This window comes from Dermacentor variabilis, chromosome 7 (assembly GCF_050947875.1).
Source record: "Dermacentor variabilis isolate Ectoservices chromosome 7, ASM5094787v1, whole genome shotgun sequence".
Taxonomy (NCBI): Eukaryota; Metazoa; Arthropoda; class Arachnida; order Ixodida; family Ixodidae; genus Dermacentor; species Dermacentor variabilis.
Genome location: NC_134574.1, coordinates 85,121,773 through 85,193,861, shown reverse-complemented (window position 1 = coordinate 85,193,861; position 72,089 = coordinate 85,121,773). Strand labels below are relative to the sequence as shown.

The window sequence follows — 72,089 nt, the reverse complement described above, 5'->3', positions numbered from 1 at the left end:
ATTTATAACAGGTGAATTATGCAGCATAAGAATGATGTCAGCAAGAAGCAAGCATCAAGAAGCACTGTCACTCAATGTGCATAGACTATAAAATGCAAGAATTATTTGGGATGATTTAAAATTCTGGCATTGGAACGAAATGTCTTTTAATCTATATATAAACTCTGATTATTCACTCTACTACCACTACCTTCATTAGAAACATTCATAATCATTATCCTATCTATGCTACATCATCCTAGCTACTATTCAAGCCTTCATAAGCTGCTTTTTTTACTGCTAATTCTCTGTGGGAAAGAGGTGTCCGTATGAAGACCATATCATATGCTTATTACCCGTTTTTTTATAAATGATAAGGGAAAAACTTCACACCAAAAATGCATTGAGCTTGAGCAAGTTCTGCGTTTGATGCTGTTGATTCTTTTTTCCCTTTGCCATCATTGACCCACCTGGTTAGCTAAGTAGACAGAAAAGCTGCAGGAGAAAGGTGGGGGTGCCAAACCAGACTTGTGCCCCAGGGGACCTTTTCACGGTCACTGGAGGAACTGCCTGTGGCCTCGGCATCTTCCTTGAGGGCCATGGCCATGTCTAAGAAACCTTGTCTCCACAGGGTGCACAAAGAAAGATAATTTGCTGAGCTAAGTCTTTTTCTTAAAAGAATCCATTTAAGTTGTATTCGTGGCTTTGCACCACAAAACTGACACATGACTGGCCACTCAAGATACTTTATGTGTATTCGCAGGCTTATTCCTTGGAAAAACACTTTTATGTAGCACACAATGAGTAACAGTAACAAAAAAGTGTATCAGGAGGCTTTCATATTGCTCTACAACTTTTCATTGACACATTTCATTTAATTATTTGAGATATTTAATAACTAATTAAGAATTATGTAATTAGGCAGAATGCACAAAATAATCAGAGTATCTCCAAGCGATGGCAAACATTACCTTCATTTTGTCTAGTTACATCGCATTTACATATTTCTAAATCTTGGCGCATGATAGTTAAGACACCCTGTAGATCAAAAAACAATATTAAAATTTTCATAATCATCTCTTGCGTGTTATTGGTGGCTATGGCTGCTTCAAGTTATTCTTTCAGTATGGTAGAAGCAGTTTTGAAGTGAAATTGTTTTGCATCGAGGGCATGTAATCTAGACAATCAAGCAAAAGGTCAAGTTGTGTTTACTATTCAGATGTTTAACTAAGAAGCTGCAGAAAAGGAAACAGGGCACACCTAATAAACAATGCAAAATTTGAAAATTTAAACTGAACAAGAAACCAGTTTTTGAAAACACAGAAAAAAAGCCAGCAGCTTACATCGAATACACCCTTGCTATGTACTCCAAGTTGTTACCGCAATGCTTGGGCACCATATGAACGTAACAATCAACAACTTCAAACAGAATATTAACACCACTAAATGAACTGGCCTTTGAAGATTCTTGATCTGAAATCCTCAACGGCTTGTTCTGGCGTTTAATCTATCAAGCTCAATCTGTATTCTCAAAAGCTGGCTCTCGGCCATAATTTCTCTAAACGCAACATCAGCTTAAATCTCAAGATATGGTTGACCAGTAAATAAAGTCGATAATGCATGGCAAACATCATGAACTCTCTTACATGTTAACCAGAGGGTTCACTCATGCAGCCATGAAATTGTGATGCAGACACGACATATTGAAGCTGGTTTTGTGAAGTGTTTCATGCTTCCAAGGCTTCTTCAGTTGTGAAAGCTGTCTCCACTAGCTAAATAGGCGATGATAATAAAAAAAGAACTTCAAAATGCTCACAATACGTTGGCCATTTGCAAGTAAACAGCAGCCTTTTTGAGCGCCCAGGTTGCCTGGTGCAAATCTGCTATGCCACAGTACTTGCGTTACCCAGTACCAGCCACTTTAAAATGCAATGTGTTCAGAGCCCTTTCCCTCTGTTTTTCTGCTTTGGAAACAGTTTAACATGTGTTCAGTAGGCGTCGAGAAAGGGGACAGAAAACACTGTGCACCACTGATTTCTAACATGTTTTGCTGGATGCAGCACACCGCACCAGATGCAGGTGAAGCCAGTGGAAATGTGATGTCATGCAGTCGCTGGTCCTGGAAGCAGGGCATATGGTGGACTAACTAGTGCGTGCGATCAGATAATATTGCTGCCGAAAAACTTTTCTTTGTGGTTTTTCACATTTTAGGAGGTCTCTACATGTCTGGTAAGCACTTTTATGACAATCTGAACCTGTATACGATAGCGTTCTCTTACATCAAGTTTTTTTCTGATTTACCAGTGTTTCCATTGCACGCCACTTATGTTAACGACACTGTAGACACTACAATGGAAAAATTCTGGACACCTCGAAACACTGCTTGGGTAGTTTATGGCACATCAGGCAGGCATGTTAGGGGAAGAAATGCCACACACCCGTGCAACAAAGTGCTGCCGCAAAGTTGTGAAGCACCAATTTCCGGGACAAGGCCGGCTTCAGTTGAGGGCGCTCGATGTGCTGTTCATCCCCTGTAGTAGAGATCAGTGGTGTGGACCCTTTTATACTGGCTGTCTTTTCTGGTCGGAACCTTGGCAACAGCTTCCACCATACTTTTTTTGAACCTGCAACATGTGCAGAGAAAGTCACATCACTGTGCGTTGATTGTATGGCTTTATTGTTCTACACATTCTATCAAATCATTAAAAAATACAGTTCACACATTTTTACTACTGTATATAGACAGTCTAGTTGCTATACACGCGAAACATTACCATTCCTCTGACAGAATGCAACAATAGAAGCGTACACTGTAAAGCTACACTAAAATTTAAATTGATTTGACACCGTATGAGCATACAGTATGCTTACTGTATGCTCTAGCCCTGTGTCAAGTAAAAGTTAGTTGTCAATCATTTATGGTGTATTTCTACTTATTCTGGGTCATCAAACTGTACAATCAATGTTCCAAGTTTACACATTGTTGGCTTTTGATTGCCTATGTGATCCGTTTCCTACTTATGCATGCAGTAATTCCACGGTAATAAGGAAAAAGAGAATAGGAAATGCCGTGATAATCTTCCACATTTGATGAGGGCAGGAGCAATGGCCAATAGCATGTGGTTGAAGCTACATAAATACTCAGTTTTCACACAGCTTAATTATTCAGCAAGTAATAAAGAGCTATCCTGTGCACCTCTGCATGACCAATAAGATCCGACTACTTGACACTGCACTAAGGCTGCCGCTTGGTACTGTTCGGCAGTTCAGCTTTGGTTTTCTGATATACAGAACTGTTTAGGTACCAGTAGTTTACTTTGCGATAAAATGGAGCTTGGAGCACTGGTCATTTGCACATAAATAATGCGACAGCAAATATAACACAAGGATAGGAATATGGGTCTCTCGGAAAAAGTACATACACATTATGATTATAATGTGATGTGATGCCACAATGAAACAGAAAGCAACGCATAGAAGTGGACGGCGCTTCCATGCCACCAAGGTTATTGGACAGACAGTACTTAAGAAGTGCCCGCAACACAATGTGTTGGCGGGCTAGTTGTTGTGAATCCATAAATACTTTGTTAAGCGCAAAGCAATGGACACAAGAAAGACGACCAGCACAAGGCGCTACACTCAACTGACATCACCTTATTGTGTCGCTCCTTTATAAATAGTAGAATCTAGAAGAACATGCGCAGTGAGCACCATGTGCAGAGACCACCAACAACCAATCACAAGAGCGTACTCATGCGACGGGATCCAAAAAACCATACTAAGCACTGCACAAGGTTAAAGAAGGCACACTAATGCACTGTGACCCCAATGACTGTATGAAGAAAGCTTCCAATAACTCTCGGGCGGTGGTATCACAGCACTTTTTCAAAATCGTAGTATCACGAAACATGGCTTTGCACTTCCATATTTTACAATGTTGAGCCAAATGGGAACCTGTGCCTGTTGGTATGGATCGATTAGGTTCGCAATGTTTCGTGATACTACGATTTTGAAAAAAAGCCGTGATACCACCGCCAGAGAGTTATCGGAAGTTTTCTTCATACAGTCATTGGGGTCACAGTGCATTAGTGTGCCTTCTTTAACCTCGTACAGTGCTCAATATGTTTTTTTTTGGATTCTGTCGCATGAGTGTGTTTTTTTGATTAGATGTTCGTGGTTCCTGCACATGGTGCTCACAGCGCATGTTCTTCTAGATTCTGCTGTCTACAAAGGAGGGACGCAATAAAGTGATGTCAGTTGAGAGTAGCGCCTTGTTCTGTCGTCTTTCTTGTGTCCGTTGTTTTGTGCTAAAAAAGCAATGATGTATTCCTTGTGTGCGTTTGAAGACGGCTCCACACGCAGTAGCGATTCAAGTATTGCTGCCCAGTGGTTTAGCTCGCCGCAGTTTGAAGTGCCACAAAACATAAGGAGAGAAACCTGCATTATAGTCTTGTTGCAAACAAGAATATAACGTGAAGTGCATTCTGAGGCCAGAAACTATAAAAAAAAAATTTCATGATGCACCGCTGTGCAGGGTTTTATAGCAAAGTCAAATACATTTAGTGTAAATATCACACTATGATGGTGCACAATGGTGGTAATCTGTAATAACATAAAAGGTGCCTTAAGGTTACAACAAAAGCTGACATTACTTAATAATAGCCCTGTAAAATTTAGCATGCAGGGGCACCGCTTGGTTAAACAATAGTGATGTATTGTCTATGTACACAAGTATTACCCACGCATTTTTGCCATTGTCTAAATGGCATAAATGAATGGGTAATACTTATATACATAGATATTACATCTCTATTGTTTAACCAAGTGGGTAAACTATGTCTGCCTGACACAAGATTAGAATTAAACCATAAATTATATATAGTCACCCCAACAGTAACACCTCATTTGAACTTCACAGTAAGTAGACGCCTGTGGATGCCAGCCTCCCCCAATGCTAAACTGTGCTGCATGCTCTACAGAGAAATTATAGTGGTATCACTCAACTCTGAAGCAATTCAGGACTGCAGCACTGTAGAAGACATCTACAAATGTCCCATTTCATGTATAACAGCCTGAATTGCTTGCACATCTTACCAAGTGCAAATTAAAATTTCTTCTTGTTTAGCATTTTTGCCTGCTAGACCACAATCCAATGTCATCAATATATTAACATATTACCTCAAAGAACCTAATTTGGCTTATAGATTAACACCTTTGCATACTGCCACAGCTGCACTCTGTCATATGCGTTGCAATCATAAAGGAGTGCTGGTCCACCAGCACTCCAATGTCACTAACAGTGATCACCTACACAGCTAGGTAAATTGTCATGATTCAGGTGGCAAATAGCTAAGAGAAAAAAAAATCCACTCACCTTGTGAGCTACAATACTGCAATAACTTGAGAGAGATGGACCCACTGCAGGCAGCAGACCTCTTCTCAGCTCCAGCACAACAGCAACTTGCCTTTCAGTAAAAGAAAAGGATTGATTAGTAATGATAAGTTACCTTGTTTTTGCTGAGTATCAATACAATCTGACTTTCATGCATATCCACTCTCCGCTTTAGTAATACAACTGAATTATTCGTCAAATAAAAGAGTCTATGATGATACCATTCGCTTCTCTTGTATGTCCAAATTTTTTCGCACTGATACCCCGTTTACTGCTTGCTTACTGACGCGAATGCCTTGACTGCCCAGACATCATTCGAAGCAACACGTCTTGCTGTACAGCAAAAAGTTGCACCGAGGAAACACAGCAGAGGAGCCAGAGCAAAGGACCTTTTTTCTGGTCACAATTAAAACGTGCACCCAAGCAAGAAAGTAACGATCACAGGTAGTGAGCGACTGCTATTGCCTCGAACGTTTATTTCCGTATTTTAACAGAAGTTCTTGTATCGGATACAGTATGCTCTCAAGCCAATACAAGCGTCAATACAAGAGCTCAACTGAACGCAGTTTTATTCTACGCTTTTAACGCGAGTGAACAAAAGGTTAGAAGTACCTCACGGAAATTGCGATCGAGCCAATCGCGCTACGACTGGAATCGATCTGAAAAGATAGGGTGATCCCTTTCCCCATTCATGCGTCATTTTTGCCCTAAGACGTTGCATAGTGGTCTTTTGAAACACTATTTCTGTTCGCGACACCGGCTTACCACACATCATTTTAACACCTACGTTATGCAAACCAAAGAAAATTAAAATGGGCTTACCTCATGAGCAAGTTACGAGCGCGCGTAGACTGTTGAACACCCGTTGAGAGCAAGCAGGCTATCCGTGTCCAAGCGCATACGTGCACCCAAACACAGGACAACTTCTTCGATGCCGCAGCGTGCAGAGTTTTGTACACGAAGTGAAAGACATCCAGCGAAAATATCTCCGCGCGATGACGGCAAATGACGAGCGCACAAGCGTACACAACACAGCGACAAATTCGGAACTTTGCCAATTCGAACGTGCCGAGACCCAAGCAGCGTAACCATCCATCGTTTCTGTTCTTCGCTCCCGATGCGTCAATCTCTCTTTCTTGGGGTCTTGCTCCACTCTTGAGTACAAATCAAGAGATATTTACGGCGAATTAACAACATTTACAACACGACTCGAAAAATGCCGGCTGACTACAGATGTGCACCTCCGCCTGCCACTCCTAACGGACGCGCAGCGCGTGCTGCTCCCTGGTGCCGCACTCTGAGCGCGGAGAACCGAACAGAATCGGTTTCGTTTTCGCATTTGTGCTCTAGTTACTGGAACTGCAATATAATTGCTTGACAATTAATTGAATTCTAAAAGAGGAGAACGCTTTCTCTCCGACAAGTTAGTGCGGTTTATACAAAGGGAGAGAGAATTCAAAAAGCAGAAAGGCAGGGAGGTCAACCAAAGCATTCGCTACTGGCGATAGCAAACCCCTGTGCTACAATGAAGTGCGAAGCAGTGCACTGCGATGCGTCCATAAGCTCTAGTACAGTGATAACTTGGGCTGGTTGGTGCATGTAATGAACGGGTAAATAATGAGTTGCGTCATAACATTACCCATGCATAAAGCACATGGAACTAATGGTGTTGCATTCTAGGTCAAAAAGAAATAAAGCTTGAATCGTTACATCTCGACACTGGGCATTCTTTCTTTCCGTATTATTTTTTTTCCTTTTGACAGTATACACAGTACTAGCACGGTAATAGGTCCTTTATCTTCAGTCAGCTTCCAGTAGTTTACACACATGTCGGTGCATGTTCGCGTTCTTTATTCTACCGTACAAGAACGAGCGCGCTTACCGGTCTTGTTTCATGATGAAGCGCCAAATGTTTGCGATTACATCTTATCGCAAGAATTAACACATGAACAGTGAAGATTATGCGTAATCGATTTGTCTCAATGAATGGGCAGTTATTGTCAGAGACGAGATATTTTGTAAATATCATGGGAATGAGTTCAACCAACTACATTGCAGTTCAACAGTGCCCTTTGACACTTGGGTTAATTGCTTGCCGCATTCGAAAATTTCCTCCGACCATTGTACTTGGATCTATAGGCCGCCAGTCCCCTTCGAGATCATTTATTGCCAAATGTAAACGCAGTTACGGTCATTATACCACTCCCTGCGTTTCGGTACTGATTTAGAGTGCGCACAATTTTTGGCGTATAGAGCACCAATGTCATTCCCAGTGCACCAGCACCTGAGTGCCGCAAGCTTGTTTACGTATGCACGTATGTCCCCGGCTCTTCATTCACTTAAACATATATGCTGTGTTATTAACTACAAAGCGCTTAATTTGAGAACATTGCGAGAACACGCATATATTTGCGCATATGATCAGCGTTACAAAGCCCATATGCGCGGCAAACTGCGACCGGAATAGAAGATGCGTATATATATTTATACGATCTGTTATTGCAGCTTTTGGTAGAAGGCTAGCTCTCACATTTTGTACGCATCTTCATAATGCGTACAGTTTGCGTTTTCAATAAAGTATTGTTACCTGAAACTTTATGAGTACGAGCGCTCATTCAGACAGCTTAAATTTTCTCACAATATACGGATGTTCACATAACAAAAATACGGGATTCTCTCTGTTTCGTCCAAAACAGTGTATAGCCGTTATATGATTACAGTGAAAATGTCCGTAAAGCTGAATACGGAGAGCACTTTCCGTATATTAACGGCAGATTTTGCCGTATTTTTGAAATATGACATACTTTCCGTATTTTTATCTGCAGTTCTCCGTATAATGACAGAAATCCTCCGTAAAATTACGGAAATTTTTTACAGTGTGGTTAGACTGACTGGGAAAGCGAGCCCCAATATGCGGCCAAATATTAAAAAATAACGCAAGAGTAGCCAATATTCGGCAAGTGATTTGCGTTTTATGCCCTGAAACTGACGCGATTAATGGCGGTTGCGGGGCCGATATATTAGTGCCTGAATGAGTAAGGGCAAGGCGCAAAAGACCAGGACTTAAGAAGGACACATACGACAGGTCCTATCGTTTGTGTCCGTCTTCAGTCCTGGTCTTTTGCGCCTTGCCTTTACTCTTCAACCAACTAGCCCAAGCAAGAGTTTTACTTGAGGATACTAGTGCCACTGTCACCGCCACGGCCGTGGTTCTGACAGTGTCACTTGTACTTACATTACATCAGCTTACATTAGTGCTATGTGTAATCGTGTGGATCGAGGAGGACACTAATGTCTATATTAAACGATGCAGACGAAAGCAGCTGATGTGCATGTAAACTTCTTTAAATGGGGATGTACCGTTAGTACTCCAGTGTTATTACAGCCATCTATAGGGCATTATGCAGCAATTGAACGTATGATGATTTCCTTTCACGATGTCAAGAAGCTTCTTGGTAATATTGATCAATCCAAAGCGATAGGTCCAGAGTGTATGTCTTCCAAAGTATTGATGAATTCCGTTCAACTGGTGTCCGTAGGTCTGGGTATTTTACAATAAATCTCTGACTGATGAGGATGCTACATAAAGACTGGAAGCTCGCTAACATTGGACCAGTTTAAAAAAAAATGTTTCTAGAGCTGATGCGTCCCATTACAGGCTTATATGACCCTCCCGCCAGTGTTGCAAAACGTTTATCAAATTACCTCCTCGGCGTTAATGAAACACGTTACCCTAATTGCAACATTCGGGAAGAATCAACATATTTTCTTAATGACTTACTAAAGAAATATATTTTACTTTGTAACCTGAACACTTACTAACAGATAAGAAATGTTTGTATTTCCATAAGAGCTTTCAATAAAATCTCACATGCAATATTCATGCGTGTGAACCTAAACGTTCACAACTCTGTTCAAAACTGGCTAATGCCTTAATAACTATCGCGAAACAGAAAGTTGTGCTGACTGAATTACCCTCTCTTTTTTAACACACTGCAGGGCCATCACGGCCCAATCAAGAGTGGTCAAGCGGAAAGCTTTTGTTTACGTTTCTAGTGTTGATGTCTCCTCTAAATTGCGGCAAGAACCTTCGTTTGGCCAGCCCTTGTTCCTCATCTTTATTATTGGTAATATGCCAAAATAAAACATGTAAACTGTACGGCTATTCACCCATGATTGTACTTTGTAAGGAATAGTGACTAATCAGGTCGATTAGGCACCTTTGTAGGAAAATGTCCATCGTATTCAAAAGCAGTGTGTTTTATATAACCCATTTATTTAACTGGATTCTATGCATGTACTCTGGGGTGTTATTTTGTAAGGATGGATCGTGGTCTCAGAACATTGGTAGCCTTGTTAGTAGAGCCGGTGCCTTCCTTTCCACATGCACTCAAACACTTGGAGCGGCATGTTAGATAGACCGCCTATAAAGCCTACGTAAGGCATGCCTACTATTAGAGTATGCCTACCCTGTTTGGGGCCCATCCCAATGTGTGAGTAATAATAATAATATTTGGGGTTTTACGTGCCAAAACCACTTTCTGATTATGAGGCACGCCGTAGTGGAGGACTCCGGAAATTTTGACCACCTGGGGTTCTTTAACGTGCACCTAAATCTAAGCACACGGGTGTTTTCGCATTTCGCCCCCATCGAAATGCGGCCGCCGTGGCCGGGATTCGATCCCGCGACCTCGTGCTCAGCAGCCCAACACCATAGCCACTGAGCAACCACGGCGGGTAATGTGTGAGTAGTCATCTATTTGAGCGCATAGAATCTAATGCCACAAGGTATGTTCTGGGGAAGTACAGGTTGTACGATAACGCGCCAATTATGAAGAAAGAGCTAGGGTGGGCTCCTCTTTGCGAACGCCGCGAAAACCTCCCCTTAAAACACCTCCAGAAACTCTATAGTGAGCAAAGCAAATTTCGCCCGCGTAGTACATAGAACCGCCAGGTTACATACCTGCCCGAGGAGACAACGCTTTCAAAATTAAGCAGTGCCTTCCCAACACAGATGTTTTATCGCGATTAGCAATCTTTTCCTACTTGAATCATTGGCTATCTATCTATCTATTAAGCACTTTATTAAATCGCGCCTTTTGCCTGAAAATTCTGCGACAATAATGTTTGTAGAAAGTATAAGAGAATTATGCTCATTTCACAATTCGTTACGTTGATTAGTTTTCTATTGCATTAAGGAGGAAGAACTTCTCAATGACATTCTTCGTTATTTCATTTCACAAGCAATAGACCAATCGCGCAAAGTAGAATACAATTTGCGCATTATAATATTGCTGACAATTTCAGTTCTGATTAACTCTTATTTTGTTTAGTTCGGCAGGTTGAGATGTGCCAGGAAACTGGTTACCACAAAACATAAAGCATTACTTTTTCCTTTCTAAAAGTTTTGTTTGCGTAATAGAAAGTAACAACAATAAACCATTGTGCTGCGCAACAATTTAACTACTAGATATTCATGTCGTAAGTAGTGAAGAGGAAACTTTCGTTACCTTTTTGATTTCGAGAAAACTGGATGTATTTGGCATTGCACGAAGATGTTTGAGATTTGCGTCTTCGAATCCACGTGAAAGTGAAATGGCTACAAATAAGAGATGTACCGTCAGCACAGCTTTCATTGCGATGCGGTTTCCCGCTGGCTAAACAAGTGATGCTTCTTAAAAGTCTTGAGAATATTATGTAGACCACGTGCACAGCAGTCCAGATCATGACTAGAGAATGGCATATGGCCCCTTCTTTACAAAGAATAAGATATTGTTTCCTATTACGAATGCACTGATTTCCGAAGCCCTGCGCAACAATAGCAGCCAGGGTTGATGTCTGATGCAAGAGTAAGATTGTGTGCCCAATGCGCACAAAGGGATGAACACGGAGATTTTGTAACTGCGAGGCATAAGATCAATATTTAATTAAAAATTGACAGAGACCTCTTTAAGATATGTAAATTTATTAGTACAAAAATAATAAAAACTTCCCGCCCGTGATTCGAATTTCGGACCTAAGGATCCCGAGCGCAGCATCTTACCGCTGCACCCGCCGAACGTGCTTAGCGGAGTACATCTTGGCTTTGTCAACAGTAAAGATCGCTGTCTGCGTTGCTGTTTACATTTGTATTTTAAAAGCCAAGATGTGCTTTCCCTCCACCGCGTCAACTTCCGCATCTCTAGAAGAGCGAAAGTGTTGTTACCTTCGACACGTATATCGTGGAGTGCTAGAACATCGATATTGCTTTACGGTATCCATATTAAATGAGAAATTCTGAAATAGACATCGGTGACAGGGGATACCGTTAAAGTTGTTACTGCTAATTTCGGCACTGGTCTCTCGCTCGTTACACTTTTGAGCGCGCATATAAATGATGTGTTCGATGCAAAATAGCTACATAAGTACTCGTGGATGAGTATTCATTCTGACAGCGTACTGGTTTCTCACGGCAGTGCTGCACCAGAATAATGAGACCCGAGCGAGACAGCTTTTCACGCAACTTTGTGGAACAACCCAAAACTTCTTTTCAACTTCGCATAAGCGTGTGCAATATTTCTGAGAAATTAACTAATGTGTCAGTGTAACCGCACATGCAAGTCCACAGGCCTGTGTGCCACATCTCACCAAAAAAATACAAAAGGGATAGGCATCCATTCCCGCAGATGGTATAATTTTGATCAGCGGCCGATTATGAGGATGCCGGTAGGGCGTTGATGGTGCCGCGTCGTCACGGCACAATTATAACAATTGGCCACGCCGACTTTAATACCGGTGACGGTGCTATCAACATTGCTAGCTTAAGAGAAGCATGGTTGAATACCGCACAAGAGAAAAGTACAGTGTAACCCACCGATGCGAAACTGACATACAATATTAAAGGGCCGCGATGGAAAGCGCTTCTGTTGCGGCTTCTGAACTATTAGCCATCGCGACCGAGTGTTTCTGTGGCGACGTCAGAATTGCTGTCGTAACGTCAGAGTCGCTGTCACGATAGAAAGCTGTTGTTCCGACTTCAGAATTCTTGTTGTCGCGACAGAATGCTTCTGTTGCGACTTCAGAACTCTTGGTCTTCGCGACAGAGTCCTTCTGTTGCGAGATCAGAATTTGTGTAGTAACGTCAGAAATGCCTGTCGCAACTACGGAAACGTCAGGAACTTTTGTCGTACAACAGACATTTCTGTAGTTGCGACATGAATGCCTGTTGTCTTTTTCATCTGGGCACTATAAAAGTTTGTCGCATCGCATAATTTCAGTGCACTTCTTTTGTCATCATTGGGTACATATTGCGACGATAGGTTTCTGTCGTACAACAACATCTTTCTGTAGTACAACAGAAGTTGGTCGCATTACTTAAGGAACACTTCTGTTGTGACAATTAGGGGCCTGTTGCCACAGTAGGTTTGTGTAGTATTTCAATAGCTCTCTTTAGCACTACAGAAGTTTGTCGGGTTACTGCAGGAACATTTCTGTTGGGACAACAGAGTGCCTGTTGTGATGACAAATTTTTCAGTAGTACAACAAAATCTGTTGTAGAGCTTCAGCTTTGGACATACGACAGAGTGTACTTCTGTAGTCACAGCAAGAAATGTATGCTGTACATCAGAATCAGGAATCTGTAGTTACTACCGAAAAATCCTGTTGTACAACAGAAATTTCTGTAGTACTGAAGGCAACCTCTGTTATCATATTCAACTGGGTTGGTCCTTCGCTGAGGGTGCCATGCTGTCTCTCGTCATGGTGACGTGCTCTGCAATGGTTCCGCAGCTAAGGAAGGAATTATTCCGAATACCTATACTTCACCTAGCTGCCATATCCTATCCTGGCGACTACTGCTTGCCACCAACCGAGCTTGTTCCTGTCCAGGAGTGCTTCGCCGATAATGCGATGGCCGGCCCCTGTGACGAAGATGCGATGGTGGGCGCTTTCACAGCTTCCATGTTCTTGCGCGCTGCTACAATCCTCTGGCAGGGCGGTTGCGTCACGAGTCACTTGTCACCTGATATCCACTTCGCATCTTCAACTTCATCAACAGCGCGAATAGGCACTCGACTTAAACCAGCGCTCCCAACTCAGTTCTAAGTGGGCATGGGCGCACGATGAGATTGATCGCCTAACACATCAATTTGTTCATTCCGCAAGTCAGTTGTCATTGCATATTAAGACTAAAATCTGACGATTTATTTATATTCGCGCTTCTATTCAGAGAAAAAAAATTAAATTATGGGATTTTACGTGCCAAAACTACTTTCTGATTATGAGGCTTATTATGAGGATTATGAGTGGAGGACTCCGGAAATTTTGACCACCTGGGGTTCTTTAACGTGCACCTAAATCTAAGTACACGGGTGTTTTCGCCCCCATCGAAATGCGGCCGCCGTTGCCGGGATTCGATCCCGCGACCTCGTGCTCAGCAGCCCAACACCATAGCCACTGAGCAACCACAGCGGGTAAGTATTCAGAGAAGCAATGGTTGGCTATTTTGGTTCTTTAATACTGAAAGTAATTCCGGGCCTCCAAAGGAACAACCATCGTATCCTCAGGACAACATTCATTTGGGCTAGATGGTGCATACTTGAATTACGAAGGAACAGCGCCAACGAAGACGATCACAAGTGGGGAGAACGACACAGGACAACACAGGATCGTCTTCGTTGGCGCTATTCCTTCGTAATTCAACCATCGTATCCATTAGGTATACATAATCCACCGTGTACAATAAGTGCATAATGTTCTGAAAACTTTATGGACTTGAATGAAAGGTCCTAAAGAATGAAGGATAACCAAGAAGCTATGCTAGACGCTATTTCTGAGCTAAAAATACATAAAGAAAGTTTGGCTGATGCTATATGTGAAATTAAAGTAAGGCTCGTGAACGTATAAACTCAGACGGGCAATTTCGCAACATGGTAGCATGAACGCGATGATGCGAGCGAGCCGGTTGTCAGCATAGTAATCGTCGCTGTAGCCCTGCGCTAGCCACTGTATGATGCGGAAGACCACTCGCGCAGTAATAATCTATTTGGGCGGTTTAACGAGTATTTCCAGCGAGCCCGCAGTTCAAACAAGGCAAACAATATAGCACATTCTAACAGCGATAACATATTACATTTGCATGGTAGTGGTAGCTTCACTCAAAGGAAAGTGCATATATTGATAGAAAAATTTTGCTTATTATGAAACTCAAGAAGCTATGCTGTCGAACCATGCGATGCTTAAGGAAACAGGATCACTACGAGAGAAGATTTCAGTTCCCCTGCACGTCACGTCAGTTATATACTTATCGAATCCGGAAAACGTCTGTATCTACCTTTCAAATTATGTAATAACAAGCTACAAATTGATGGAAAATTAATATGACGCCAATATAGAATGACCAATGAAATGGAACCGCCAAAAATCCCAGATGATGACGCTGCGTCAGTTCGATCTTTAAGGCGATAGCGCAATGTTTCAACAACGCATCCATAGGATAGCAGGGACCCAGATCCTATAAGATCGAGACAAACGGTTGTTTCATAATATTCGTAGCCTATTAACTGGATAAGATGATCGGTGCAGCTTAATAAATTATTGCGACGCAGACATAACTGCATTGGCCTGAACATGGTTGACGATTACGGTAACAAACCCCGACTTATTCCACTGTAACAAAAAGTACAATGTTTACAATACCGATCGCGCTAACGGTCTAGGAGGTGGTGCTTTGATTACTGGTAATGGCTGTTTTGGCTGTTTCCATGTAACCATAACATCGGATATTGAACGCATATGGTGCTGCATTTAGGCTAACTTCGAAAAGGTTGTTATTTGTGCTAGTTACCGAACACCATCATCTGCCTCTCTTTTTGAGACAGTAGGTGCAATTGTTTATGACAAATAAGTGCTTGTTTCCACGGAGAACCGATTATATTTATGGGCGCTTTTAATTTCGCGTAATTTCGTCGTCCGATACCTGACCTTCATTAAATGTAACTTCCGCAGAATCAAAGCGTTTTATCGACATTAGCGCTAATTTCAACTTGAGGTAGGTAGTTACTTCCCTGCGCGCATAGCAAACACCCCGTTATGTCTTTTAGGTCTTCAAACGTCATCGACCGATATCATATCTCATTTACACATTCACCGGGCTTGAGAGATCACCACCTCATCCATTTTTTGATTACCCTGACAATTCTACCATCCCATATCGCAGTTTAGAACCATTCGGCGCTACAAAAACGACAACCTTACCGCTGTAAACAATGCCCTTGCTATATTTCTTGGTAAGTTCTTGCCTGTTGCCCCCGATAGCTCACTGGATAATACATGGAATATATCTAAAGGAACAATTAGCGATCTTGTCTACCAGCCAATCATGACGAGGAGCGTTTTCTCGAATAACAATACTTAGTCGTATACTAGAGTTTTCATCTCAGTCGTATAAAAATCTGTGAAAGGCATAGGGGAAAAAAACCTTTTTCGCACTGCTAAGCCGCCGCGAAACTTGATTCAATGGCCTGCCTGCGAAGAAACTGCCTCGGCCTACTCATTTGCGATACAGACAATCAATCTTTTATTCTTCAATACTACTCTGTCGAACATGTTTTTTAACAAATCGAAAAAGCTGCTGTGATGTAGTAAGGCCGAGTGGATCGAAATTGTATCACTTAGCACCAGTGGCGTAGCCAGAAATTTCGTTCGCGCGGGGGGGGGGGGGCGGAGTTTCACTTTGCAGCTCGGCCTCCTCCTTATAGAAATTGTCAAGGGATCTGATACATTAAACATTAATAATAACTACGTTGCCATTACCGAAGATGCTGAAAACGAATCGAATTCTTGAATGCTACGCACTGTCAAGACAAATCAAATATCTAATTTTCATAACACAATATACTCGTATGTCTCAAAAATTGTGCGTGAAGTAACTGCTTTCAACGCTTCCATGTTTTCTGTGTATTTAATGAGTGAAACAAATATCACACGAACTTTAGAACTATATCAGTTTGAAACCAGCAAAGCAGTGCATGCCGCTGGCTTGAAAAATGTAAAGGACGCGAAATGAACAATTTGAGGCGAAATATTTTAATAAACATTGTTAGCCTCCCTGCATTTATCTCAATTTCATCTACCTGTCATTCAAGAGCATTGTTTACGTTTTTGTACATTAGCAACGACCAGGAAAAAACTCAATGACGCTGTCCTTTGTTAGAATGTATTTCCTAGGAGTAGCCGTCACTGGTCAAGTATTTTGAGTAATTGCTCCGAAATTCCAAACAGTCGCTACAGAGAGCAACACATAAAAAGAAGGAGTCCTGCAAAATATACGAGGGCAAGTCAAATGAAAGTGAGCGAATGCGAAAATATGACAAACGGGGTACTTTATAAAATGTAGTCTTCATGAGCATTTAGACATTTTCCCCACTGACTAACGAGTCGCGTGATTCCCGTCTCATAAAACTCCTTCGGTTGCTGCTTCAAAATGTCTGTAACTGAATCTTTCATGTAATTGTCCAACAAGAATGTGGTTCGCTTGAGCTGTTTCTTCAAATGCCCCAAAAAGTAGAAGTCGCAAGGCGACAGGTCTGGGCTGTATGGCGGATGTTGCAGTGTTTCCCATTTGAACTTTGCCAGTTTTTTATTAACCATATCAGCGACGTGGGGATGGGCATTATCGTGGAGCAAGATGACCCCATTCCTCAATTTTCACGTCGTTTGTTCTTTATTGCGACACGCAGCCGATGTGACATTTCACAATATCGGAAATGACTGATTGTTTCTCCAGGCTCAGCAATTTGCTCAATAATGGCCCCTGACGATCAAAAAAGAAAGTCAACAACGCCTTTCTGGCAGAAATGACGGCATTTGCTTTGCTTGGGCGTGTTGAATTGAAATGTATACACTGTAAGCTTTCCCATCGTGTTTCAGGCTCGTAGTAGTGGCACCATGATTCGTCCCCGGCCACAATTGCAAAAACGTCACCCTCATTATGATACCTGACGAGATGAATCAAGGCAGCGCCGAACCTCTCCGTCTTCTGGCGGTGGGTCAAAATCTTGGACATCCATTGCGCACACAAGAGCCGATAACCGAGATGTTCATGAATTAGGGTGTGAGCCGAACTGTGACTGATGTCCACACGTCCTGCCAATTCATCGATGCTTATCCTCCCTTCTTTTCTAATCAGTTTTTGCAATTGTGTTAGGGGTGATTGCACGGTTGCTTTGGCCCGGTCTTGGATCGTCTTTGCAACTTTCACGTCCTTCCTTGAACCGTTTGCTCCAACGCTTCTCAGGGACCAATGAAATGCAAAGTTCAACGTACACGGCAGCCAAACGGCGACTAGTTTCGTTTTCGGAAACAACTTCATCTGTCAAAAACCTCAGGACACCACGCTGTTCAAATTTTGGAGTGTCCATTATGTCAAGCAACCACGTTCAACCCAGTGTATGAGAGCATTAAAAAACCTTGATCCTCACACCTGCGTGTCCCTTTGTAAATGTGAGACGCCTCTGTGCCACACACATGCCTCGCACATAGTGAACTGAGCCATTATTGTGCAGGGTGGGTTGGCTCACTTTCATTTGATTCGCCTTCGTACATTATAAATGCGAAGATACAATGGAATATACAAATGCGAAGATACCGCTTGATAAAGGGCAGAAAAGTGTCACTGGAAACAAAGTTCTCTGCACATATACACAAAACTTCGCAACAAGATATACGTATAAGTATGCGATAAGTCTACGTTTCGAAGAAAAAGTCACTGTATATGATGCGTCAAACAAGGCAAATAAACATGTTTCGCAACAACAGATTAACAGATCACCAGCCCCCCTCCCTCCACTCCACCCGATGTATCGCTTGCGACGGAAGGCGGCGCGCCTGCTCCCCGCTTTTCTTTCTTGCACACACAATACTGAGCCACCATCGCCGGCTCACTAATCAACTCATGCATGCCACCCCCACCCACCCCCTTTCACTCGCACATACAGCATGCGGCGCGCGGTAACGATGTTACCGACCTTGGACTTTATACGGAACATGAAGGCGACGGCAATGGCAGGAATGCGCCCGGAGTGCCCGTATAATTGCTATCACAATTATGTAATGAGAATATCCGGCAACTGAAGCGTCCCGTGGCGCATTACTTTCCACAAAAGAAGTGACAAAATCGAACTTTCACCATGCGACAATTCGCTGCGCCGCAACAATGTTTTTTTTGTTTTGGGCTGCGGGGGGGCGCCGGAATGAAATAACGGAAAGGAAAGCATATTTCCTACAATCGAATGCCGACTTTGGGCACCTAGTGGGGCTACCGAAGGCATACAGAAGAAAACGTCAGACACTTGGACCACAGAGAACCATACTCATACTGCTAGGTATCCTTCACCGGCGAGACAAGGCTTTCTGGAGAGGTTGCGCTCAAGCGAACGCGTTGCAATACGTCGTGTCCCCCACAGCAATGGCGGCGAGCGACCATTGTTTCTTGTTCTCGTCTGCTAGCCAGAAGGAGTCCAAAACTGTGGCAAGCCAAAATCCACTCGGCCAGAGAAAAACGAACGCACGCCGAAGTGCACCGCGCGTTGGTCGGGGCAACACAAGAAAAAAGCACGCGCTCTGGCTGGCTCTGGCAGCCCGCGGGAAGGAGAACAAGAAAACTGAAGAAGCTCAATATGTGCTTGCCATTAAAAGCCAAAGTAAAAAAAAAATAACGAAGAACGTAGGTGCCTTTGCTTGAATCAGTGCCTTGACCTGGTTTCTTTGGCGCAGGTGAAAAAAAATGATGTCACAAATGAACCACCGCAACGCTTCGTCTCATCGGACCTCGCTGTGTGCTTTGTCAACTTGTCTGATAGTGTTTTGATTTGGCTTGTTTCGTTGTACGGTACGGTGTACGACTTTAGAAAAGTGAATGCACCTCTGGCGTCAAATGTTTATAGCAGCATTAAACACGCAATATTCCGGAATTAAAATCTGAAGCACGACTTTGGAAATGTCAATGCACCTTTCGCATCAAAACTTTGCGAGAACTATATGCTCATAAGGTTTCAGAATTGAAATTCAAGCGCTCCCTAGATACCACTGCATCCGCGAGATGCCGTGACCAGCCCGCTCGCCATCAAAACGCCTTTGAGACTTTGTGCTCGGATGGGGCTCATTGCGTTACGAGATGCGACTCCCGGTGCATGCGCGTTGCCGCGAAATCCAGCGCAAGTTCGCAGTGTTCGTGCTAAAATGTCTTTTCGAGCGTGAAAAGGACGTTCTAGACAAAATCGAGCATGACTTCCGGCGCCTGACGTTGTTTTGATCGGCAGCGCATGACAGCTCGAAAAAATGTCGGGGGAGAGGGGCTGAAGCTTCAAAGATTGCATATTTTTTTATTTGTCGAAAGCTTTTGACAGCGTGAAGCATGTATTGTTCCAACACTCACTAAGAGCATTGAAACATTGACCCGGGACTATTTAGCTGCATGCAATCGTTCCTTTTGTATCGTTTCCAATTTATTGTAACTAGTTACGCTACATCTACCACAGCTCCAGTTGAATTTGACGTACCAGAGCAGTCTATCCTTCGTCCTCCTTTATATTTATTATATTCAAACTATTTACCTGATAACTCCTCACATTTGTTTATTTGGTGACCGACTCTGTTATATATTCTAAGTAAAGCTGCTGATATGCGAACCCTTAAATCTGCTTGCAATGACATACATGATATATACCAGGTATGCGTTATGGATTTAATTTTTCATTACTTTTCTTTGGGCGAAACAACTATAACAAAATATGAGCGATTATTTAGCAAACAATATAAAACCTGGTTTGAGCTGCTGTGGTGGTGGAAAAGTATAGCATCTGCTTTGCGTGTACCTATGGCACTGGTACACATATAGCGTTCATATGCACAGCAATGTATGGAACAACACGGCGATGGCGGAAATTCCGATGGAGTGCCCATATAATTGCTATCGGGATAAAAGAATGTGGTAACTGCATGCCACGGCACTAAATCGCTGGGCGCTTAATAAATTTATTTGAATGAATGAATGAATGAACTGCATTAGCCCCGCTGTGGCCCCATGTCTGTCAGCATAAAAAAAAACAGGTCTGAATTTGAACGTCCGGCGTTGACGCGAAAATTCATCTACGCGAAAAATTATGCTGGAAACCACGATGTGGTGGATGTCAAACCCTCGACCGTTTGTGTTGTTGAAGGTAACGCCTGTGTAGGAACAGATAATTAAGATAGACTTAATTAGAGCACTGGAACTTATGACCTTCATTGAGAGAAAACAGTAGCAATTAACAACGTCATCGAATGTCGACTAATTTAATTATTCTCTTGTGAGTGCCCAGGTGTTCCCGTTATCCTGTTTAGCCTATGTTAAAGTAGCAGTTAACATTTTTGTGAGGACCAGTAGGACATAGAACTTGTTACCGGCGAAAATTGCGAACAACAACTATGTTGATATTGACACGTGTTCTTCTTTATCTTTATCGGGTGACCACGTTTCACCGCCTAACAAATGTTATCGCACAGCACAGGATGTGCCTGCCTGTAAAGCAAGTTTCTGGTATCTTATCGATGGTTCTGTCCGCTGTCTGTGTAACAACCTTGTGTAATCTTGTGTAATCTGATTGTGTAACCTTGTGTAATCTGATTGCATGTATGCGCGACGCGAATAATGTAGAACTTTGTGGGAGACACGCGGGTCCCAGCGATTATTCTAGAACATTCGACGACTGATGTATCAAAGCTGACGCGCTTGACCCGCTGATCAGATTTTCGAAGATCGCCGACTGTCTTCGCCACTGTCGCCGTTCTTCGAGTATAGCCTGTATTTCGAGAGCACAAGTTCGCCCAATAGAACGCTAGTTTTGTCATTCCCAGTATTGCTGCTTGGCTCACCGTCACTACTACGTGAAAATATGTGTTATTCTGGACTCTGCCCCTCACAATAATGTTTCGTCACAATAATGAATACTATTGCTGCTTGATTTCATAGTTGCAGATTCATAACAAATCCTTAGTTGAGAATCCAGATGATGAGTGTACCTCATGTTTTCAAACCAGTTTACTGCTGTTCTATGTCCGCGCAAAAGTTGCTACTATTTACATATAGACATTCTGACATCACAGAGGCAATCGTAATGTGACAGATGCCTTATCACAGGAAGCGCTAGCATCTAAGAAGCGATAGAGAAAAAGAAATTTGACATTACAAAAAATTACACTTCGTCTCTTCCATCGACCCACAAAGAAACGCATAAAATGTGTTGCCTTCAATAGAACTGCAGCCGACGTGGCCAACCGTTCATCCTACAGAATTAATGAGCCATAGTTTATGAGACATGGTATAGAGCGTGATTTCACTAAACTTCTACTAGTGCCAAGCATTTGGACAGTATTAATCAATTTCTGACTTACAAACGCTGGCTAACGAAGAACAGTTAACAATGATCTTTTTTTTTATTTTATTATGAATTAGAATTCCCAAGCAACACTAATATGCATTATTGAAGTTAAGAGCGATATAGCACGTAATTCTCTAAACATGAAATTGCTTCGAAGCTTTGCTATTCTGCTGCTTTCTGTCGGCGTTTCTTTAAGCGAATGACCTACACTGGCGGAAAATGCATCGTATATTATTAGTTCATACGTTCAGAAAAATGCACAAATTACCTTCCCTTTGCATTGGCCTCGTGGTTATCTAAGCAATTCGTTTCGCGGTCACTGTAGACCTGATAACCGCCGTGTTTTAATGTTCGTAAAAAAATTGCAGTATAAAACTTTTGACAAAGCATGAAAACAAATGCAGAAACCATCGCTTATTTATGTGAAGGTGAAGTATTTCGCGAAGTCATCGACGCAACTATATGTGTGTTTTTGTGTAGCTTTTTGTTGTGTGTTTGTTGTTGTTTGAAACTCTGCAGCCCTGCCACTGAGTCACCTTAATTTCCTTGCGCGTCTTCTTCTTCTTCACTCTCGGCCATTGCTGATGTTGTTTGCAACACAGCAAATGGTGCCGTGCTGTGGACCAGCGAGCACACCGCCTTAAACGTTCACAAATTGGTTTGCTTTTCCAAACTGGCCACCGTACATGTCAATAGTAGTTACTTAATTGACTTTCCGTAATTGGATGCAATGAACGATTCGCAAAATACAAAACCATGTGTCGTCTTGAATACTTTGTCTTGAATGTTACAGCTGCGTTCAAGTAAATGTACGATTGGTAATGCCGGTCTTAGGCAGTACGTAGGGAATACTGATAGCACTTCCTTGCGATGATGTGGTGATCTTAAGAACTGGAGGCAGCCATATTGTGGAAGTAGGCGTGATGTGATTGATGAAAAGAAACTCACGCAGTGACTTGCGCAGACCCTTACCTTCCGACTGACATTCATCAGCTTCGTTGCAGTAACACGGGGTATATATTCCAAAGTGACATAGGCAACTGTGGTCATACAGCTTTCACTCTCCTCATAACTCTCGCTGAATTTGGTGATTGAGTGCAGCCCGTGCAGTTTTGAGTTCCGAATCCACTTTTATAAAGCGTCAGTAATTTGAGGCAGCAGTACTAACGGTTCTTCGAAAGAATGGCGCGCTCTTTTCGCCTACTTTCTGTTTTCCTATAGAATGCGCAGATGTTCACACTGAAGCATAGATCAAATACTTGCTCCACGTTAGAGTTTTGGCGGCATCTAAAGCATCGAGGCACCTCAGTTTTGATGTTTGTCTTTTCGCAAACTTTTTTGACCAATGCTTGCACCACCTCGCACAGGGCTCTTCATTACTATAGGCTTTCACTTGGCACTCAGTGTTCCCTGCACTCACACCAGTCAGTGCGGCATGTACATCCGAAAAAGGCACGCAAATTGCAGTCGAGGACTGTTTAAACAGCTTCTCTACATATTTCGATTTGATACGATTGTACGTCTTAAGTTTCTCGAAGTCGCTCTCTCCCCCAGTTCTCGCTTGGAGAGATTCATTGCTGCAGACACTTCCATGCGTTCGGTCATATTACCGCTTGCGCGAAACTAATAGACACCTCACAAAAGGACACAAAACACGTATTTATTGCAGCGTACGTCGCTTCACCTCAAGCTGCTCTTGCTTTATGTTTACCGTCTCTCATTCTCTCGTGTGTGAAGTGATCTTTTCACACGTAACAGCATGCATGGGTACAGAAGCTTCAGCGGCAAGTATGCAGTGGCAATTTGTATGAACGTATCTAAAACTGCGCATACGGCTACAACAGAATGTGCACAATGTGCCTCTCAAACGAAGTGAAATTTATTTTGTCATGGGGAAGCGTAAAAACAGAAACAAGAACTGGAAGTCGCCTTTATTTCAACAACGCGTCCCGGGAATAACATAAGCTCAGCTGGCCCGCGCTCGAGCCTACCCTCACACAGTTATGAGTGCGACCTGCAGTCTAAGGGGCGCGTAGCCGTCATTTGACGGAAACTCGCTTCTCGAACGGTGCCGCCGTGTTATGGGTAATTATGCTGGTTTGGTAGTTCTGCAGGCACCGAATCCCTTTAATTGAATTCGCGCAGTAGTCATGTAGGATAACCATCGAAACCGAATCGATGTTTTTTTATGGGCTGATTTAATCATAGTGCTATTTTTCGGTATAGCGTCACGAAACTGGCATATACGCTCCAAAACCGGGTTTGAATCGGATACGAATGCTGCGGAGCGAACTAATCTTTCGTAAAAAATGCTATACAAATATGTACAGAACAATAACGAAGAGAAACGCACTATCGAACACTATATATGTTGTTGACGGAAAGATGGGGCACGGCATGCAGGAAAAGGAAAGGCACAGAGAAGGGGGAACTAATAAATATTCAGTCTAAGATTTTTATATCAAACAGAAAGCGCCAGCTAGTGTTAGGGATACAGCTATCGCTTTACTTTACTATGACATGCGGTCTTTAGAAGGGCAGCTTTCGTGACAGTCTTTCTAGGGCAACATTTTTTGGTATTTGCGCTTGCGTGGAAGTCCATTCTGTTGTGCATGATCAGCCTGATAATAAAGAGTAGGTAGTGTGCGCGTCATGGTGTCGTTCGTGCTCAGTTGCTTCATGGTGCCCACTATGCCCCTTCTCCCTCTTAACGGAGATGTAATATAAACCTGAACACTATCTTTCTTATGAACTAATTATTTTGTTACAGGATAAACAGGACACTGCCTTAGTGACAGTTCTCGATATAAACACAACGGCATTGCGCACTTTCCTGAGCATTGTTCCTTCTGTACATGAGCTTCCTGATTTTGTAGATTAAGATTCTTGGAGGAAGCACTTATGCCACTACGAGAAAGCTGATGAGACTGTTTTATATCGCCGTTTAAGATAACGCCATGCATGCGCAATGCTGTGAAGTTCTTTCTTTCCTAGCGGGGAGAGGTTCTTGCTCGTCACGTTGCAGTGACCAATTGATTTGCAATATAGTTTTACAATATCGCACATAAAACACCGGCACATAGTCAGTTACCCTATCCGTGGGCCTAGGCTACTTCCTTTGTGTTGGCTGCTGTTTTGCTGAGATAACATTGTGCACGACTACTAACATTGTGCTCGCTACTCCCTGACTCTATGGACGACTTCGGTCGCAGAAGGCTAAGCATGTTTGCGTCATACACGTGCTCTTTCTATTTCTTTTTTATGTAGCAACTTCGGCCATTTTCGATGGCTGTATATTTCTAAACAAAAACAGTTCCACATAAACTGGCCCAATTTTCTACAACATTGTGCCAGTAAGCATATGGTGGCTGTTACCTGGTCTAGTAGATAATTTGGATGACAAGGTATGGCCCACTGATTACGTGCCTATTCTTAATAAATCCGCCAGAATAGATGTACCCAGGTGACACAAATGGCATGTCTACTTAAATGTTTACAGTACCGTATATTGTGCCGTGATATCGTTCGCCAATGTGGTTGGCCGCGAGATTGCCACATCATGCATCAGCCGAACTGTGCAATAGCTTTTATGATTCGCAAGTGGATGGTTGATGTGCAGCTGCTTATACCGTAAAGCTATCGCTGACTTGCGCAGTGATGTTTTCTATGCTTTCCGTGACAATTTGTTTTGTGAACTGCATGTGCAGGATACTCCAGAATCGGTTATTGACTTTAGCGTGTCCTGACAACAGTTTTATTACACAATACGTCGTCATGGGGACGTTGGAATAATTTTGACGTCATGGGGCTTTCTGAACGTGCACACAAATTACAATACACTTGCGTTTTTTTTCCCCATGGAAACGCGGCCACTGTGGCCACGCCATTGTTACTATGCCACGATAGTGGGTATCACATACCCACCGCAGGACAATTGTTTTTTGAAAGTTAAGAGCATAGCATACATTTTTTCACTAGAGTACGATTTTTAGTTATCCACGCTATCACTGATCTCGTGGCTTCTCGCCGTCGTCAGGCGCTGGTGTGTCCTAGTGTAGACGTTCTGGCGACGCTACTTGAATGCTTGCAGGTTATACACTGAATATAGCATTGACTATTTAAAAAACAGATGAGTGACTGGGGTACCGCTTTGTAACCTTCCCGATATCTTATGCCCCGCAGTTACAAAATCTCCGTGTTCATACCTTTGTGCGCATTGGGCACACAATCTTACTCTTGCATCAGACATCAACCCTGGCTGCTATTGTTGCGCAGGGCTTCGGAAATCAGTGCATTCGTAATAGGAAACAATATGGTATTCTTTGTAAAGAAGGGGCCATATCCCATTCTCTAGTCATAATCTGGACTGCTGTGCACGTGGTCTACATAATATTCTCAAGACTTTTAAGAAGCATCACTTGTTTAGCCAGCGGGAAACTGCATCGCAATGAAAGCTGTGCTGACGGTACATCTCTTATTTGTAGCCATTTCACTTTCACGTGGATTAGAAGACGCAAATCTCAAACATCTTCATGCAATGCCAAATACATCCAGTTTTCTCGAAATCAAAAAGGTAACGAAATTTTGCTCTTCACTAGTTACGACATAAATATCTAGTAGTTAAATTGTTGAGCAGCACAATGGTTTATTGTTGTTACTTTATATTACGTAAACAAAACTTTTAGAAAGGAAAAAGTAATGTTTTATGTTTTGTGGTAACCAGTTTCCTGCACATCTCAACCTGCCCAACTAAACAAAATAAGAGTTAATCAGAACTGAAATTGTCAGCAATATTATAATGCGCTTAAATTGTATTCTACTTTGCACGATTGGTCTATTGCTTGTGAAATGAAATAACGAAGAATGTCATTGAGAAGTTCTTCCTCCTTAATGCAACTGAAAACTAATCAACGTAACGAATTGTGAAATGAGCGTAATTCTCTTATACTTTCTACAAACATTATTGTCGCAGAATTTTCAGGCAAAAGGCGCGATTTAATAAAGTGTTTCAGATTGAGATTGTGAGTAGTGTAACCAATGTTGAATAGCCACCGAACATTATGCCCCTTAATGTTTTGATGGAAACATTGGGGCGAAACACATTTCATTGTGATTGCCGACATCATAAGGGAATTCGAGCAATTTACGTATACCCTACTACTGAACATACCATTATCATTCAGAATCCGCAGTGGTCATTCTCAAGCCTCCTTTGCTTCCACTTTGAGCAAGACAGGCTATCTTCTGGAGACACCTGACGCTGGCACAATGACAATGTACGTGCGATTGTGGCCTGATGTTTAGTGCATCGGGCTTTTGGCACACACGCCCAAAATATGGTGCCGCAATCCAGCCGTAGTTCAAACGTAATTTTTCTTTCAGTTAAGGTTTCCTCAACAAAGTAGTATCACCCAGCATCTACGTCAGGAAGGTCTGGAAGGCCCTATTGTCCCTCCACGTGTAGGCGGACACCAGAGCTGCGAAGTACGCTACGCCATGCTGCCTTTCTTCTGATCCTCGAGTAGTCAAGAAACACACGCTGCTAGCGAAACGCACAATTGCAGAACACTGAAAAGTGTAAATGCATACAATTGGGCAGGAGAAGCTGGGGCAGAACAGAATGGCTGCATAAGCGATAACAGTTATTGTGCTGCCATTTTGTGCATCAAATAAATATATGAAATAATATTAAACGTCCCAAAAAAGGTGCAGATACCAAGCACTGTGGGAAATGACGTCATTGGATCCATATTGCGGGCAGTTGGCAAGGCAGCATTGTTTGGGGTGCGCAAAAGTTTACCAGGCTGACTATAGCGCTTGCGTAAATTGAGTATTTGTTTGTACGACAGGAGTACGGTGCACTAGAATTTACGCGAGTGCAGCTTCGTGGCGACAGCAGCAAGAAGAAGACGACGTTAACCACAGCTGCATAAACTTCACGAACAATTGAATTGATGTAAACTTGCAGTGGGGAAAAACGAGGTGGGTAAGAAGGGCAGAAACTAAGTACTCGCTGGCGTTAGCACGTGGTATTGCTTTGAGGGCACACACGAGTCATGTCACGACGATAATATATTACAACCTGTAGTTAGTGCCCTTTTTTGCTATCGAAAAGAGGGACATGATGCCGCTGCTTGCCTTTTCTGAGCATGGATGATGCTGCGATAGTGCAATTTGATACAACGCTGTGGTATTTCGACGCTATTTGTTCCGGGAATGTCACAGATGTGTGTTGTGACACACACATCAAGCGTATATATAGTGAAAGAAACAGATGTAATGTCATGAAATGCATTTTAGTCATCTCATATACGACATACACGATGTGCCATTCACGTAATGACATGATTATCAAGGCTATCCCTTCCCATTTCTAAGAAGCTATACATGAGGCTATCCAGGACATGGAGAAAATGCCGCGACATGCATGCCATGAAACGATTGTGATGGATGACATAATTTACTTCAGGTAATGGCGTCGTGGTCATGTTGTTAACTGTATGTGTATTTAGGAGATATGCGGCGATGCATGCATGCATGACATGGCAGCAGATGACCTCAGATGACATCATCATGCATGTCATGTCAATAATGTCATGTCATGCAATTCATGGCATTCATGCCACGAGATGCGTTTCGTGTCATTTACGTGCCTATGTATATCGACCTAACGAAATTACCATGACATTATCATGCCATGTCTTGACAGCCATGTGATGCATTTAATGTTAAGACATGACATGCGCTTCAATGTGTTGTCATTGAAGTCATGACGTACGTGACATGTCATGAAATGAATGTCATGATTTTCAACGCGCTGCTCCCCAGACCTTTATTATTTAGAATTTATTGTGGTCACTCTGGTTTTCATTGCTTTTGTTTATGCGACAGAGGCTGTCTTCGGGAGGGACGCACTTTGGTATGGTTTTCTCTAGCCATGACCACCCCGGCAAGACAACGGTATGACGACGGAGCAGTGGGGACGATAGAATGACGAAGTACGGCGCACACCGATGGAACAACGAAGGAGATATGACGAGGATAGCACAACGACAATGAGATGATGATTCAAAAATTACAATGAAGTGTCGAAGATAGAGTGACGACGTAGAAGTGCAGGTCTCTGTATGAAGAAGCACCGCGGCGACAATTGAGTCTCAAAGGACGAGCGTCAATGGGCTGGCAAAGGTGATATGAGAACGAAAAGATCAGGAAATTGCGAGGACGACGAGTTTATAATCGCTATGACATGAAAATTAGGTGACGACGATCGCTTGAAGACGACAGTATGGCGAGACTTGGACAATGAAGCTCAAATGATGATTTGGAACGACCTTGAATGCATCACAATCACCGCATGAGAACGAAAGCTTGATGACGACTGTAGGGTGACAACGCAAAGCTGATGATGGCATGACAACAGCGGGATATTTCCGATTGGATGTTGAAAGCATGTATACGATGGCTCGACGAAAAAAAATCCGAGTGATGTGAATGAAAGGATGAAGCCGCTATAACGAGGAATACATGACGACCGTGTGAAGACGACTGTACAGAGAAGGTGGCATGAACACGACGGTATGACGCGATTCGGAGGACGATGCTCAAATGACAACAATAGAACGACCACCTCGGCAACGTAAGCACGTGGACATGCCTAGTGGCCCGAGCTAGATAAACTTCTGGTCGCTTGGTCGGCTTAAGAAGCTAGATAGTTCGATATATCATGAGATGCCAACAAGCAAATGCAGAAAGGAAAACATAGAGGAAATTACTTGTACTTACGAATTACGAACAAGGAAAAATTTATTAGACATAACGCCTATGGCAAGTTCCATTTCTTATAAACTTCGTCCATGGTCTAAGGCAAACGGCCTCATCCTCAATGAAACCAAAACAAAATGCGTTATTTTAATGCTCCGGGAAGTGCTACTACATTGCCAGATAATATTATTCTAGGTCCGTGTAAAATTAACATTACGTCATCCATAAAACCGTAGGCGTAATATTCACAGCGAAAATGTCCTGGAATGAACAAGTTAGTCATATTTGCTCAATGGTACGAAAAGTTGTGGGTGTGTTAAATCAGAATCGAAGTACATTCCCTTTTAAAGTCAACCGTCTCATTTATTATGCTATTTTTCATTCACACCTCAGTTACTGTGCACATATGGGGTAACAATACAGCGCAGAATATTCAAATGCTGGAGCTACTTCAAAAGAAAGCAATGCGGGCGATAGCGAACGTTTCTTTTTTCGAACGCACGCAAGAGCTTTTCCAACAAAGCAGAATAATCAGAGTTTGTGTCCATATATAACCTCGAAACATTAGTAAGCTATGCAAATACTATGCTGGGAAAACTACATTAATTCCTAACCCTCGCAACTTGACAAGGAAATAGTACATATTCATACCGTTGCCAGGCACCATGGCAGATCCCTTCCTCACGTAATAATTATGGCTGCCTTAAACATAGACTACCTTCCCTGCTCAACTATTTCAACCAACAAAATGTTGATGTGCTATCACTAAACAAATCTAAAATTTTGGATTTGTTCTTATAGATGTGTATTGTTAACTGCTCTAACAGTTCCGCAGAACGTATGATGTCATTTTGTTGTGTTTATATGCTCATACTTGTAACTATGATTTCTAGAATCCAGGCTTCCGTTGCAGTGATTGTGGCCGGGCCACGCGGCAGAGTGCGTTGTGAACTCGATGCTGCAAAGGGCGTATTCTCGTCTTTAAGCTTCGAGGATGCGATGATCCCCTGGGCATGAAAGTCTATCATCTACATGAAAGTAGATGAAAAAGCAGCCGCAGATGTGGAACGATCCCACGTTATTGTGTTGTAGTAGTCGATGGGTTCTATAACCCGACGAGCATCCGTGAGTTCCTCTTTCGTTCCACCTACGGCCTGTTTTCGTCAACCAGGCTTTAAAGAAAGGGTTACCAAATGTAACTTTACGAAAGGATGTTGATCCCTGAAGGAGTGAACATTCCACCAACACGCTTAAGTAGATCGTGGCAATAGCGTTGGAATTAAGGCCACGTGATCACCTTTCAATGGGTGCCTAGCCATTGTGGTGTTTTTGGTAATGAACTCGCTGACAGTGAGGCAAGATCGGCCTCCTCTTCCTCTGATGAAGTACGGATTGCCTACTCGCGACCTGACACCAACTCCATGATCAAGGCACTCATGCAGGACCTTACAAAGGCTTACAGAGCCCACTCTGATAACATTCACAGACGTCTACATATGATTGACCCAGACGGTAAATTCTGTTTGCCCCCGAAGCTTACACGGAGCAAAACATCATTGCTACACAGGATTCGGCTCGGCGTTGCTTTTACCCGTCGCTACGCACACCTCATCGGCCAATCGAACAGCCCTGATTGTGTACATTGCCAGATGTCCGAAACACTGCAACACGTACTGTGCGACTGCCCAGCATATATGCTGGAGCGAAGGACGTTAGACAGTTTCTTAGCCAGCGTTGGCAGGCAACTACTGTCGGAGGAAGCTATCCTCGGCCCATGGCCTGACACTGCAATTTCAATGCGTGCAACAAAAGTATTGTTGGAGTTTCTGCAGGACACCAAGCTCGACGAGCGGCTCTAGCGAGGCAACTGTCTCATGTACATAAGCACTCACCACTTCTCTTATCATCATCATCCATTCCAATACTTTCACTCCCCTTCCCTCTTCCCCAGTGCAGAGTAGCAGACTAGAGCGCACTAGCTCAGGTCGACCTCTCTGTCTTTACTATCAATAAATTCAATTCATTCATTCATTCAAGGCATACAATATAAACGAGCAGCAAGCGATATGTCTATAAATATCGCAGAAATTTCGTTTTGGGAGGCAGCGAAAGATATAGCACATACTAAACATAACCCTTAGAAGGTAAATTCCTCAAAAACCTCTTTCGAGAAGCCCCAAGGTCTGTTGGTCAGTCTGACAGATAACGACGCAACAATTTCAGCAAGGTATTTCATTAAACGAAGTTCTAACATATCTCTTACAAATGAACAGAGTTCATCACGAAAGAAGAATAAACGGAAGACAAGTTGCCGAATAAAAAGGTGAACACGGCCAAGACGACCACTCGCAAGAAGAAGACAAAGTTTACCATGCCACATGACCTCAATACATGGGTTCCATATATTGGTAGCAGCACACAATGGAAAGCTTGCAACCTAAGCCGCGAGCAGCCTAATACCTGCAAGACATACATAAGTCGAGTTGCTGTCGACAGATTTCAATTTTCAGCTCGGCTAAGTAGGGATAACTGCCAGCCCTACCTGCTGTTTACCTTCCGTTGTACTTCTGCAACTTCTGCTGAACAGATACAATTACAATTGTGGTATTTATAATAAAAGGTACACCTAAGTATTTAAAGTCCTGCCTCCACTGAATACATGCAAATTGAGTTGGCATCGTACACCATAGCGGGAACCAAAACCCTAACTCTTCTCAATGCCAGTTGCTCTAACGGAAGGTGAGGTAAACTTCTGCGTTATGGAAAGGGCAGCATCTGTGCTTTTCTTGCCAGCATAGAAAAGGCTATATCACCTGCATAGACAAATTATATACATGAACCTCATTGGATGACAATGTGAACGCGTGAAGTAAATGACCATTCAGAATTTGTGCTGAAAATGTTCTATCTTCACAGCCACTAATGAAGGGGATAAGGAACCTCGTTGCCTTACTAATCGCCTGAAGTAGATAGATCCCCATAGACAACCACTAAATCTTAGCCTAGTTGGGTCATGAGCATAAGAAACGGCAGTGCCTTTAAATAGATATGACCGAAAGTTTATGTGACATAGTGTTTGAAATAAAACGAAGAGAACTTTATCAAATGTTTATGCCTAACCAATATGAACCATTAGCTGCTTGGCCTACACGTTCTGCTACATACTGTTGCACCGACCGCGGTATGTTGATATTTCTCCCGTTTGATCTTCTTCTAATGTAAAATTTCCATGGTCTCTCACCAATGATCAAATTGCGTCTTGAAGGTCACTAGCTAATACCTGGGCATAAATTTCATGATCCGCATCGCAAAGTGAAATGGGGCAATATCCCTGAAGCTTCTGCAATTTAGTTGCATCATTGCCTTATAGGATAAGAACTGCGTGGCCTTAATAGAGCGTGAGGTGCAGACATCCAGTTCTGTAAGCTCCTTCATACACTGAAAGTAAAAAGGGAGCCAATATAGAGCAATAACAATTTAAAAATTGTGCAGTCAAGCCGTCAGATGCAGAAATTTTGACTTTAGCTAGCGAGACAATGGTTGTTTCAACTTCGGCGACAGATATGTTTCTATGAACATGATTACATTCTTCTTGACGAAGCTGTGGGAGCAATGAAACAAACTTTTAACTTCCAGCTTCACTATAACTTACTTTATGGGAATGAAAAATATTCTCATAAGAGTCAGCAAACGCTTTCGTTATTCTAGCCTGTTCATTAAAAATCGGCCCGCCATACTCTACCGCGAACACTTGCGTGGACAGAGCATTCCGACGCTGATCACAAAGCGAACGATTGACTAAAAGGCTGCTGCTCCAAATTCTGGCCTGTTCACGCACAAACTTGTGCATGTCTGTATCTTTCAGTCTACAGTGCGCGCATTTGTGCCTTAACTTTGCAAATGTCTCCAATATACTTCTCAGGATGCAAGAATTCAAGTTCATGTAACTGGTTTATCAAGTTACACAGCTCTTGATAGATTGAATTTTTGTCAAAGGCAATATAAAAGCTTCTTCAATTGCAATCATTTGAACTACTTCCTTGTTTATCTGACAGTGCGCAAGGAATAATAATAATAATATTTGGGGTTTTACGTGCCAAAACCAAGTGCGCAAGGAGAGGTAAGGAACTGCGACTTAATTGATGCTATCGTCCCAGACATGCTTGTGAAAAGGTTCATGTGATAGTAGCCGATTAATAATATTACAAAAAGTCTAGGTCATCCACGAACTCTGAAATAGTATGTACCAAATAGACTAACACGAATCAATGATCTCTAAACAACACAGGTCGCACATTGTAGCTGCCTAGTCTAATAACAACAGTTCAGGATACATAAATCTTTTAAATCCTTGCATAAAATTTACTCTTATAGCCTATGTAGAAATGTGGGCCTCTTCGATGTTCGTGTACATCGAGAACTTGATAAGCCCATGTGATGGTATTCAAAACGGCCACACTTTTATGAAATTGCCTTGTAGACAACCGATCTTGTGCACTACACTTAAGTGATCTAAGAGAACCAATACACGATCAATGCGTAAGCATTGGGTCAATGAGACAGTGCAGTCGTCCCGTTCACGTACCCTACTTGGCGCACACACGCAAAGAAACATTCAAATATATCTTTCTATATTCACGTAAGGCTATATATAGTGCCCTTCCCAATTGTGCGCAATAACAACAGGCTACATTGCGAACTTTTCCTCACTAATAACGTAAGGCTTGGAGATAAAGCAATCATGCGGCTGACACATACTTCACACAGGAGGTAACGCAGCTGCTCTGTCGTCGTTGCATTTAATGTTGTTGCACTAATTACAATCATATACTACATTCGGCTGCACAAAAATTCTGACGGCTGACCTTGCCGTCACATAATACGCAAGCCATGAATATTCAGTGTTCGACACGCTAAAGAAAGTTAGTACGGGATGTTGCCATCCCGTAACACCACTAAATCTCTCACCGCCTCAGAAAGGTAGCTAGAAACTGTGAAGTCCCGGTGGTTTTTGCGGCGCCCAAGAAACTAGCAAGCATGTGCAACATGGTGCAGAGAAGGAAGAAAAGGAATGAATGCAATATCAAGCACGTTGACAGGTTTGTCCCATGCAGAATAGGGGTAGCCTACCAGATAGCCCTCTCATGTAGCAACAGCTACGTAATGTAGACGGCATGTTGTTTAAACATCAGACTACAGAAGCACCGCGTAGGGGTAGAAGGATTTGCGGGGGGGGGGGGGTCACAACTGAGCCGAGAAATCTGTGAAGCATACTGAGCAAGAATGCAATCTGTCAGCTGCGTAAGCAGCTCTTGAGCGTCACTGAGTGAAAAAGAGGTAAATTACTTACATAGAAATTTATGCACTCGTGCCCGCATGTCAATGTCGAGTGATGGTTGTCCGATGACCATCAAGCGTGATTATGATACATGCATAAATTTGTGACTTTCCTGGAGTAAATGTGAGTTTAAGTTCCGCGCTTGTCCAGTGTGTTTCCTTCTTCGTCCGTTGTCGTTTGCGCGGTTACATTACGCATTCAAGTATCGACCACCAACTAGCCCGCCTTTCTCAGTTACATAAGAGAAGCGCGCCCACTATGACTCCCCTACTTAGGCACAGCATCTACACGTAGTGCTTGCTGCTGGTTACCTTTGTTTTGCGTGTCCCGCCCCGTTGAGTAGTTGCAACAGCTGACGCTACTTGAATTGCAGCAGTATCTGCCCTCACGGGGCTCCAGGAAGGCGTTTCTTCTTCTTCGCCGCGAAAATTCTGGGCCCTTTCCCTGAGCGCTTCAAATCATCTGCCGGTGCTGGACGCTTCTTAGATACCCAAGTTATTGCAGAATCCTCAAACGCATGAAAGTGGCCTCAAAATGACGGCGATTCAGTCCACGTTTCCGAAGGGTCCTTTCGACGGTTGTCCACTGTATGTTGTCCAATGCAGTATGCTATAGCCGTATCCGCAGCTGGCGATATTTACACTTCTTCAGCCCAGTGGTCTTCAACAGCTGCTTCACCAGAATCACGTAGCAGCTTATAGCATCCATGAGGTGGTTAGCGATGGGGTCATCGTTCACTTGTCGACTACCATGTTGGTTTGCAGAATAGGTGTGTATGTATGCCTCTGCTTTATGACCGCAACGGTAACAGATGGCACAGCATGCTGTTCTAAAGCCTTGTTACCTGCCATAATCTGTTGCAACGAAGTAACAAGGGAGGCCCTCCGGGAATGAAAATCACATTGATATCCGAAGAAAGGCAGTAGAAGGTGTAGAGACGGCTTCCTTCAACGTAAACTCTAAAGCGCGATTGTCCATCTGCCAACTCTCCATTACCTAAAAACGCCAAATTTCTCTGAACACGGACTGCACCATGCCAGACGCTTCCAGTGACTCCACAATACTCATCTGTTCTAGGTGAGGAGAACGACAAACCGGGTTCATTTTAATGTTCCGGCTTTAGGATCGATGACAATGCATTGCATTTTTTTAAATTAAAAGCAAACCTTGGTGTACGAACTTCTGCTTGGCATGGCTGCTGTCACGGTTCACAATCCACAACTGGCTCATCTTGGCTGGCTCCGAGAACGTCTGTGGCGACACACTCCGCGCATGTTTGAGTGCACCCACACCCTTGTTATCATCCGTCCCAGCGTAACACAGCTGCACGCTGGACTGCGTGGCCGATAAAACATAGCGCTACCGCCGTGTCACCCGAGGTATGCGTCACCAACGGTGGCTGCAAAAACAGGGTGCCCGGCTGAGAAGGAGAGCTTTCTACCTTCCGCTATCGAGACGAGCGTAGCGTTGATTTGCCCGTCTGCTGCCATCGTTAGTCCAATAAAGAGTCGTTACGCTTTTATGTTGGGATTCGTCCTTCGGCAGACACGACAGGCCACACGTCGTTATATTGGCACTGCGAACAGGGCACCACGAAAATCCTTGGCGCAGTACGGCCGCCAAGGCAGACTAGTGTGCAGAAACCTGGAGTCGAGAACAGTGGTTCCCGATGGCCAACAATAAAGAAAGCTCTTGCAATTACCGTTGATGTTAGAAGATGCAATACATCTTCGACCTAAGGCCGACGCACAGTTTCGAGCGGGGCACATTCTTAACACGGCCGTTCGAAGCAGCCGCTGGCATTGTTCCCGAATCCCTTATACAGTTATGTTAACCATTGCCTTATAACTGTTAAAACCTACTACTTTCTAGCCTACTTTATTCTCCTCTCCTTTAATGCATTTACCACTCAGAAACACTTCTGAACGCATCATTCGGTGTAATAGCGTGCGCGCATTTATTGTCCTCGAAATGCTGTACGACACGCACTCCTACGCCATGTTTGTGCAGGTTCTTAGCTGCGCAAACAGGAAGGCAGGAAGGTATGCGTGTCTGGTAAACAGCGTTGTACGTTTTTTAACCACTGCACTCGGTAGGAAGTGCGAAAATTTTCGTAATGCGGTTGCCGGGCAGCATTTTACTAGTGTCTCCGCCATTCCAGCGTACGTTTACGTGAAGAATTGTATTGTTCGCCATACTTCCGAGTAGCTTTAGACACGTCATACTTTATTTGGTGTGGTCATATACCTTCTTGTTACTGACATGCTTCCGTACGAGCAGATGCAATATTTCACGTCAATCTTATCTCTTACGCATAAGAATTGAACGCGGCGGTGTCACTGGATGGCGCAAAAGTTGGTGCGGATGATGGAAGGTACTAGCCTATTGCTTCCAGTGTACGTCCCGACTGTTGCCTAGGCTATAGGCAACGTGCGACTTTCAAGTCTGACGATACATGTTGCGGTCGGAATGCTCGAGAAGATGTAGATAACCTACTTTTACAACAGAATACGTAGGAAGCACAGGTGATTCCCAGTTTACAACGACTCATTGCGATGTCAGTGAAGTGTAGAATTTGATTGTCATTATACGTTTCTCGTATATTTCGTTAGTACTCTGAAAGTAAAAAAAAAGTTCAAGCCACATTTCTTCCGTAAACAATGACATTATTCTCGCTTCAGGCTGAAGCCTGTAGGATGATAGACATATTAACATTGACGTACATTCGAGTTGTCGAGTGAAGGCATAAATCTGCAAAAGGTTTGTACCTTCAATACGTATATGCTTGGGATGTATTTGATGGCTTTCCTATATATGCAGACACTTTTCCCTTTAAGGCAGCGTTAGAATTATTTGTTCTCAAAGTAAGCGGTTGGCTTCTTTTTCAGTTCGTGGAAACATCGGAACCCATCTGGACCTACAATTCGACGCTTGCAGTTTCCTTCCGCTGTAAGGTAGACGTTATGTCAGTATGCACGGATAACGTCATTCGATTTAACAGGACGTACTATATCTACCAGCAAAAGTAAGAATATCGTATTTATTTCTATTTACATTAAAGAATCTTGAGATCGCGCTTTTCAAATAGGCAAACACGTGCACTGGAAGGATTGTTCAGACAGGATCGCAAAGACCAGATGTTTGTTAGAATGCTGGGTGAGTACTCGGACACATTTTTCTTTTTCGCGCCAAGTTCTCATTTGTGATGGTTTCATTCTGTCCTTCAGATTGTCGCGTAAGTTAAATATTTACTGTTTTGCAGATCTTGGAGAACAGCCAAATATTAAGTTGACGCAATATAGTTGAAGCTTCTTGTGGTTTTTTAGTTTGTTTGGGGTACGCGGTTCATGGGCAATTTCTTATGTCGCTGCAAGGAAAGATTTGTCCCCATGAGTAGCCTGCTGAGCTGATTGAATGCGTCTAGTGCATCTGAACGTATGTCCTGCACGTGTGTTAAATGGGGCGCAGTAAAATGTTTTTTTTATTATATAAGACAACATACTTTTTCCCCATTGTCGAAAGATATCTCGGGCTTTTCGTTGACTTGAACCTTATGGGGCCAAAGGAAGAAACTATGGTAATATGGTGCAACAATAACCGAGTTAGTACGAGTTTATTTTAATGGCAGTGCACAGGATAGCTACAAGGATAAAGAACTACAGCGGAAAAGCGCTGATCAAGGGGGTAGGTTAGGGCAGAATATAAAGGATTAAACACACAAAGCTCCTCTGGTAACTGGGCAAGTGGTAACTGGGTAAGTGGTAAAACTGCCGCATGCGTGCGCTCGTGCGCCAATCAGAAAAATATCCTTGCCTTACAGAGAGCGAGAGAGAGAGAGTTGAGAAGGATAAATCAAAGGCGGAGAAGTAAACCAAGGCATAGCACCTACTTCGCACTGGGGCAAGCGAAAACAGGAGTAACAGATTAAAAGAAGATAAAGTGCATTGTTGAAGTCATCAACGTATTGACATTTTTCGGTTTTCTAGCACAGACGGTCAGTCAGCCCAGTTGCTCACGGAAATCTCAGCATCGCTTTATAGGCTTTTGCGGATTGCATGTGCGAGGTCAGGGTCCCAAAATCTTGTCCAATGTAAAAGATCTTCAGTCTAGCTGGTTTATGCTGCGATGAGGTCAAGTCTTTCCTTTCATTCCAAAGAGTGTAGAGTAGCTCAAGAGGTGTTTTATAGTCTTGCCAGAACTTTTGATATTGCGCATGGTGCTAACGGTCATTCCAATGAAAAATGAACATGCATTATTTAGCGTTAGTGAGAAAGCACTGCTTTCTTTCGAAGAGCACCCGGAGCAGGAGCAGTTGCGAACTCGAGAAACTGCACTCAATGATGAGGAAAGGTCTGTGCCACTTATTCAATCACTTGTGATGCTATGGCTTGCTTCGGCTACGCCAGTCATCAATACAGATAAATTAATCAAGATTTGATTCGTCGTGTGCTCTTCTGGAAGCTCCTGCGTCGACGTCCTTTCGAGAAGTGCGGCATTGACCCGGCAGCCATTGAAACACAAGGTTTTGTCCTTTCGCGACCACATGATAGTGAATTTTATGTAACTCTGACACTTATTGTTCACAGGACTGGCAACCAACATCTGATAAAGATATTTTATGACTGCCTTCGAGTCGCAGATACCCCACTGATTAGCCGTTTAGCGTAATATAATTACAGACGCTTCGTAGAGCAATGAGCGGCCAAGCCGTCGACGTTGGGAGCAGCAAATTTTGTATCTTATGCTGATTGATCGCCATGAGATAAAGAATGATATACAGCACTAAGGACAAAGACTGCGAGAGATGACACACACAGCGCTGACTTCTAACAATATTTTATTTCGTTGCCACATTGTGCGTATATATACAAGAGGCGGCTTGCGCAGAAAATGAAGGGCAGTCACAAGGAGTGTTCTAACAGCAAGTCACTGTACTAAGAACATGGTCACTTGAAAAAAAACGAACATTACGATTTATATATGTTGAGATACGTCACTTCACTAGGGGTCAGCGCGATAGAGGGGCACTAATGCACGGACTAGCCAGTTTTTTGATGAAACCAACTTCTATAATTTCCCGGGTGAGCTGTCAGCTATGTCTCGCTAAAACTTCCGTACCTTCAAAGAGGCTCACGCCGCCGCAGTCCCGGCAATGGATGCCCAAGTGGCCTTCAACAGTGGTATGGATGTTGTTACAGTGCTCTCTTAAACGATCGTTTAAGCAGGTGCCTGTCTGCCCAAGATGTTTACTGCCGGAAGACAGGGAAATTTGGTAAACCACATTCGTTGCGCATGTCGGAAAACGTTTTCTGTGCCTGACAGAGCAACAACTTTGACGTGATTCAGGCGCATTTACACGCTTACAGAGCCTTGCCAGCTTTTCCGGGGCTGAGAAAACGACTGAGATTCCTGAACGCTGCCCAATCTTCTTTAGACTATGAGAGACATCATGCATCATACGGTAGAACTGCAAGCCTGCGTCTTTCAACCGGCTGGTTTTTTACATGAGCGGGCTCATCCCTTTTTGTGCCCCTCAGAAGCTGTTCTGCTATGGCTGAAATTAAGGCCAGAAGGTAGCCAGCCAAAGAAAGGCGATCAACCTGTGCAGCAAGACTATGTTGCATCTGGTGTGAGCAAGACTTATTGAGGTGGCTAACGAGGCATAACTTTATAATACCTTGTTTAACAAGCTTTGAGTGTGCGGAGTTAAAGGGCAAGAGTGGCTTCTTACTTCTTGGTTCGAAGCACCAGCAGACATGTTTGTTAGCAAGGCACAGCCTGAGATCTAGAAAGCGCAATGAATCATCAATGGGGATCTCATGCATTAGTTCTAGAGGTGGAAGCTCTTTTTAAAAGTCTCGAATACTTCCGAAACAGCAGGTTCGAAAGCGTGATCAGTGCAGTCAATAAATACTACTAACGCAATAAATGCAGTAAATAAATACTAACGCTGCATTCTCTTACTCCACATTTAAAATAATAGAACCATTAAATTCTGGCTGACTGGGACCGCGTTCTGACTGCATTTAAATAGCCACAAAGCTCACGCTGACACGCTACGAAATGTTGTTTTGAATATATATCGATTTGGTGTGGCATTCCTTGGACATTTGACATTCTCATGCAGCCTTAGGAATCTATTTGAGCAGGAGTAAAGATACTCGTACTTCCTTCATAACTTAGAGCAGCCACACAAAGTCTAGTGGCAAACATTGGGACCGTATCCTGTCTTCGTGCACAGGCCCCATTGAATCAATTTTAAGAAATATTCGCATAGCCAAATCCAATACGTTGTCACTGCTGAAGGCATATCCACTATTTACCTCGTGGAATTTACCGACCGGGTCTCACTGCAACGGTCTGTGCCATTTTACTCTATTTCTTTTTGTTCCTGATTATTTCGCATACTATAATTTGTTGTATATTTTATTTTATTGCAATCCGCGTGATTCCCATTGCTTCTCTGAGGATGACACCACATTTGAGACATTACTTCACAAAATGTCGAACGAAATGCGTGGGCGTTCCAGTTACTTTTGTGCTTCAATGCATAAAAGAGTGTTTCGTTACAAAAGTAATTGGAATAACAGTGTATTTTTACTTTTCTGATGGCACATACCTAAAAACTGGCATAATTGTGGAAATTCAATGGCTGCAATTCGTAAATTGCAATATGTACCGCGAAGTATATAATTAACAAGGAGATTAGCGAATTCTTGTTAATTAGTCAAATATGTGTTTTGATTTCTCGTGCAAGTAATGTCCGCCTCCCTGGATGATCCAGCTCAAAGACTAGAATGATGCTACGTGGCGAGAGCTATTTTTAAATATTCCAAAAGTCCTCAAAATATTCCGCCTGTATATATAGAAGAGAGAACTGAAACCGACGCGCCCTAACTTTTGTAATTCTTTGCCTTTACATCTACAGAGATATATACATAATGTGAGGCTCTCTGACGAAGACCGGACACCGGCCGATACGTAGGAAATAAAGGAGTGTTGTTTTCGTAATGCGTCCTCCAGCTACACGTACATATATATATATATATATATATATATATATATATATATATATATATATATATATATAATACGTTGGGCGTAAGCCCCATATCTCCAAGGAGGGTCACATCAATCCTAGCACGCTGCACGTTTGGCGAGGTTATGTCTGTCAATGACTGACCCGCTCTCCCGCCGTTGTCGCGAACAAAGGGAAAACATGTCTCTCATAGGAGGTTGTTGGAGAAGTATGGGAGAGGCCTTTGCCCTGCAGTGGGCGTAACCAGGCTGATGATGATGATGATGATGATGATGATGATGATGATGTCTCTCACATACACTGACTTCTTTCTCCTCCTACAGATGGTTGGCCTACAACTGCGGAGCAGCTTGTTTACGTGAGTGAGGACAACACTTGCGCCGTCCTCGAAGTGTGGCTGCCGTTCCCTGGTACGCTTTGAGATGTTCCTTAGTATTTCTTCCTGAATGCTTCCTTATTAATCACGCCTTCAAACGGCGCTATGAAGCTTAAACGTACCCAGAAATACAAGTTTCTCCTGTGTATGACCTACATCAAAGGTATCGATGCACCAGTTTACCTTGAATTAACCCAATTATGTAGTTAATAATGTCCTTCATGTGAGCCTACCAAAGCGTAAATTGAAAAGGGCTTCCCATATGACAGGTGCTGCAAATGTAATTTCTCGAGAATCTACAGGTTACCTCAAAATTGTCGCAAATGTTTTTGTGCTGTAGGTTCCCATGTGTCTTCATAGAAATGAAGTTTAGCAATTGCTTAAATTTACCTGAATGCTATGAAACTGGGTTATTTTTAATATTTTGGGGGGATATAAATAACACTAGAAATGTATACAAACACCCCCAGTGTTTCGTCCTCTCCGTTATATCGTAGAAGTACTTTGTAGGTTTTAGGATTATACGTGTACAAAAGCTTGTTCAGGAGCTTTAATGCCTAAACCGATAAGATTGTGATTCTGCCGAATATCCGCTCAAAACAGGTCCTGTTTCAATGCTAAAAAATAAAGACGTCCACTTTATTGCAATTCCAACGTATCAATTTGCCATAACACGCTCCATTATGCTAGCTTGTAATAACAGGTGAAAAAAAGTCAAGCCTTAACACAATGAGCGGAAGGAGAAAACTAGGTATAAGAGGAAGTGTAAAAGGTACAATTGTCACTATAAAAAAGATGCACTTGGTCTTTTAGATATGTTACTAGAGGTAGTCTGAATGTCCATGTTAGAATGCCGTCCCAATGGAAAAAAACAGTTGTTTGGGAGCTAGATCACTAAACTAGGCTTAAACGAAGCAATCTTTTTACATACAAGAGACATTCTTACAGATATATATTATAGGGCACTTCAAGCCTGTAAGTTGCCGTAAGTACGTGTCATTATTGCTGCGACGTGGTTATTGTAATTGACGTTGTCGATTATTTCGCTGCATGTTTCCGCGACCTTCGTTATTTTAGGTGCATTGGGTATTGTGGGTGTGTACAATGTTTGTAGGCTTATCAATCTCATAGCCATGCACACCTCCTTTGTTCCGCCGGCACTGTTTTCATGAGCAAGACAACTAAGAATTGCACGCACACACACCCTTGCCTTGTCATGTACAATCTGTATGCGATGCATATATTGCCAAACAGTGTGGCCGAGAAGGGGACTGAACAAACGAAGAAAGATGTTCATCTTCGCACCGCTGTCGACGCTTACACTCAGTAAAGTGTTAACTCCGGGAGACTCAGGGCACTTCGCCAGGGTATAAGCGACAATTTCGGTGGAGGTGGCCGGATAAGGTCGCCTTACGCAGGAGTTCGCCGCACAAGCCGGCGACTCCGGGGCCCCGCTCTAGAACTTGGAAAGCTGCAGAAAAAAGTGGTGACTGCGACTACTGCGAACACTACGGAAAAGTTGACCGAGTTGCATGACGCTGCTGAACCTCGGGTGCCGACGGATTTTCATGACGACTCCTTTGAAGACGTGTAAGATTGGCTGGCTGTATTCGAGTACGTAGCTAGGTTTAACGACTGGGCAACAACACCAGACTCGGGAAAGCCTATTTCATCCTCGAGGATGGTGCTCGCGCGTGGTTTAGGAACCATGAAAGTGCCTTGTCATCATGGCGCGCTGGAAAAGGTAGTGACTGCGGCTACTGCAAAAGTGAGCACTGAGTTTCAGCGGAAGCTACTGGAGACTTACTCCAACCGTGATCGGAGAGGACGGCGGAGCCAGTCCTTCAGTCACGCGTTCACAATCCCAATCAGAACGTCACGTTGTAGGTGGATGACATGGTGCGTCTCTTTCTGCGTTCCGATCCGAGTTTGTCGTAAGAGAAGAAAGTGCGTCATCTGACAATTGGCGTAAAGGAAGAGTCCTTTGTCAGCCTTCTTCGGAATCTGCCGAAGCCTGTTGCGGAGTTGCTCACCGAAGCCACCGCTAGGGAGAAGACGCTTCAGCAGCGCTCCAGTATGCACAGCCGATAAGTAAATGCAGCCTCAACTCTAATTACGCCGGTAGACTTCTGGTGCAACGCCGCCTAAGCCCTTACAAAAATAATTGTAGACTTGCTGCAGAAAGTTTACAGACCATGAGCCACCCGAGATGCAAAATACTTAAAGACAGGTGCCAGACTTGCTGTCACCTCCTGTCACCTCCCATCGGGCAATCAGTGTACTCTTTATTGGGAAAGTCTGCTCAGATTGCGTTACCGCAGGATACAGCATTTCTTCAGAAAGTCTATCGAGATTGTGCGCACAGGATGCAGCATATAAGCAGACATCCTGAGCATTTGTGTAGCCCACCTGCCGTGAAGTGACATGCGTGTATACAATGAAATAATAGACGCAATAGTGTTGTTTGCGCTCTTTATTTGTCTCTTTATTTGTCTCTTCATGGCTGCCTAACTTGAACAAAAATATCTCTTCTGTGGAATGAATTAGTGGATAAGGAAGGTATGCAAAGCTTAAAAAAGGATCTAGTTAGTGTAGCTTGATTGTTTGTTGCGTTGTGACACACAAATTTCGGGGAAACTACAACATACACGTGAAGCTTGAACTGTCAGCCGAGTTTAATGAATAAGAAGGATTTGTATACAGAACCGCTAGTATCAACTGAAAGTTGCAGGCACAAAACATAGCGGAGGCAAAAACTCGGAACCAATCAGAACCGAAAAGGTGACTCACTTGATGAGCTCGTGACACAGACTGCTCGCTCATGTAAGTTTCAGCACCATTGACAACCACACAAGATACTTTCCATATCTCTTTCGTCACATTGCACTTCTTTCTGAGCATGACTTCTGTCCTCTCTAAAGACCGCGTGCAACCGCATCTCGTTCAGTGCGGAGCCAGGTTGTGTGGTGTATTTACTAGGCCGAGGACATATGTGCGCTCCCAGAGTCCCTGATTCAAGCACCAGCCCATTTATTCAAGGTAAGCATGCTTGCTGCTGAACGGTATCTTGTAAACGACTACGTCTTCGTACATGACGAATTCGCGCACATAAGACGTAAAAGAGGGAGTCAATTAAAGGGTACCGCGCACATGCAACTGCGCTTACATGGGACAAACCGGCCGGTGCTGGAATCATAGGCTCAGGGATCGCAGATATGCTCTCAGCCTATCTAGTTGGTCACCTTGTCAGTTCTGATTCATTCTGATTATGTTTTTCTGCTCTTTTGCCACATGTAACCTGAAGATGGTTATAGCAGCTACGGACTAAGCTCGTCGTTCATGTTCATCAAACTCAGCAGACAGTCTGCGCTTCACTTGTCGTGTTTTTGTTTCCATTATCTTCGTGTGCAACAGTGCTTGTCACAGCACAACGAACGATGAAGCAGTGAATAGGAATTTTTTCTCGCTACTTGATTTCTTGGAAGAGGAGTCGCCCTTGGGCCCCATTTTCTGCAGCATGGGACTTATGCTTCTCTTCAGTTGGAGGTCTGCGCACTTCAATTTACTCCATGCATTTTCTGCAAAAGAATGAAAGTGAATTTTAGAGACATACATTAGCGGCATATTTTGGGAAGTAAAGACTTGAAACAATATGAGGAACAGCGACTTGCCACACGTTGTCAAAATACGAGGGTCATGCAGTTTGGGAAATTTCCTGAATTTCGGTCAGTCAACCGAGATGACCTGCAATCGAGATGAACTGGAATTTAGTGTGCCGTATTACAGTGAATATAATGCTGGACAGTGCGCTAAGATTTGCTAGCGCTGCTTGTATCTCTAAGCACCACCCTACTAAAAAATGCCATTTGTTTTAAAACGGGTCCCATCAACTTTAGCCGGTCACAAAGGCCAACGAATAAATGACTGGCTGGGTGACCACGCAAACTTGATGCGTTAGTCAGTTGGCGTGTGACTCGTTTGAGTCAATACGAGAAACGATCTCAGCGAGGCTACCTAATTTATTCTGAATAGTTGTCTCTCCCTTTAAGAGGAAAGTGGCTTCATCACCTAAATAGAAAAAGAAAAGCGTGCTTTCGATGAGGTTCATTATGGTACTATCTGAATATCTTAACACGTACCTATTCTGTTTATACTTATCCCAGAAGCTTGCCAATGACATAGGCCCTCTTTTGCGCCACAATGGTCTCTGTGCCCACCCCCAAAAGGGGCAAAGGCCACAAGTGGTTGCACGCAATTTAACCAAGTTATTATGCGTTATGACCTTTGTTTGCCGCATTTAATAGTGTGTAGCTTTGTCGACATAGCATGATATAATATGTCCCTAAGAAATGTTGACTTCAGCGTCGCGTGCCTAAACCTGTTTTGTTGGGTGAGAAAATATTGTTTCTGATCCTTATTACGGGAGCTGCCTGTGCATTATACACAGCACAAAATCTGGTTTCCCAAACAATGTCACACACAACTGCATACTTTAAATTGACCATAATAATATGAATGCAAAGTGCATGCGTGGCTTCAAGAGTGCCACTGTCTATTCAGGCCATAACGAAATCTCCAGAAGTGCAAATTAACAAGTTGACAGAATAATAAGGATGAAAATTGAGAGGGAGGAATGCTTCTACTGTACGAGATGCAATAACACAGTTGAAGCTTTATCCTGTGTCATATGCATAGCAGCCGAGCGTGCCCAGCTTTTGGTTATTCACTTGCGAGCATTGCAACAGGGTGACTGTCATGCATAATCAGGAGTTTGTGGGGCCAGATTATGCGAATGTACAATTTTTGTGACATCTTAACACATCAGCCTGAAGCTTGATGCTAAACTGCACTCAGCAAGCATGGTAGTTGGGGGTACCCAAAATTGTATTATTTTAATAACCTATGTATTATTTATTTATTTTTTACTAAAAAACCTCAGAACCTTGAAGGTACTCTCCATTACACTTAACATATTTGTCCCATCTTGGATACATTTTTCAAGCTCGTCTGTTTCCATAGCCTAATAACTCCGCTCTTGTTTTCCCCCACCTCTTCTACGTTGCAAAATCGCAGACTTTTTATGTCAGTCTTCATCCGAGAAATACAGTTAGTGTGGGGCACATCATGCATTAGTGCTCAAGCCCACAATCATATTTAGGTCAGAAGAGGCTACTTACGTAAATGAATTAAGCTGAAGATAGGCCAGATTCTAAGTAGACCTAAAGTAGAAATTATGAATACGGCACTACAGTTAAAGAGGTTGTATGTTATGTCATAGCTGCGAGCCTGCAAACTTTATATCCTGTAAAAATGCTGCAGACGTGAAATTGCTTGTTGGGGCGATTGCACACGTTTTCATACAGCTTGCTCTCACCACCCACATTGTGGAATACATACACACATTTTTAACCCTTATTCAATTTGAGATCCCGCACACATAGTAGCAGTGAACTTGAAAAAATAGAAAAGGAGAACATTTTTTTCCTATACCGAAGAGCTTTGTCGGTGCTTTTTGCTGCTGGTGATTAGCCTGCTGCAGGCATTTATTTGAACAAACTTGCTTAAAGCAACAGTTCCCTCTGGTTTACTCATTAGATATCTTGTGTTGGTAATAATAAATCAGCGCTAGTACCACCGCAATTAGTTTTGTTACAGGCATTTTTTGCAATCTTTAACAAAGGCGGTAGACGTTCCCTGAAGCCGTCATCTGAACTGCTTCTCCCTAAGCCTTCGGTTACGCTGTACTGTGACGAAGCAAAGAATGCAGTCAATAGATGAATCAATCAATCTGTCAATCAAACAATCACCCATCTTTCAGGAGCTTTAAAACATGTTAAAAAACAGAACTTCATTCTGGCAAAAATAATGCTACATTTGTAAAATTATCGAAAGAGCGCACATCTGTGAACTTCGCGAAAATTCAGGAGAGTTTCGAGGTGTGAGGTATTCTAACCAAACCCACAGCTCATGTAAGTGGCAGTGACCGTCTTCTACACACCTTCTCGCAGCAGGTAGGTCAGCCGCTTTAGGGTGCTCTTCAGGCTGCAGAAGTGCCACAGGTTCTCAGGTGGTGTAAAAATTCCTCTGGCACAACGCAAAATCGTGAGATCCCTAAACAAGAGGAAATGTTAAGTTTATTGTAAACCCTTCTGAAGCTACAAACTTTTGATTTAACAAGATCATGTTACATTGTAAAAAGTCTCGCGCAAATAGCTACATGACGCTGCATCTGGTTGCACAAATACGCGATTGTAACTGGAACTGGAGCAAACATGGGTCTACTATCGAAATCTTCGCACCAACGCACGTCTGTGCTAAGTGAAATGTGAATTGTGACATGCGGAAAATTCCTTAACACATGATAAACGTTACAAAACCTAATTTCTTGATGCAGTGCAACAAACTATTGCCCCAAAGGATGATGCATTGAAAAGAACAGACTCCCTCTTTTTCAAGAGAGAAAACATATTTTGTTAAAAAGAAACACTGCCGTTCAAATCTCAGTTCCTCTGTAAAACCAGATGCTTTTACAAACACACGAAAACACAAGACACCCAACACAACAAATACAGGCTGTCTGAAGACACTCTCTAAGTAAAAGAATTTACGTACAACCTAAAATATGGCCATGCGTCAGACACAGCAATCGGGCGCCATCTTGCAAAGCCATTAGCTGTGAAGGCGAAACACCGGCGTACCTCTATAATTGCCCATACGATTTCTCGCTCAAAAATTACATACACAAACCTTCCCTGCTTAAACTTTAGCGTCAATTCAGGTCAAACAATCCCCGGCACAAGGACACTTCAAAGAAGACAGCAAATTATGCAGAGGTAGAGGGGGCTTCTGGCAACATCAACACGTTTGAGGCCAATTTTCACCAAACGTTCCGCTAAATGTGCCCTGCTACAAGAAGGAACGCTCGAAAAGCACATTTATCATTTTTGTTGATTTACTAATCATCTAGTTATCCGTACAGCAATACACACCACACGGACAATAGAATACAAGAATGCGCGCACGCGCTGGACTTACCTTTCTAGGAGTACTGGACAAACGCTCCTTCCTGACAATGATACCACGGCATCGTACAGGTACCGTGGCAAGGACAGTCTGTGTAAGGTGTTTACGGCGTAAACACTGCAGAATTGCAGATGAACTATACCACGTGAGAGAACAACTTTCAACCAATTGCGATGGTAGCAGAGGGTTTTCATGAGCCGTGAACAAAGAAAGTGCGAACGGGCCGTAACTACGACAACTGACATCAGCGCACCACACGAGAGATGCTGCGGCCTACGTTACGTGGTCCCGGGGGTTTTCGATAATTAATACAAACAAAAATAAGTACAATTCCTCTCGGCCCAGTGTACAAACGAATTAAAGTACCACATTGGTCGGCGTCAGTGCGGCGTGCACGCACAGTGACAGCCGTGACAGCAAAAGGCGGCAAAATAATCTCACTCGTAGTTTTACCGGCGCGCTTCAAGGAGGCCAGCGGTGCCTAAATCGACCAATGGGTAGACGTCTTCACATTCTAATAAAACATGCTGCATAGTTTCCCTAGCTTTACCACAGCAAACACATGCTTTTTGTTCCTTCTTATATCTCGCTTTATACCCGCCGTGGTTGCTCATTGGCTATGGTGTTAGGCTGCTGAGCACGAGGTCGCGGGATCGAATCCCGGCCACGGCGGCCGCATTTCGAGGGGGGCGAAATGCGAAAACACCCGTGTACTTAGATTTAGGTGCACGTTAAAGAACCCCAGGGGGTCGAAATTTCCGGAGTCCTCCACTACGGCGTGCCTCATAATCAGAAAGTGGTTTTGGCACGTAAAACCCCGTAATTTAATTTATTTCGCTCTATAGGTGCGTGTTCTAAAGCGTCCCAATCTCGCTTCGAGATTTAATGAGCTTCCCTTTGAGTTATCATAAACTGCTTCTTTCCTGATTTCGTTTTTTCCTCGTATGTAGTTACTCATGGCAGGTTTTCTTTTCATTGCCGCCACCCATGAAATCATTTCGGGCTCTCTGACTCTCCGCTTGACCGTCTTAGTTGCTGTCTTGCCCACCCTACAGGCCACATACTTGCTGGTAAGCTTCCTAGTTCTTTTTCTCCACTGTGAATCAATGTTTTTTCTGTACAGATACATGAACACTCTCCCAACCCATTTACTTTCTTCCATATTCCTCAGGCGTTCTTCATACTAAATTTTACTGCGAGCTTCCCTCACTTCAAAACTAGTGCAGCCCATATCACCCGGCACAGCTTCATTCGTAGTCTTCCTGTGAGCGCCCAATGCGGGGCGACCCACTGACCTTTGGTTCACATCGAGTCCTCATTGTAACCCTGATTTAAAGCAAACAACCGCATTTTGAAAAGTAGGTCCTGGAGCCATTACACCTTTCCAAATACCTCGGAGGGCCTCGTACCTATTGTATCCCCATAGCGCTCTGGGCTTCATTATGGCTGCATTTCTCTTCCCCTTCACTGTTATTGTTTCTTCCTGTGTTTCCATATATCTATTGGCCTCGTTTATCCATATACGAAGGTAATTATATTCTGTTACCAGAGGTATTTCCTGGCCCTGTACCTCCACTGTCTGTTCACTGTTTTCAATGAATGCCATAACACCTGATTTTACAACACTAAATTTAAAACGTAAATTGTTGCTTTCCTCTCCACACATCTTAGCCAGACGTTGCGAATCACTTTGCTTTTTAGCTAGCAACACAATGTCATCCGCATAAAATAAACATGGGAGCTGCTGCTCTGCTACTGTACCCGCCTGTTTGTATCAGAGATTGAATCCGATATTGCTTCCTTCTAGCACCCTCTCCATCCTCTCCATGTACATCCTAAACCGCAGTGGGTATGAAGCGAACCCCTGCCTCAGACCCTTGTTCATGTGAACTTTCTCCTCGCTTATGCCACTGGGGTAGCGCCTCTTGAGGGCCGGCACCGAAAGCAACCATGCTTTCGGTGGTGGGATGGATGGTGGTGACCTAGCGGGGTATGTCCTTACATCCAGGCTGTGAATCAATTCATACTACAAATGCTGCATTTAATTTGCAGGCTATGTAACCATTACCTTACTTCAAATAATATTAATTAATTGATTTACGAAACTGCCGTTATCAGACTCGGCTTGTAGCAGTCAGTGGCAGTTTTCGAAATATTAAAATGGCAAAACTGAACGTAATGATAAATTGTGTCATGGTTCAGAATACACACAGGCACACCTGCGCGTGTGTGTGTCTGTGTGTGTGCGTGTGTGTGGGTGACTCGAGGGCGTCTGAAAGGTCAAACTGATTTAACCTTAATTATACAGTGTGTCATGGCGCGGAATATATATATATTTGCACACACAATTTGCACGCGCATTATGGACAAGTCCACCTGCCGTCGCACGATGTGTGCAGACATTCCTCGAAGGCGTGCCTACAGGAAGGTTGAGTCTGCAGGTAGGTGAAAAAGGTGACTGATGAGTGACTGAAAGGTCAAACCCATTTTTGTAAGGGCTTCGTTTGCGAGCTGATTTGCTGAGTCATTCACAATGATTCGCAGAAGCAGCACAGTACGTCGTCTCATAAAGTCAGCTCCCTCGCCAATGTCATACGCAATGACGTGGGTCACGCGATTGAGGAATCTCTTTTCAGTGGTGAAGCACCGCCGCGGTTAGGCGAGTCCAGGTGCAATACCTGCGCAGAAACATTGCTGTGCCAAGCTTTCGCACCTATATCACCAGCATCACCAATTGCACTGCAGTCCGCGCAAGCCGCTCCGACAGCTACGCTACAGTACTTCGACGACTGTGCAACACCCATGAGGAAATGGAATGTCTGACTACAGCTGTGCCACCACTGTGGCGAAGCCGCTAATGTGCATCGGGTAAGCTCTATGATTCGGACCGCGGGGTCCTCCTATCGATAAGCCCCTGTCCAGCGTCGGCCAGAAGCCTACCCACACCCCAGATACCCTAGACCAGCAGCGCAGGTAGGGAACAGCGCAGCTGTAGTCACGCTCAGTGTCGCCGTAACAATATTTCCCTGCTAGTGTTGGAGCCTCAAGGATGGCGCAGGGCGGCGTTCCCCATGTCCGCGCGGGGAAAAACTGACGTCAGCGACCTTCTGAGGCGAGGCCGCTGATACCCGGAGCGCTGAAGACCTCGTATCGAGCAGACTGCAGCACAACGAAAATACGATGATGCCCAGAACTCGTTCCCACAAACAACATTTCACTGGACATGCTTGTGTTGATCGACGGCAGAAAAATGAGTGCGCTTGTAGATACTGGCACAAATTACTCGCCTTCTCGATGCAATCCTCGTGCACTACAATACTGTTCTTTCTGGCCTCTAAAATAGATGCAGGAACGGGATGGAAGTGTGTGGAGCGCTATCATGAACTTTGTGGAGCGCAAAGCTTGCACTGAATGGCCAACCCTGTTTTTGATGCAATTTTATTCTGTATTTTTTTTCACAGCTGTTCCCAAAAATAGTTTCAGTAATTTTACTGCTGCATGCGATATCTACTTGTGTGGTGTGATGGCGTACCATTAAATATGACTTTAATGATGTGTCTTTTAATGATGTAGCACCCCTTGCCTCGGGCCAGGGCTGCAGGCCACAACTCGCTCCGCGTGCAGAGCCCGTCAAGGAGTAGGAAGTTAACTCCCGGCTGCGCAGCGTTTGCAGTGCGATATCAAAATTTTAAAAAAAGAAAAGTTCAAAACTGAACGCTGCTGGAGCTCGGTCTTTCTCGCACTGCGCGCCTTTTTCCACTGATTTGATGACTACGGTCCCGTCATTTATCCGAACAAGTGCCTCTTCGGCGCCGCTACCATCAAGTTCTTAGGCCACCTTGGCACGCCACAAGGTGGCGGGCCTCTCGCCAGAAAAGTAAAGGCAATTGAAGACTTTCCATTCGCGACTTTGTTAAAAAGACCCAGATAATTCCTGACCCTACTGAACTTGCATCGCCGCTTTCTTCCGAATTGTGCCAATTTGCTGAAACATTTGGCAGTCCCACTGGCTATTTAAAAAATCTGGCTGTGCCCCTTGAGTGGACTCAGGACTCTGCATCTCCCTTCGCCACTGCCAAGAAGGAGCTGGCAGACGCCACAATACTCATGCATCCCGTTCCTGATGCCCCAATTCGTCTGATCACCGATGCATCAAGCATGGCAGACTGCAGTTCTGGAGCAACACGTATCTGGTTCGCGGCCTCTTAGTTTTTTCTCCATACAAATGAAGCCACCTGAAGCTAAACACAGCACATTCGTTGGAGAACATATTGCGGTGTTCCTCGTCATCAAGCAGTTCCGTCACTTTCTGGAGTGCCGGGCACTCCACGTCGTCACAGATCATTAGCCGCTGACGATTGCCTTCCATCGGAATCAGAGCAACTACACTGCACGGGAGATCCACCAACTGTGCTTTTTCTCTGTGTTCACCGTAGATCTTCGTCGCGGAAAATGTCGCTGATGCACTCTCCCACGTCGATGCCCTTGCAGCCCAACCACCAGTAGACATGGAGGAGCTAGCAGCCGCAAAGCGCAAAGACCCTGAGCTGCATCGTCTTAGTTTGTCATCCAGGACTTTGTCGTTCACTGAGCGCCCGCTTCCGTTCTTTTCCTCGTTGATATTGGGTGAGACATCCATTGATGTTCTTCGAACCTTCGCATCCTTCGCTTTTTGTGGCGCAATTTTTCATCAACAGCACAACATGAGTCATCCTAGGATTCGTTCAACCCAGAGACTAGTCACCACTCGCTTCCTTTGGGCTAGAATCAATGCAGGCGTCCGTCCCTGGGCGCGAACCTGCCTTAATGACAGTGTTTTAAAGTTCTTCGTCATACCGTCACGTCTAATTCGCCATTTCGGCCTCCAGAAGAAAGATTTTCCCCTTCCATCTCGACATTGTCAGCCCTCTTCCTACATCACGTGGGCTCGGTTACCTGCTCACATGTTTGGATTACTGCAGCAGATGGCCAGAGGCGTTTCCCATAATAGACACTGCGGTAGGGACAGTTGATACGGCGTTCATCAGCAGGTGGGTGTCGCATTTCCGATGCCCTCCTGTCGTCACCCCCGAGCGAGGCCGCCAGTTTCCTTCAGCCCTATTCAACGGGCTTCCCAATATCCTAGGAGTTCGATACATCCATACGACCGCCTACCATCCTTCCGCGAATGGCATGGTGGAAAGACTTCATCGATAACTGAAGGTTGCCCTCAGCACTTATCAGCCAATGGAACCCTGGATCATCTACCTTCCCCTCATCCTTCTGGGCATTCAATCAGCACTGGAAGCTGACCTAGGCTGCTCTTCGATTGAACTCATCTACGGTGTTCCCCTGTGCCTTCCCGGAGAATTCTTCGCACCGTCATCGCCACCTTCCACCCATGATGCTTAAACCTACATCCACGAGCTGCGCACCACGTTTCATGACCTTACTCCTGCAATTTCTGTTGACGGACACCACCGGTCTGTATTTGTCCGCCAGCATATGAATTGCTGCCGTTATGTTTTTGTTCGGCGTGACCACGTGTGTCCACCCCTCACCACGGCCGACGATGGACCGTTCCGCGTACTCCACCGTACGTCTAAGACCTTCACGCTGTACATTAACGTTCGCGAAGACATCGCGGCTGCTGACCGACTCAAACCTGCCTAAGTGGCCGCTTTTGCACCCGAAGTCCCTCCAATCAACCTCGCCTCCATCCCTTCATCACTCTGGGTGGTCGAATCTAAACACGTTCACTAGGCTGCTCCTCTGGCTTCTGCTCTACGGGGGCAGCCCTGTAGCGCCCCTTGCCTCGGGACCAGGGGCCGCAGGCCACAACTCGCTCAGTGTGCAGCGCCCCTCAAGGAGGATGAACTTAGCTCCCGGCGGCGCAGCGTGTGCATCGCGATACATAGAAAAACAGAATAGTTCAAAACCGAAAGCTGCAGAAGCTGGGTTTTCTTCGAATTAGCTGCGACACCTGCATAACCTAGGTAAAACTCGTCTGCAAAGAGAAAACGAAAAAAAAAAACGTTTCCTTATTACATTTTGGCCTAATGACTATGCAGCTTAAGCAAATTTACAATAAAAGTAAATGTCAGTAGGATTCGAATACACTTTTGATCAGGAGCTACGCGTCTCGTTTCCAGTGTTTAGTTTGGTGAAGAGGGTTGCTTTGTGTAATGTTTACTGCGTATGAACTGCTCGCTGTCTTGTCATTGTTTGTGCCCTTGCGATGCTAACAACATTTTAAATAATTCATGTACATTCGCTACTTCATTCATTATAATTAAAACAATTCCTGCAGAAACTATCGCACGATGACTGTCGACTGTACCGCGTTTCGTATTGAATCAAAATATAGATACACTATGTATTTCCCCCACCAAAAGTTGAGTTATGCAGGAGGCGTGTACTGTAGCGGGACTACTTATTTAAGCTTCCCTAAAACAAATCAGTGCCATCTCGCGTAGCCACCACGAAACCTGCTCATGGCCTCCAACATGCATGGCGGGAGTTTGCGTGCGAATGCAGAGAAACGCGTCGGGCGGCAGCGGCGCTAGTCTACGGCGTTTCTGTCCGGATACGCTGCGCCATCTAGTGGTACTGCTGACTACAGCATACGTGGTCTCCGAGAAGCGCGACGTGGCTCTTCTAGCGAACGCAAAAAATTGTGCCCCCGCTTGTCGCACACTCAATGAGTCAGACTCAAGTTGGCGAGACGTTCAATGAAAAGCGGCGCATACCCAGCACACTTGTCGCGCAACCTGCCTATGCGTCGGGCAGCTGTCCGTGAGGAAAAATTGTGACGTGGCCTTGAGTCTACTGAGAATCAGAAAAATGTAAGGCATCGTATTAGTCATTGTAGAGTGTCGCTTTCCAAGTTTCGCATGCCTGGTTACATCAACTTGGTGTCAGAGAGCTTCATTGAAGACCAGCACAGACTGAATGGCATACACCCAGCGCTCCAAGTCGCTGTCAAAGGATGTGTTCAAACAGCAGCACACATAGATGCACAGATATATAGAAACATACACATATACAAACCCCTCGGAAATTGTGTTACGTACTTAAAGAATGTTAACGCAAGAAAAACTAGCTTTCTTATTTATCCGTCTTACTGCGTCGCGACCTTGCAATAATGTAAACGTAAATACATAATAAACTGTATAACCCTCTACATAAGGCTACGTATCCATGACCGAATTTTTCTATTGCAGGTACGAGACCTTGGTATGATCTGCGCATTAAGAATTCTTCCGTTGTGGAGGGCCCATCAGAGGGTTGTTCACTCTACTTCAATAAAACTGCTGGCGCTGGAACGCCGCTTTATTCTCGTGATTGCCAGGCAATACTGCAGCAAGCTTCCGTGACAAAACGTGATCTCGTTTGATTATCTGAGAAATATCGGCAATATACCACGCCGTTGCATTGCAGTGTTTATCTTGTGAAAGATTGGTAAAAACGATCGATCAATAATAAAATTTTGATCAAATATTATGTAGTGATTCATTTATTGTGACAATAACCATATTTTCTTCAAAATTTATTTGCACGGCCTTTGTTTTAGCTATAAAATTTAGTAATTAAGTAAATATATTTGGGACGTCTAATAATAAGGAGTGACGTAGTACAATACAGCGTGAAAATTGTTTCGTTTCTGTGATGGTTCTTGGAATAAAGTCATCAAAAATGACTGACGATTACGATACTACCGAATGCAACATTTGAGCGCAGCACCATACGTAGGCCAGTGCCGTCAGCGCCTACGCAAAGGGAGGGGCAATACTGGCATGTTGGCATAATGAGCGCCATCGAAGCCAGCCGTGGAAGAAAACGACGCGAACACATGAGCAGTGGCACGCGCTCGTTTACGCGCCTATGCCGAGAGACGCACCCACTCACACCAGGAACGGGCGCTAAGAAGTTTGCTCTAAAGTGGTATGGAGCGCGGCTTTTGGTGCGACATTACCGCAGCCAACAGCGCGATACTGGGGCCCTATAACGTAAAACTATTCCAATATGTTTCTATTCCAATCTCCTAACGTCAAATTTGCGTAACCACCAACGCAAGCACCGGGTGGTCACCCGCACGTTTGTCTGAACAGACCAATAAAACGCTCTCCTCGTTCTTAAGAGGTCACTTTTGTTTGCTTGAAAAACGAATAATATTGCCTACACTGAGCGGCTTGTCGTATCTAATTGGCTGACAAGAGGCGAGGAGAACGCTCAAGTGGAGAGGGATTAAATGGGACCGAACCACCGCACTAAAAGTTGATAACCGGATGAAGAGGGTGGTGCCGGCGTCTACGATTGGTGGGCTTTCTCTTACTTAGCTTGTGGTGGCTGGTCGAAAATCGCGGCGGCATGCAACGGAAGCTGAAGAATGACGCTAAAACGGGCCCTCAGCAAAGAATAGTTGGCAGAATGAGGGGGTAAACGTGTCGAAAGGGCTCGAAAACGTTACACGGCAACGCAAGAAGTTTTATAATACGCAAATACACCCATGCTCTCCGGCAGGTGCGAGTAGCCAGCGTCTGAGCGATGTGTGGCCGCCATCTTTTATTCCTTTAGGAACGGGGCAGCCTGCGGCTATTCCGAAGAAAATTCAGTTTTGTTCGGCATATTAATGCATCTTTATCGCGTACGCGTCACTTTGACACGTTGAGTTCTTGCAGCTTTGTGACGTCGCGTGACAGGCAGGTGAAGTGGGTGCAGCCCGAAAACTTTTTACCCATAGCCGAGGGCTAATGGCGAAAAGAGGTCGAATAAGAAATAACTGTTTTTCTTCTTTCTGTCAAATCATGCATAATCAGTGTGTACACATCATATCAGATGGGGAGGTATCGCGGTTTTCGTGACGTCGCGTCACAGACAGGTGAATTGGGATGGTCGAAAAAAGTTTTTGACCAATCGTGGAGGGCTGATGGCAGAATTGGAATAGAAAAGTTTGGAATAGTTTTAAGTTATAGCGCCCCTCGGTAGTGAACTTGGAAGTAGAAAGGGGGGAAGGCCTAGCGCCTATTCTGTTATTCCCTCCTGAGACCCCTCTATGGCGATTTGTCCAATATGTTGGCAATTCATATATGAGACAGTACTCCTGTGACAAGGCTTTCATCCTCATAAAACCCCACTGTACAGCTCATTGGACACCTGCTTGCGCCATCTATGTAGCATTGATTAAAATACGTCGTTCAAATTCCCGCCGAAACAGTTCCACTATGGCGGCATTAAGCGGCGCGGCGTTTTACGGCAGCTGCCGGAGAAGTAAGCACTGTTTCTCGTATTTCTACCTGCTTTTAGGGCATATCTTCGATTTTATAATAAAGTTACTACAACAGTGTACGCGCAGAATACAAAACTTTAACTGTGCGCGCGCTTACCTTTTTTTACTCTTCTTTTGATTTCGCGTGTCCATTACGTTGGACGCTAGGACTCAACCCGGTTATTTTGACCGCGCTTTTGCGATGGCCTTGTTATGGACAGGAGGCTAGTACTGTTAGCGTTTAGCAGCTTGTGGGCGAAATCGCGTGCCTTTTTTTCTTCGGGGGAGCGGCTTCGCGCGTCTGATCAATTAAGCCAATAAAGTGTCTTTTTTTAATCCATGGCTTGGACCCGCAAGACACCTACTTTCGCAGGTGGTCTCGTAAGGGAAAACAATATCAATATCCCTCTACCAGATATAGTTCGCATGTAGAACTTCAACATGGGCGGTGTTGACAAGGCAGACCGAATGATAAGTTACTACATGATAAAAGCAGGCGTCAACAAGTGGACAATCAGAGCCATCTTTTACCTCTTCGACATTGCCCTCAACAACTCCTGGGTGCAGAACACGCGGGACATACGCTCCCTCAAGAAGCAGCAGAAAGAAATACTCAAATATATGCAGTTCTACCAATCTGTTGGTGAGACTCTCATGGCTCAAGGGAAAAAGCAGGATGAAACGTAGAGTGAGAACGAAGCCGATTGGCATCCGCCAACAAAGCAGGCTCGGCTGTCTCCTCGAGAACCCCAAGAAAAGAGCACTACCCACTACTCAATACTGGCAGACACTGCAAAGGCTGCTCGTTGCAGACTACAGGGCTGCGACACGAAAAAAAAAGTTATTTTGCACCAAATGTCGGCTAATCTTCTGCATCACCAAGGACAAACAGGTGTTTTGAAATTGCGCACGGGAAGTGAACACAAGAGCAAAATTCTTTTTAAGCAGAGGAATGCTCTTCTTATGTACTTTATTGACTACTTTGCCTTTTGAATTATTAAAATATTTTTGCACACGAGTTTCGCGTAATATGTGCGGTACGTCATTACGTGCGCGCTGGGTGAAGAAAGACCGGGTAGCATCCCAGTGTCCAATATATTGGACATCGCGCTGAGCTGAAATTATCACGGCTATTGAAAAAACATTTAACACTTTTCACGTTCATAACCATACTGATTTATTCTGAAAGTTTGGGAAAAATCTGTGCACTAAAATGCATCCCGGGTCTCAGGAGGATTCATCCGCGGCTTCGTAAAGGGATGGGTTTATCATGTCTTTTCTTCAACTTGGCGATTAGTAAGATCGTGTCTGCCTACGTGTATATATGAGCGTGAGGGTGACTTTGACAGGCGCCTGGATCATTGTACACAGATTGTCAAAACAATGATACACTAAGATTTTAAAATATACAAATACCAGGGGTCTGGACTGATCCAGGGTAATGTTGTTTGCCGTCGCTTTGAGATTCTCAGATTGCTTTTTCAATTCCACCTGATTACATAATAAATCCTAATGAATAATCAACTTATGAAATATTACAGTTAGACAAAAATTGTCTATGAGTAAATTGTAGAGCAATGTGAAAAACTTCCGATACAGCTTTCTGTTGCTCAATAAGTGCAACATAGAATTGTTTTTTTCTTGCGCAAAAGAAGCCCGCGAATACACGTGAAGTGGCTTGAGTGGCCAATCGCGCGACAGTTTTTCGTGTATTGCTGGGCTTCTTTCACGCTGGGAAATACAAATTTATGTACGACGTATTGAGCAACAGAAACCTGCTTCATTATTACTTCACTTTGTTCTACGTTTCTCTCATAGTCACCGTTTATAATAGTAGCTGAGAAGTTCAAAAATTATGCTGAACTATCTAATTAGGCGGAGTGCTAGGAAAAACCTATCTCCAAGTGACGCAAACAAAAGTTCTTTGGTTCTGTCTAGCTATGTGACATTTGCATATCTTTAAATCTTGGTGAATATGGTTGGGACATCCTCTATACATAGTAAAGAAACAGGCAACCTAACATTCGCCAGAAAGTCAGGAAGTTTACTTCCTCCTCGCCTTCTGTCGCACTTGCCTTGCAAGACCTGAGCACAAGTGTCGCTTCATTACTACACTCCGTCATGCTGTTCAAAATGGCTCTGGGAATGTGACGTTCGCGAATTAATGTTCGGGAGGGTGGCATTGGCTATTTTGGGTTGGTCGAGTTGAGAAAGCACGGCCGAAGTGTGACATGCTATATTGAAGTGCCGTCCATACAACCAAACTGTTTAGTCACTAAGCTGGTGCATCTTGACTGCGTTTCCGCCTAGAAATCAATGTTCGCCATGCGCTAGAACTTCCTGATCTCAACAAAATACTACGTTCTGACGCGTGATCTATCCCCGACGGTGGATTTAAGATCAATTCCTGGTTACCATGTCGTGCGCGACTGCAGGAAAGCTGCGGTTGCGCCCAGCGCGGAGGTTGGTTACAAACAGGGTGAAGATCCGTCTGCACCGAAACGTGTGTTCTATAGCATGTGTGAGAGGCAGACATGTGGCGCAGGAGAAGTTCCTGAGTTAATGATGATCTTGGCCACGTTGCTCCTATCGCCTCTTTTCAGGAAGGTGAAGCTGAGCACGGGGTAAACGGCCACGCCTTCCGTCAATAACTGCACTGAGACACGGAGATGTGGCAACGGAAAATAAGGAAGTGTCTCGTTTTACCTTGAATGGTGGCACTGATAATAGGAGAACAATTACTATCTCACTTTGCCAAATCCCCGATGTGCGTGATGGCTGTTTCACGGACTGCTGTGGTTCAAAATTGTCTGGGGTTCTTGATAAGCCTGAGCTGATCGAGAGAGAGAGAGAGAGTAAACATTTATTTCAAATGAGGTGGGGTGTCTTCCTCGTAGGGTGGAGCCCTTAGTTCAGGGCCCCATTGGCTCGCGCCACTTCGCGTGCCCACCGGATCCGCCACCGCTCCTCTTGCGGGTCTGAGCTGGTCAGCGCAGTCTCCCAGGAGGAACGTAAAGGAATAGGGGAGTAACCCGGACGGTATGGGAACTTCCAGGTGCAATTTATTTGTTTTCTTTGTACACACTACAGCGCAATAAGCGCTATAGCAGGAGTGGATTTACAGAGGAAAATTACAGAGAGAAAAGTACAATAAAGCGATGAGCATGATGCCCTAGGAGCATTTATCCTGGATGGCAGATACAAAACTTCGGGGGAAGCATGAGCGAATAGACCAAGGTAACGAATTCCAATCTTCTATGGAACCAGGGAAAACGCCGAATTTAAACGTATTAGTTCGTGCTAAGTAGGGCATCAAGTGCAAGTTGTGATGTCGTCTCGTCGATGACTCTGGCGCGAAGTTAGTATAGTTTCTTGAAAGTCTTACGGGAGAATTGACGATGCGGTGCAAGAAATCCGACGATGCTATGCGGGCGACGTGAATAGTGCGAAGTTAAATTCATGGAACGAGGTGTAGAAGAGGGTGAAAAGTCACGATTATAAAGGAGACATATAAATATTAAAGCTTCTTTCTGGATTGCTTCTAGGCCACTATTCTCACACTGCTTATAGGGATTCCAAACTACAGATGCGTAGTCTACAACAGGACGGGTTAGAGATTTATGTAACAATACCTTCGTATTTTTAGGAGAGTTGGACAGTGTACGATGTAGGTAACCTATTTTTTTAGTTCTTTGTTACAAATGCAATCTATGTGATTAGATCATGATATGTTATGCGTCAAAATGACACCTACATAATTATACTCAGGTGCCCTGCACAGAGCGCGGGTATTGAAGGAGTAATGAAAAACAGAAGGATATTATTTTTTACAGAAGGACATAAAGATAGTTTTATCAAGGGTAATGGTCATTTGCGAAGTGTTGCACCAAGTGAACAACCCAGTAAATCACTCTTTGAGCCGGTAATGATTATAAGAAGATTTAATGAATTAAAGGGAAGCTGAAAGCTTTTCAAGAAAGAAATGAGTGAGGAGCTGTGGGTCATGGTTTCCAACCATTTGAATTCGAATATCGCAACGAAATTGAGCCAAAGAAAACGCAAACAGATTTTATTTCGATGAAAAGTGCTGCTGCAGACTCGGGGCAGCTCGCTCGCCTCGTTTCCGCCTGTGATCGCTCGGGCGCCTCGTGACGTCAACAATGGTGTTCGTCCGGAGCGACTGCTGCCGCTACACATGAAGCACGGTGCAAGGTAGTTTGGTGCTCTTTTGCTGAGACGGTCACGGAAAATTTCGAGAGCTTGCGTTTCTCAGAGGAGTTCGGCGTTAAGTCCAAACTCCATGCGAGCGATTTCGCGCGCGACGGCGATGGGCGACGGCTTCGAGCGACAAAACAGGCCGTCGCTTGAACAGATCGCTCGGTGTTGTCGTTCGATCGCTCGTTTCTAGAAACCTAGAACTCGTCGCTCGTCGCCCGGAAGTGCTATGAGCGACTAGCCAATAGTGCGAAGCCCCCCCGGAACTGGATCTATATAACTCAAATACTACTGTTTGTCGCACGGAACTAGCAAACTATTGAATTTTACACGTGCAAGAATAAGAACCAAGTGCAAGGCCTTCTGAAATATTTTATGCTATTTTTTACAGTAAAATACAACAACTTAAATTGATAAAGTAAGCGTCACGCTAGCTTGGGCGCGTATATTGCTGCCCTTATACCGGCAAATCGCCGCTCAAAGCCCTCGCTCGCCCAGAGTTCGGCTTGTGGGCGCCGAGTGAACACGACAGCCATCGCCTTGCTTGTCGCTGTCGCTGTCGCGTGCAAGATCACTTGTATGGGGTTTATACTTTACTCCCTACGTGTACGAGCAAATTACGAAGAGTCGACCTCTCCATGAAGCAAAATATGCTGGTGCAAGCAGTGCTTTCCACGCGAACGAAGGCGAAGTGTTAGCATCTCCTTGTGTTGGAAATGTTCTTTGTCGGGCATAGTTTTTTGCTAACTGCCCTCAGCGATCCAGTGAGTACGTTTCTGGGCAAACAACTCTGGTGTTATGTTCCTGCATGCCTCCTCGTAGAACGTAAGCGGTGATGCAATCTTCGGCATTTGTGCTCTGCCGCAAAGCTGTCGGCAATGTACACAGACGGTTTAAACGCGGGAAAGGTTCACCGGCGGTAGTAGCACGTGTAGTATAGAACCTTCATCAGTGCGCCATCCACACGCTACTCGTAACCGGCGAATTCCGTCGGCTACGTCAGATGGTCGATTTCTCTACGTGTGCGAGAGAAGGGGGAGCGCAGCGTCCTGGCATGAGCCGGCTTTCCAATACATGCAAAGTTTACAATTGCACTGCGTTGTGGTAGCTGCATGCAGGCTGTTTCACAAGACACGTGCGAATAGAAAATTCGCGGCATTTGGCAATGGAACCTGCGTCAGGGGTGGGAGATAAACATGCACCTTCCGTTCAGCGTGCTAACACGAAGGAGAACCCAAAGCACGCATTGTTATTAAACTCTGGGAGTAATCGTCGTCACGGAAGTGGTTAGAGCGCAGCAATCTTGTTCTTGAGCGCTTGAAGTTCTTTCGCTTCACAGCAGCCTCCCACTTAGCTGAGATCTTCCTGTTTTGCGGGAACTAATGGAACATCGGAACATCGTCGCGGCCGCTGGTGTTTGTGCAACCATAGGCTGCACAGAAAGCCGGCATGATCGGTTTACAAGTTCAATTGATGCTGCGCACGTCAACTACCGCTCTACAGATGCCCAAACAAAGAAATGTAGGGTCGAGCGAAGCAAATTAGGACGGCACGCACGCAGAAATACGCACGGTCAGGCACGGTTGCGGAGAGTGCGAAGGAACGGAACCGCAGTGCTGACGTCACTACAACGCGGTTTCCGGTCTTCGCTAGCATCGTCAGCGTCAGCAGCAGCGCGCGGTGCTCGACGGGGGGCGGAGCTACAGCGCAGTTTAACACCAAAAATCCCCCCCCCCCCCGAAATTTTACCTGCATGGTTTATAAGGTTCCCGAATCCGTATATGAGCGTCATATTGAATTCGACGGACTCTTCAGCTTCCCTTCAATATAAAACAGTATCATCAGCATAACGACGAATATCAGATGTTAACAGGCAAATAATTTATATAAATTAAAGAAGGAAGTGGCTCAAGAACAGAGCCTTGAGGCATTTCAGATCTCACATCAATAGCAGTAGATTCGATCGAGCTGTAAGAGACAAACTGGGAACGAAGTGAAAGAAAGCTTGAAATCCAGTTAACTTGTTGAGGAATACTTATTACACGGTTAAGTTTAGCAAGGAGTTTAGAATGTAATACTTTGTCAAATGCTTTAGAGAAGCCTATAAAGATAACGTCAACCTGGTTGCGAACATCAAGGTGAAGGAAAATGTTATGCATAAACTTAACCAACTGCGTTGTCGTACTAAAACCGCCCAAAGGACAAGGAAATATTTGTAAATTCATTACAAATTGCTACGCCACAATGTGTTGTGTTTAGTGAAGGCCAGTGAATGCGAGGAGCATTGAAGTCACCCATGCAAATAAATCATGATGAAGCAATGTTAGTCAGAACCATGAAATTTGCAATCACACGAAGGACATCAAGGGAATAACCGGGCGGGCGATATATAATGCTAATTACCGTACGCTCATTATTCAAGAAAATTTTGCACCACATGGTTTCTGTGTGCGAAGGTGAGGGCAAAGCAGTACAACGCCGCCGCCATTGCCGTGGATCCTGTCTAAGCGCACGGCAATAAAACCGGGCAGTGTAAACTCGGAGTCATAAATATTACTATGTAGTCATACCTCAGTGATGCCTATAACACGAGGGGAATAAATAGAAATTACAGAAGTTTTTTAACAATACGGCGAGCATTAATGTGCAAAACAACGAGGTTATCGAGGTGGCCAGAACGACGTCAGGTAGCGGAGGAGCCTGGAGTCGTAGGCACAAGCTCGCAGGGTAATGGTTATGTACTTTTAATGATATGTTTGAACTGTCATACCAGTTATAACGAACCGTGTCAATTAATGCATGATCGTACGTTAACTTTACAAGAGAGCCATTGTTATGAAAAGAAATGGATGCTTCCTAGATATTTTTTAGGATTAATCTAATCCTTGTCGAGAAATTTTCTGTAATAAATAGACTCGAGCCTTTGAGTTTATATATGTTCTTTAGAGTCGTGCTTTTATCATTGAAGTCATGATAAGACGAGTGCGACAAGTGCGTGCTCTACCAAGCCGGCGGCGGCGTTCATCGTGAGGACAGCTAATATTCAAGGTCTTGCTAAATACAGGCGTAACGTTGGACAACAGTATGGTAGGGTGTTCTTTGGCGTTTACCAAAATACCGTGTATTACAAGATTATTTCTTCGAGGATGATTTTCTAGGTCATCATTTTTAACACCAGCTTGGTAATTTGAGAAGATAAGTAGTTAATTTCTGCACGTAATTCGCAAATTGAACTAGAATTATTAGCTGAGGATTCTAATGTACCAACACGAGACACTTTAAAGCACCAAAACGGCAGGCGGCTGTCTGTCGAAATGACTTGATGTCAGGAATGTCTCAAACCAACTTATTCTGGCCAATCAGTAGTTTAGAGAACATTTTCGATACGGAAAGATCATGAGTGTCATGGCATATAGGAGGGGAATGCGCATCTGCAGCCTCATCGAGAGCGCTGTTAGTAGTCGCATTCCTGGCTCCAGCTTTATTGCCAGATTGATTGCTTTTACTGATACACGCTGACTTGGACTGGGGGCACAGCTTGAGTTCCACATTACCACTCAGGATAAGACGACTCATTCAATATCATCATCAGCAGCAGCAGCCTGGTTACGCCACTGCAGGGCAAAGGCATCTCCCATACTTCTCCAACTACCCCGGCCATGCACTAATTGTGGCCATGTCGTCCCTGCAAACTTCTTAATCTCGTCGGCCCACCTAACTTTCTGCCACCCTCTGCTACGCTTTCCTTCCCTTGGAATCCATTCCGCACTCTTAATGACCATCGGTTATCTTCCCTCCTCATTACCTATCCTGCCCATGCCCCCCCCTACCTTTTTCTTGATTTCAACTAAAATATCATTAACTCGCGCTTGTTCCCTCACCCAATCAGCTCTTTTCTTATCCCTTAAGATTACACCTATAATTCTTCTTTCCATAACTCGTTGCATTGTCCTCCATTTAAGTGGAACCCTTTTGGTAAGCCTCCAGGTTTCTGCCCCGTAGGTGAGTACTGGTAAGACACAGCTGTTATAAACTTTTCTCTTGAGGGATAATGACAATCTGCTGTTCATGAGCTGAGAATGCCTGCCAAACGCACCCCAGCCCATTCTAATTCTTCTGATCATTTCCGTCTCATGATCCGGTCCGCCGTCACCACCTGCCTTAAGTAGATGTATTCCCTTACCACTTCCAGTGCCTCGCTACCTATTGTAAATTGCTCTTCTCTTCCGAGACTGTTAAACATTACTTAAGTTTTCTGCAGATTAATTTTAGACCCACTCTTCTGCTTTGCCTCTCCAGGTCAGTGAGTATGCATTGCAATTTGTCCCTTGAGTTACTAAGCAAGGCAATATCATCAGTGAATCGCAAGTAACTAAGGTATTCTCCATTAACTTTTATCCCCAATTCTTCCCAATCCAGGTCTCTGAATACCTCCTGTAAACACGTTGTGAATAGCATTGGAGAGATGGCATCTCCCTGCCTGATGCCTTTCTTTATTGGGATTTTGTTGTTTTCTTTATGGAGGACTACGGTGTCTGTGGGGCCGCTATAGATATATCTCAGTATTTTTACATAAGGCTCGTCTAAACCCTGATTGCGTAGTACCTCCACGACTGCTGAGGCTTCGACAGAATCAAACGCTTTCTCGTAATCAATGAAAGATATATATATATATATATAAGCGTTGGTTATATTCCGCACGCATCTCTATCACCTGATTGATAGTGTGAAAATGGCCTATTGTTGAGAAGCCATTACGGAATCCTGCCAGGTCCTTTGCTTGACAGCAGTCTAAGGTGTTCCTGATTCTATTTGCGATTACCTTATTAAATAGCTTGTAGGCAACGGACAGTAAGCAGATCGGTCTATAATTTTTCAAGTCTTTGGCGTCCTCTTTCTTATAGATTAGGATTATGTTAGCGTTCTTCCAAGATTCTGGTACTCTCGAGTAGTGAGGCATTGCGTATGCAGGGTGGCCAGTTTCTCTAGAACAATCTGCCTACCACATTTCAACAAATCTGCTGTTACCTGATCCTCCCCAGCTGGCTTCCCCCTTTGCATAGCTCCGAAGGCTTTCTATACTTCTTCCGGCGTTACCTGTGGGATTTCGAATTTCTCTTGACTATTCTCTCTTCCATTATCGTCGTGGGTGCCACTGGTACTGTATAAATCCCTACACAACTACCCAGCCACTTCAACTATCTCATCCATATTAGTAATGATATTGCTGACTTTGTCTCTTAACGCATACATCTCATTCTTGCCAATTTCTAGTTTCTTCTTCAATGCTTTTAGGCTTCTCCCGTTCCTGAGAGCATGTTCAATTCTATCCATATTATACTTCCTTATGTCAGCTGTCTTACGCTTGTTGATTAACTTCGAAAGTTCTGCCAGTTCTATTCTAGCTGTATGGTTAGAGGCTTTCATACATTGGCGTTTATTGATAAGATCTTTCATCTCCTGCGATAGCTTACTAGTATCCTTTCTAACGGAGTTACCACCCACTTCTATTCCACACTCCTTAATGATGCTCGCAAGATTGTCGTTCATTGCTTCAACTCTAAGTTCCTCCTCCTGAGTTAAAGCTGAATACCTGTTCTGTAGCCTTATCCGGAATTCCTCTATTTTCCCTCTTACCGCTAACTCATTGATCGGCTTCTTATGTACCAGTTTATTCTGTTCTCCCCTCAGGTCTAGGCTAATTCGAGTTCTCACCATCCTACGGTCACTGCAGCGCACCTTGCTTAGCACGTCCACATCTTTTATGATGCCAGGGTTAGCGCAGAGTATGGAGTCTATTTCATTTCTAGTCTCGCCGTCTGGGCTCCTCCACCTCCACTTTGGTCTATCCGGCTTGCGTAAGAAGGTATTTATTATCCGCATATTATTCTGTTCCGCAAGCTCTACTAATAACTCTCCCCTGCTATTCCTAGTGCCTATGCCATATTCCCCCACTGCTTTGTCTCCAGCCTGCTTCTTGCCTACCTTGGCATTGAGGTCGCCCATCAGTATGGTGTATTTTGTTTTCACTCTCCCCATCGCCGATTCCACGTCTTCAAAGAAGCTTTCGACTTCTTGATCATGACTGGATGTAGGGGCGTAGACCTGTACAACCTTCATTTTGTACCTCATAGTAAGTTTCACAACAAGACCTGCCGCGCTCTCGTTAACGCTATAGAATTGCTGTATGTTACCAGCTATATTCTTATTAATCAGGAATCTGGCTCCTAGCTCTTGTCTCTCCACTAAGCCCTGGTAGCGCAGAACGTGGCCGCTTTTTAGCACTGTATATGCTTCTTTTGGCCTCCTAACTTCACTGAGCCCTATTATATCCCATTTACTACCCTCTAATTCCTCCAATGTAATCTTTGTAATCATGCATAACCAACTCGCCCACCAGCACGTGCTGAGAGACTGTGAAAAGAATGCATGTGTGACACCTCATTGCGGAGCGTCGGAGTTTTATCCTACTAACTCTTGAGCTGCACTTCACATGGGATCTTGCATATTGCAGGGATCTTGCAGGGTGGGATCTTGCATATTTACTATCAGCAGTGTTGGGTTGTTCTACGGTCATGTTCAGTTCTCCTTTTAAATGCGTACGCATGTGTATGCCTAGCCAACGAATAAACCCGCCCGTCCTTCCGTTTGTAACGCAAGGCGAATCCCTATAACGAAATTTATCTATAAAAAAATAAATTGAAAAGGAAGGAAACGTTTGTGTTTGTGAGCTTCAAACCTATGACCCCACGCTCAGAGGTGTCTTACGAACTGGCCTAACATCCGCGCTTGCAGAATATGAGTAATCTGAACCATATGAATTTGTTGTACTAGCGGTAGGAAACAAATATGAAAGGAGAACAGTTTCCACAATTGCTTTCCCAAACGTTTTGCTGGTCGTGGGATAAAATGTATTTCTAGGACATGTAGCTTAAACTTGGAGCATTCTGGACATCAAAAAGATTCTGATTTTGCGGAAATTTCTTGCCAAGCACGCCACATCCCCGATATGTTTCAGAGTTCGCGGGATTCGCCTTCCGTGAAAAGGTCAAGTTATACGGGATCCAAAAAACACGCGGTTTGTCATAGCCAGATAGTGGCCCCCAGTAAGAAAATACAGCATTTATTTCAAGTACAGCCGAGCGCCCATTAACTTAGCGTGAATATTTAAGAACGCAGGTGAACTTTAGGCTGTTACGTAGATTTTTTGCCAAGCAAATGCATCGACCACCAGTCAATGTCTAGCATAATTGTTAAATGCAAACGAAGGCTGCATTACACTTTGCACCTTGCAGAATAGCATATCATGTAACATTTCGCCGAAACAGATGGTTCCGCCGGAAAGCCACAAACAATATGCGACTGCTCGGTATCAGAGCAAAGGGTTCGATCCTCATTCGCTGCGCACCTGCGACGTGTGTTCACAATGGTGCTGTCCAAGCGAAATAGATGTTCAAGCGTCGGCTCCACGCGTATCGCGTATGGAGCGCTCAGTAACGCCTGAAATTGATATCTTCCACAGCAAAAGTATGGCGAAAGCGCAGCTGGTTGCTGTGCTTCTGTTGGTAGGCTTTGCAGGAATCTTAACAAGCGACAATCTGGACATTTACCAGCTTTTAGTTGACGCTCCAGATATAAGAAAGGTAACCTACATTTTTGAAGTGTTGGCCGCTTCCGTTTACCTAGTGGGAAAATGTCTTTCGATATATTCTCGCGGATGCTCTTAACCGTTGGTCATAAATCGTGCACACGAAATTCTTTGCGATGCTTCTTTTGATATTCACTACTAGCTCTGTTGGTTTGGTTGTTACCAATGTACAAACCAATAGAAAAGTGGTAATCTACCCACAAAGCCCAACGTATCGGTTTGGCCTAGGTGATTTCACGCCTTCAAATTATAATATAAGCCCAGAAAACCCAAACATAGCCAGTAGTGGTGTTTTTGATGCGCTGTAGTAAGTTTTCAGTTCCGCGTTACCACCAGGTGTCGCCTGCAAGCTCAAAAATTATTGCTGCTTCGGGAAGCTATCCCACTTGCCAGGCACTAGGCATGAATTTTCTTTACAATTAGTAGGCAACCGTGTATTTGGAGCTGCACACGTCGATGCATGGCTGCCTTACTGTTGCGGTATGTAATGCTTGCCTTTCATTATCTCCGTTTGTAGTTTTGGCTCTTATGACAGTTGCGTTTATAATAAACATTATTTTCACTTGAGTACGTTTCCCTGTTATTCGGAAAAACTGACCAGCAAGAAATGTGTGCAAGGGTTGATAATTTTTATTCGCGTCGATTGGTGCTCGGGTTTTCTCGCTGATATGTAGAATTCACGATCTTGCTGGTGGAATGATGCGGCTAAACATCCTGAAGTTGCTCACGAGTTACACCATGTTTATTTTTACCGCCTTACTGTGCAATACGCGCACACAGAAGACGAGAAGTTATCCGTGCTACGGTCATCACAGTCGGCATTTTCGAGGAAGCGGCGGAGATGAATCCGTGTACGTTATCTTCAACGGCATAGTGGGAATGCGGCAGGTCAAGCGCAAACCCAAATCACGGAATGAGTGATAATTCACGGTAAGCTTCGGTGCAAGTCCGAGGCTAATTAGTTAGAAGACAAAAGAAGCCGCAGTTTATAAATCTTCAGCGATAATTTGCCACACTGTAGTGGGTCCGATGCGTGAGCATTCGGTGTGCACACAATACTATCTTTACCAGCAAATTCATGCAAACCTGTACTGTACGCGAAACGCTTGATAAGTACACATGCAAAGCAGCTTTAATAGGCGTGTGCTCACTGTGGCAGTTTTCGATAAAGATCATAGTGGACTTTTGTAATGTGCTGGAATTTTGAACATTCCGCACATAGCCAACTGTCGACCTTCACCAAAATGCGAAATCGTAAATCAAAAGGCAGTATCTTGTATTCATAATTTTAAAGCGAAACGTTTCTTTCCCTCTTCCTTTCACTTTCTCGCCGCTGCTGCTTCTGCTGCCGTGGTTATCTTGCACGCCGCGTCGAAGGTGGTTCAGAGCATGTTTATACATGGCAGGAGCTTGGCGGAGAGGAAAGCAGGCACGAGAAACTTGTTGGACCTTTCTTTCGCGTCGGTCATGCACTTTGCTCTATGGAGCTGCCTGGGAGTTGCCACATTAGCCTCTTGACCGCTGTAATTACCTTTTCAGGCCCCCAAAAAGCATTGCAGAAACTGCAGCGCTTACCATTCTACTGACGCACAAGTCTAGAATGAACGCACATAAAACTATAGAAAGGAAAGGGGAGAGGAGGAACAGAATGGGTACAACCGACGCAGTCGC

At 44.0% G+C, this 72,089-nt stretch overlaps 2 protein-coding genes and 1 long non-coding RNA gene across 4 annotated transcripts in view; 2 read left to right on the top strand and 1 right to left on the bottom strand.

The window, feature by feature from the left end:
• Positions 1–2,491: 2,491 nt before the first annotated feature.
• LOC142586896 (uncharacterized) lies at positions 2,492–6,603 on the bottom strand. The gene is made up of 3 exons (XR_012829285.1): positions 6,194–6,603; positions 5,354–5,444; positions 2,492–2,603 (listed from the first exon to the last, which is right to left on the bottom strand). It is a non-coding gene; the product is annotated as an uncharacterized LOC142586896 (long non-coding RNA).
• A 19,532-nt stretch (positions 6,604–26,135) lies between these two features.
• Positions 26,136–56,611, top strand: LOC142587589 (uncharacterized). 2 transcript variants are annotated; one of them, XM_075698719.1, is made up of 5 exons: positions 26,136–26,341; positions 37,759–37,895; positions 37,959–38,026; positions 42,233–42,319; positions 52,882–52,994. In XM_075698719.1, exons 1-5 carry the CDS (start codon positions 26,216–26,218, stop codon positions 52,947–52,949), a joined length of 486 nt encoding a protein of 161 aa, XP_075554834.1. In that variant the 5' UTR covers positions 26,136–26,215; the 3' UTR covers positions 52,950–52,994. The 2 variants fall into 2 exon arrangements, 1 of the variants encoding a protein (XP_075554834.1); XR_012829583.1 differs by lacking the exon at positions 52,882–52,994 and adding an exon at positions 56,511–56,611 and having other exon boundaries at positions 26,143–26,341.
• A 13,698-nt stretch (positions 56,612–70,309) lies between these two features.
• The window catches only part of LOC142587590 (uncharacterized), a 24,070-nt gene continuing 22,290 nt past the window's right edge, over positions 70,310–72,089 (top strand). Inside the window, exon 1 of the mRNA XM_075698720.1 lies at positions 70,310–70,413. The gene's annotated coding sequence lies outside the window, so the exon portion shown is untranslated. The remainder of the gene's footprint in view (positions 70,414–72,089) is intronic.

Bases quoted from the DNA above. Each gene is read 5' to 3' on its own strand.
- LOC142587589 (XM_075698719.1), top strand. From the start codon at position 26,216: ATGAAAGCTGTGCTGACGGTACATCTCTTATTTGTAGCCATTTCACTT. The intron at 26,342-37,758 runs GTAACGAAATTT...CTTCTTTTTCAG, and splicing joins GTTTTCTCGAAATCAAAAAG to TTCGTGGAAACATCGGAACC. The intron at 42,320-52,881 runs GTACGCTTTGAG...TTAATGATGTAG, and splicing joins AGTGTGGCTGCCGTTCCCTG to CACCCCTTGCCTCGGGCCAG.